The sequence below is a fragment of the Plasmodium brasilianum genome, chromosome 1 (genome assembly GCF_023973825.1).
Source record: "Plasmodium brasilianum strain Bolivian I chromosome 1, whole genome shotgun sequence".
Lineage (NCBI taxonomy): Eukaryota > Apicomplexa > Aconoidasida > Haemosporida > Plasmodiidae > Plasmodium > Plasmodium brasilianum.
In genome coordinates, this window is record NC_090114.1 from 32,686 (window position 1) to 104,774 (window position 72,089).

General features: G+C 19.0%; 10 protein-coding genes across 10 annotated transcripts; 3 read left to right on the top strand and 7 right to left on the bottom strand.

Annotated features, from left to right (window-relative positions):
• Positions 1–1,605: 1,605 nt before the first annotated feature.
• On the top strand, positions 1,606–2,748 carry MKS88_000369 (uncharacterized protein; the record flags this gene model as incomplete). Its single annotated transcript, XM_067214680.1, has 4 exons — positions 1,606–1,632; positions 1,809–1,943; positions 2,210–2,378; positions 2,627–2,748. 4 exons carry the CDS (start codon positions 1,606–1,608, stop codon positions 2,746–2,748), a joined length of 453 nt encoding a protein of 150 aa, XP_067075609.1.
• A 2,659-nt stretch (positions 2,749–5,407) lies between these two features.
• On the bottom strand, positions 5,408–6,314 carry MKS88_000370 (uncharacterized protein; the record flags this gene model as incomplete). The annotated part of the gene is made up of 2 exons (XM_067214691.1): positions 5,408–6,103; positions 6,228–6,314. The coding sequence occupies 2 exons, from the start codon at positions 6,312–6,314 to the stop codon at positions 5,408–5,410; spliced, it is 783 nt and encodes a 260-aa protein (XP_067075610.1).
• A 3,507-nt stretch (positions 6,315–9,821) lies between these two features.
• Positions 9,822–10,861, bottom strand: MKS88_000371 (uncharacterized protein; the record flags this gene model as incomplete). The annotated part of the gene is made up of 2 exons (XM_067214702.1): positions 9,822–10,646; positions 10,775–10,861. The coding sequence occupies 2 exons, from the start codon at positions 10,859–10,861 to the stop codon at positions 9,822–9,824; spliced, it is 912 nt and encodes a 303-aa protein (XP_067075611.1).
• Positions 10,862–21,881: 11,020 nt separating this feature from the next.
• On the bottom strand, positions 21,882–22,755 carry MKS88_000372 (uncharacterized protein; the record flags this gene model as incomplete). Its single annotated transcript, XM_067214713.1, has 2 exons — positions 21,882–22,553; positions 22,681–22,755. The coding sequence occupies 2 exons, from the start codon at positions 22,753–22,755 to the stop codon at positions 21,882–21,884; spliced, it is 747 nt and encodes a 248-aa protein (XP_067075612.1).
• Positions 22,756–26,216: 3,461 nt separating this feature from the next.
• MKS88_000373 (uncharacterized protein) lies at positions 26,217–27,269 on the bottom strand (the record flags this gene model as incomplete). Its single annotated transcript, XM_067214724.1, has 2 exons — positions 26,217–27,056; positions 27,183–27,269. The coding sequence occupies 2 exons, from the start codon at positions 27,267–27,269 to the stop codon at positions 26,217–26,219; spliced, it is 927 nt and encodes a 308-aa protein (XP_067075613.1).
• Positions 27,270–37,708: 10,439 nt separating this feature from the next.
• On the bottom strand, positions 37,709–38,702 carry MKS88_000374 (uncharacterized protein; the record flags this gene model as incomplete). Its single annotated transcript, XM_067214735.1, has 2 exons — positions 37,709–38,494; positions 38,616–38,702. The coding sequence occupies 2 exons, from the start codon at positions 38,700–38,702 to the stop codon at positions 37,709–37,711; spliced, it is 873 nt and encodes a 290-aa protein (XP_067075614.1).
• Positions 38,703–41,277: 2,575 nt separating this feature from the next.
• MKS88_000375 (uncharacterized protein) lies at positions 41,278–42,215 on the bottom strand (the record flags this gene model as incomplete). Its single annotated transcript, XM_067214746.1, has 2 exons — positions 41,278–41,991; positions 42,129–42,215. 2 exons carry the CDS (start codon positions 42,213–42,215, stop codon positions 41,278–41,280), a joined length of 801 nt encoding a protein of 266 aa, XP_067075615.1.
• Positions 42,216–47,865: 5,650 nt separating this feature from the next.
• MKS88_000376 (uncharacterized protein) lies at positions 47,866–48,770 on the top strand (the record flags this gene model as incomplete). Its single annotated transcript, XM_067214756.1, has 2 exons — positions 47,866–47,934; positions 48,069–48,770. 2 exons carry the CDS (start codon positions 47,866–47,868, stop codon positions 48,768–48,770), a joined length of 771 nt encoding a protein of 256 aa, XP_067075616.1.
• A 13,670-nt stretch (positions 48,771–62,440) lies between these two features.
• MKS88_000377 (uncharacterized protein) lies at positions 62,441–65,034 on the top strand (the record flags this gene model as incomplete). Its single annotated transcript, XM_067214767.1, has 4 exons — positions 62,441–62,461; positions 62,587–63,646; positions 63,725–63,813; positions 63,901–65,034. The coding sequence occupies 4 exons, from the start codon at positions 62,441–62,443 to the stop codon at positions 65,032–65,034; spliced, it is 2,304 nt and encodes a 767-aa protein (XP_067075617.1).
• Positions 65,035–68,435: 3,401 nt separating this feature from the next.
• On the bottom strand, positions 68,436–69,407 carry MKS88_000378 (uncharacterized protein; the record flags this gene model as incomplete). The annotated part of the gene is made up of 2 exons (XM_067214778.1): positions 68,436–69,206; positions 69,333–69,407. 2 exons carry the CDS (start codon positions 69,405–69,407, stop codon positions 68,436–68,438), a joined length of 846 nt encoding a protein of 281 aa, XP_067075618.1.
• Positions 69,408–72,089: the final 2,682 nt, after the last annotated feature.

Genomic DNA, 72,089 nt, shown 5'->3' on the forward strand with positions numbered 1-72,089 from the left:
TATTAATATTAAAAAAAATTAGGTAATAAAATAAGAACCAAATAATATTCACAATAAATTAACTTTACAAAAAATTTATTGTAAAAATTATAATTATTATAGTACTATATTAAGTTCTTCATTTTTCGTGAAGAAAAAAGAGTTTATTGTATAATTATATTAATAGTAAAAATAATATATTTTTTTTTTTTTAACTTTTCTAAGTGTTTTTGAAGAATATTTTTATCTATGGTATATGTATTAACGCAATTCAAATATAAATGTATATACTGATTTATATATAACATTAAATATATATAAGCATAAGATATTCTACAAAAATGTAATTAACGTAAAAAAGAATGAATTAATTATTATTTTTCTTGAGTATCCTGAATCATAAGAGATAATATAGTATAACTAATATGACTTAGAATAAAAGTAAATAAAAAAAAACCTAGGATTTACTTAATTTAAAAAATTTATGATAAGTTCTTTCACAACCATTTTATCAAGTATTAAACGTAAAATATGTATCATAAATGTAATTTCTAATTGTACTCATACCATTTAGAATTTAATAATAAATTTCAGTTAATACATTAATCTATATTTTTATTAGTATACAATTAAAAATAATATTAGTTATATACATTATTAAAGAATGTAAAAAAATTATCAAATCCTTTTCCTTTATTATTAATTTATAATTATAACATTTATATAGAATAATAATATCAAATCTGATTATATATATTCATGTTTCTATTATAAATATTTGTATTGTGCTAAGTTAAGTGAGATAAAATTTCAACTAAATATATAACAGTGCTATATAATTTAATAAATATTATTAATGGATTATATTATAATTATACGATATAGTTTATATATTGGAAAATATATTAGTTATTAAAAGTATATTTTTTAAAGAATATTTATATTTTAACAAAAGATCATATATTCTCATACTGTGTATTTGCGTTTTAGATAAAATTATTTTTCATTTATATAAGCTATAATTTCAGTAATAATTATGAAGTTTATTTTCTTAATGAATATATATATTGTTATTACTTATTATAAATATTAATTCAAATAATATGAAAGGTAATATTTTAACAATAAAAAAAAAATAATAAAAAACAAGAAAAAATTCTATGTCTTTTTAATAGTTAATATTTATATATTTATATTATTTTAGAAGGACAAAAAGGATTTCCATATGGATATTCCAATACAATAATCAATTTCTGTAAGACTTCCTTAAAGTTAATTTATTCTTTTGGATAATTTATGAGTACACGATTATAAGCCTACATATAAATAAACAAATAGGAATGCGTTTTTCTCGGTGGAATTTCTTTTTTTTACAAAAAAGAGACAATGTTTTTTATTATTATACTTGAAATTAAAATTTTTTATATTATACTGTACAAACTATATTACCTTATTATAATATTAACTAAAAATAAAAGGAAAATTTTTCTAAGGAGTTTATTTTAAAATTATATATATGAAATAAAGTAATACATCACAAATTAACATATTATATAACATTTTTTAACTTATATAAGTATTAACATGATATAAATTTAATTTTGTTACTAAATTCACTCATATACAATGGCACCCGGAAGTTTAGATGAAAAAGTAATATTTATCTTTATATTATAATAATTATATATATCATAGTATTTTAAGAATTCGGTGATCTAGAAACACGTAAAAATCTATTTATATAAATATGATCTTGAATATAAATATATTATTATCATTTTTTTTATTATTAGAAAAACTGTGTGGAATTATACCTTGCTTATAAATAGGAATTTGATAAAGTCATCAATGATATTCAAAAAAATATGGGCGGAGTTAGTGGTGAAAATCGTGGAATAAAATGTATGCAATTTAGTGGTAATTTCATTACTCCATGTCAAGAGGTTGCTAGATATTTAATTGAAGTATAACAACGTCATCATTCTGATAGCCCAAAACATTGTATATTCTTGAACCATAGGATAAATTCAGATAATAAATAAACAGAACAAGATGATCGGTTTAACAAATACGCGAAACTTTCATCCTAAATATATAATATATGTAAGAAAGAAATAAAAAAAAATTGATCCTCAAATTTTAAATAATCTTACAAAACTATATAGTTATTATAATTCTTTTGAAAAATATAATGGAAAAAATTATGAATCTACTGGTAATTATTGTATAGAAATTCAGAAATGTTACAATTTTTATATTCAACCTTATGAGAAATGTCAAAAAAATAAGGATGATACATTTTGCAATGAGTTACTCAATTAAGGAAGCATATGATAATAGAAGGAGCTTTTTAACTCCTTGTTCTAGGTTTCCACGAATTTTACCACCCCCAAAAGTAGGTTATGTATTTTCTGCCAGTTTATCCACACCAGCAGTATTACTAGCTTCTTTCACTTTATTGTTTTTATATAAGGTTAATAAACATTATACTTAATAGTGTATATATTCTAAAACAACGAGTATGTCCAATTTCACAAATAATTACAATAAAACAATTATATATTTAGGTACATATACATATTTGTTTTTTTTATAGTTTACTCCAGTGAAATCTTGGTTACATAATCGCCTACAAAAAAAAAAATAGATGAAATTAACGAACTTCAAAAAACAAGAGAATCCTTGCTAATCAAATATAAAGAAGAAGATAGAAAATGTGAAGGGTATTTTCGTAATTTACCTTACCAAGCTCAAGATCTTTTATACTAAAATTACAATTTATATTATTTTCTATCAAAAATCTTTCCTCAGTTGTATAAATGTTATATATGTAGATATTTATTAATAAATAAGATAAGATAAAAATAAAAAAATAAATAAAAATGTAAAAAAAAATACAAAAATATTGATATAAAAATTATACAAAAAAAAGTTCAACGTAAAAACAATGCTATTGTAAGAGTTAGCAAAAAAATTCGCTTATACATTTGATTTTCTTTAAGATACAAAACAAAAGATAATAAAACTTAAACATATAACATAAGGTTATTCGGTAAGTAACTATTTTTCTAAATATCCATATAAAGTAACATTTATTAATAAAATATTATATAAAATAAAAAGAACAAAATCATTAAAAACAACACCATAATTATAAGTATGTAAATAAAAAAAAAAAAATCTTAAAATATAAATATTACTGAAAAAGTAAAAAGAATATATATTTTGTATTTATAGAAAAAATTTAAACCTTTGTTATTGTTTTTGCACATCCGATTAAGCACAATTAAGAATTTAACCTATTACAGAACAACTATAATATTATTGTCTTCAAATAATGCATATTATATTTTTCAATGTAGTAAGGATATTCACATATAATAATAAGTGAAAAACATTATGCTGTGTTTTGCATTTAATTTGGGAAACACTTAACCATTAGTTAATAATGCATAAATATGATCTTATTGTACACTATTCTTAATATTTTTTGTTCTCATACTCTTTTATATAAGTAACATCCTACAGTGATAAACAAATAAATATGTGATAAATATAAAGTTACATTACAAGTATAAATTTTTAACGCAAATTATTTTTAATAGTAACAAGGAAAAATTATAATTCCATATTTCACTTATATTTACTCTATACAAAAGGAAAAATACGACAGATTTTTTCCAAAAATATATTGGTGCTAGCAAGATAATATGCATGGGACAAACAAAATGAAAGATAATATTTTGCAAAAGATTTCTAAAAAATTTACTTTTTTATACTTACTATAAAACGAATGTACACATTCTTATATATATATTATTTTATAAATAGGATTTCCCTTTTTCATCGTGAAAAAATTAATAGGTGGTGTTTCATTTCATTAATTATAAAATTTAGAATACCAGCTAATTTTAATTAATTCACATACAAAATTTAGTTATTAATTTACATGTGATGATTTCAGATTATAATTAATATTACATTAAGTAGAAAAAAAAAAAACTTTTTTAAATTAAATTTATGCTACAGCATTCAAACATTGTTATGTTTATATAGAAAGAATATATTCAAATGCTCATATTATAATAAGATATATATTTTATTTTTCATGATCATTCCTCTAAAGTCATCATAATAAATTTCGATTATATACAAAATTCCTTAGTATATGGTACATACTATTAATTAATATAAAAACGTTATATAGTTTGTTACAGTTTTATAATCATTATTTTTAATTTTACCGTAATAATTTATTAAACTACGTATATATAAAATATTAACTTCATAAAAAGATACATAACAAAAAAAATTATAAAAATAATAAAGCAACATTTTTTTATGAATTTATTTATTTAATATCAAATTGATATAATTTTAAAAGAATTAATCTATAAAAATTATATACTGACTTCACCTACAAATTCAACATATTATTAATAATTAATTTGTAATTAATAAATATATTTCAGTAAAAAAAAATTGTTTTTGTTTATATATTAAAAATATAAAATTTAAATAAAATTTTTTTTTATATATTAAAAAAATATACTTACAATACACGTTATTTTTCTTTTAATTATTTTTTTAATTAGGTAAATAAAAAAAAATATTTCATTTTTTTTTAAAACTGTATAGTTTATATTTTTCCTATAATATAAATTAATTCCATATTAATTAAGACGCATAAGCTTATAAAATAAAGTAAAATATTAACAGTGATGAAATTAAAATATTATCCATAATTCCAAATCTTAGAACCGCATTTTATAAGGATATTATTTTATTACATATTTGTAATTCCACATGGATACCATTAAAAAAAAAAAAAAAAATTATAAGTGTTAAGAATTTATTACACTTTATAATATATTTCTAATAAAAATTATTCTGTAAAATAAATAGGATGTTTTTCATTAAATAAAATATATTTATATCAATGAAACATAAAGCATTTACTTTGTTTCCTTAAACTCAAAAAAAAGACACTTATTTATAATATGAATCTGATCATATATTTTTCTGATTTTTTGTTTAAATAATCATATGCTTGGAGTACATAATTAGAACAAAATTATTTTTTATTCAAAATATAAATTTTAATATAACATCAATAAAATGATGTTATTTTTAATTCACATATAATTTTAATCAGAATCTATTTAATGACGAAAATTCATATAGCAATACTATTTAATTATTATAAAAAATATACTATAATGCAAAATGATAAACCATAAACTTTTCAAATTCACAAAAAATAATCATAAATTATTACAGTTCCTCTTAATAATGATAACTTATATACATGTACATCTATGAAGTTATTGCATTTTTACGCATTATTGTTAAGGATATATATTCAAATATAGTATATGAATTACTCCATATTAATAAAATCAATAAAAAAAAATATATTTTTTCTTTATTATTCATTTTGTTCGGTCATCAACTTAATTTTTTTATACTTTTCATTATTTTTTAATATTTTAAGAACCCCTATTATAAGAGTAATAGTTAATATAATAAGAAGTACTCCAAATGATAATATATATAAATGTTCTTCAGATAAACTTATTGATTTGAATATATCTTCAATAAATTTCCAACAATCTTTCAATAATGGTAAATTTGTCATCCATTCCCCTATAGTTTTCAGCAATCCTACTCCATGTAATATGGGTATTCCTATTCCCACCAAGAAAAAAAAAAAAAATAGAACAATTACAAATCCATAACTTCTAAATTTTATTTTCCCTAAGTATATATCACAAATTCTTCTTCTTTTTTCAAGAAAATTATCATAATCTTTTTTTTTTATCCATTTTTTTTCAAAATGGAAATGTTTTCCATCAAAGATTACACTGCTATTATCTATAATTTCTGTGTAATATTGTGCCTTATTTAATAAACTTTTATTTGGCTGATTGCTTTTTCCTCTCGTTACTTTTTCATTATGAGATATATTCGTCTGCTTCTTGACTTCATTATTCGGAAATCTTTCTTTTAACAATACATTATTTGAATCATTATCCTGTTTATATTTTCCTAGTAATCTATAGTTTCTCGTATATAATTTTCCATCATAGTTACAGTTCTCATTCACGAACTTGATAAATATACACTAAAAAAACAAAGCAAATACATATTTATAATATGAATAAATGAACAAATTATAAAATATTATATTAATACGTGATAAAATAGGAAAAATATAAATAATTAAAAATATACTTAAATTAATATACCTTATAATTATCAAAATTGGATATCCATTCGAGAACGATAAAAGCAGCGATTTTAATAAATATGTTTGTCTTAATTCTTTTATTCATTGTATAAATATTTATTATTTTTACTTATTCAAAAAGGAAAAAATTAACATTAATACAACAAACTACTAGTTTCAAACGATGATATATTTATTTATAAATTTAGCATTACTATCCGTTCATAAATATATAATAAAATGAATATAATTATTTTCATCACATAAATAAAGTAAAATAGTACAAAAAACATATAACATTTATGATAACTTTATTAAAAATAAAAAATAATTTTCATAAAAACAAAATAATTTGAATTGATTCATAAATATATAAACATATATATATAATTTAATGTAGCGTATTAATTTAGGTAATGCTTTTATTAATTATTTTTCGGAATAAACTAAGAAATAAAAATATGTTTTCTTAATATATGTAAATACTGAACTCATTTACGATATGGAATGTAGAGAATCTATATATAATATATCTCTCCATATATTAAAAAGATAATTACTAATTTAAGGATGTTATCCAATTAATAATTAAAATTTTTTAAATATTTATTTTAAAAAAAATATTTAAAAAAAAAAATATATATTCATAATAATATCATTAAATGAAAGAAACAACATTTTGTATTGCGTTAATTATAACATATCCATTAGTTCCTCTTAAAGCATAACATTTTATTCTGTATAATGTTTTTGAAAAAGTAAATTTTATACAGACCTAACTCAATTTTGAAGAAATATGTATTCTGAAAGCAAATAAGGACTGAATTTTGTTCTTTTACGATAACATTTGAAAATTACAATTTTTAATTATAGTTAATCCGTATCTTTATTTTTAAATTAATAATATTTATATTTATTTACATAATTTTATAATTATTTTTTAATTATGTATTTAAGTAGAGCAAATATCAATATTATAAAAAAAAGAAAAAGCAAAAGATTGCTTAATGAAAAAATTGTTACAAAAATATTACTTTATTTACATTAATTTAAGGATACTACAAATGAAATAAATTTACAAATAAAAACAATATATATAGTGTACAATATCTACAGAATAAATAAGAAAAAATAGCAATGTAATTTACTTTGATGTATGATTTAGTAATTTTTCTATTTTTATCTATAGACGGATACTTTTACTTTTTATTTATTCCTTTATAAATACATGAAGTCAATAATAAAATTTAAACGTTCATTATAATAAATGGTCATAAATATATAAACAGTAAATGATTTATTGATAATATATTTACCAAAACAAACAATATTATAGTCCATTATTTATATTCCCTATGTACTGTAACCATAACAGTGATAATTATGAATACATGATAATTACAGAGAATTATAGCAATTATCCTGATATATAACATTTTATTATTGTACTCTTTAAAAAATTTTATTCCTACAATTGTATAATTAAATAACAGAGATAAGTTGAAAATATTACAAATACTATTATATTTTTATAATTTAACATTATTAATACACTCATAGTACAACTTATTAAGACTCATATATGACTAGTTTATATGTTTCCATACTTTATCGTCTAACACTTTTTCTAATAGATAATATTTTCATGTGAATTATAAGGAAACTAAGTTTTAAAATTAAATATAAAACATATATGTAAATATATTATAAACTTGGTTACGAAAAATAATTACACTACAGCATATGGTGGAGCTAAACAATTGCTTGAAAATACAATTTTTCTGATTGAGCAACATTCATGATATCTAAATATTGTTTTCTCCAATTTTTTTAAATTAATCTATATTTTTCTATATTATTTATATTTTTCCTAAATTAAGTAATAACGTATAAGTAGATTAATATCCTTATATAATATTTAATCTTATACTTATTTAATACGTAAAACATAAATGCAATGTTCTCTTATATATATATTTGTATTAACGTTTTATTATTATATCATTCACTTGTAGATTCGATATTGTTTTTTACAATATTAACTTCTGAATCTATTATTTTTACTAATGCACTGTGCTTTTAATTATGGTTTTCAAATATAAAAGCATTTAAAATAATTTTTTTTTTTCTCCTAATCATTATTGTATAAAAGGAAATTAACATATTCTTACATTTACAATAGTAATTTTACAACATTTTATTATTTTTTAACGATTACAAATTCTTCATATAAATAATAAATTATTACACTTATTTAATTAAAACATCTACAAAAATACATGAAAATTTTTCTAACAGACTTAGTTAAAACCTATGTAACCAAAAAGAAAATAAATGTACATATGTATTATTTAAAAAAAAGTAATTTTTTTTTAAATTTCATTTTATTTAAAAAAAGAAGTGTTACCAATATAAGTTAATTAGTAATTTTCAGTATAAACTACATATATTTCTATGCTTCTAGAATATAATATTAAATATTTACATAATATATTATTAGACATAAAAAATGAGGAAATATAAATAAAAAACACAGATTATTATATAAAAGTAGAAAAAACATATTCTTTTTTATTATCCCTAATAATAATTTATCTTATTCTATAGAAATGAATGTATATAAAATTTTAATATTATGAAAAAAAAAAAAAAAAGTATTTTTGCATATTATTTGTTGACATTTGATTACATTTAATTCATTAATTTAAACGTTTAGTTTGTAAAAATTATAAAATATATATGATGTATTTATAAATTTAACATATAATTTATATTTAATTAATTTTTTAGATATAAAATTAACTTTACAATTAAGATATATAATAAAATGATAAATAGTAGTCATTTTCATTTAATTGTGTACATTTAGAAATAATAAGTTATTGAACTATTATAAGTACCTGAAAATTAATAAAGATATTATATTGTAAATTTATATTTTATTTTTTATATCAAATAAATAAAAAATAATAATCCGTTGAAAGGGAATTTACAATGTAAATTTTTTACAGTTTATTAATCATAAAACTTATTTTATATAGTGAATGCTATGTTTGCTTTTATAATATATATATATGTACTACAATTAAACAAAATACGTCTTCATCGTGTCAATAAAAATAAATTAAGACATATTTTTACTTATATTAATTGTAATCAAAAAATTTTCAAATTATGTCAACAAATATTCATTTTAAACTAGAGAAAAATGAAAACATATAAAAAAGTATTTTTATAGTCAAAATATAAATTAACACAAGCAATAAATAAAATTATATATATTGTCCCACTTAATATTAATTATAACACACAAAGACATATTTTTCATACAAATATATGAAAATATACAAATATATTCAATAATTCAAAATATTCAATTTGGATAAAACGATACCTTAAATTACAAACTAAAAAATATTATATATTAGAATTCACAAAACAAATAAGATTTTTTTTTACTGGTGTATATCCTATAGAAAAGGTATATGTATTTACACTTATAATCTTTATTCAACTATGAGTATTCATATTATGAATACAATTCAAGGTATTACAGATAACTGTTCATATTAAATATTTGATTACGCAAAGAAAAATATTAATTATTATTCATTTACCTTTTTCTGAACTTAATTTTTTCATATTTTTTAACTTTTTTATGATAATAAAAAACCGCTGATATAAGTATGATACCTAATATGAATAAAGGCACAAAATATATTAGAAATCCCAAAAAACCTGTCACACAGTAAAAAGCTTTATCACTTTCCTCTGCCAAAATTTCTGTGAACCATTTTAAAGACGGTCTGTTCAGAATGTCATATAAATGTACTAAGGCCGGAGAACCTCCTTTTGCATACAAATCTGAGAGTTTTGGTATATCCTTAATATATGAAATTTTTTTTAGTTCAACAAGACCTACGACAGGTGAAAAGAGAAGTATCACTTTATACAAAACATATGTAAGCCCATATCCACAAAATTTATCTAATATAAATGATATTGCTAACACCAAAAATAGTAATAAAGGTAAAGCAAGTCGTAATCCGCATTTTTTAAGTATTATTTTTTTATAAATTTTATCACTAATTGTCCTGTTGTTTTTAAGAAAATCTGCATAATCAAGTTCTTTGAATATTTTTTTTTCTAAACGGGAATATTTTTTTGTTTCAAATATACAAGATTTGCTTTTTGTATCTTTTCTATGACTTCTTGCACTAGTTGATAAAGTTCTATTTGAATGTTTTTTTTTTCTTTCAGCATATTTTTCTTTACTAGTTATATCAATTTTATTGTTCACTCCATTCGGTAACTGTTCATTTATACATGTAATACTTGAATGATTATACTGTTTATAATTTGCCAGTGAACGATAATTTCTTGTATATAATTCTCTATGGTGATTGTAGTTAATATCAAAAAGATTGTTAAATGCCATCTAAAAAAGATAATATCAATAATTATTATGTATGCGATTAAATATTATCATTCTAAAAAACAGTATTAAAAAAAACACAACACAAAAAGTATAAATAATACAAATTTCCTGAAGTAATATTAATATACCATATATATGTAAAAATGGCATATCCAAAATAAAAGGCTAAATGTAAAAATTTTAATAAATAACAGTGACTTAATTTGTTGTTCCATAATATATATCTCTTATATGGTACAATATACTGAAAAAGTATATAATTAATAATAATATAATATACTCTTAATAATAAGGGGCACTATTATTATTTATTTAACTTCTTTTTTTATTATATTTTCATAAAACAAAATTAAAAGTATGCACCTATAAATTCTTTTACGACAGAGATAAATAAAAGTAACCTTAAAAATGTATACAAAAATTATTATATTAATATTATTTATAAAAGTGTCACTTTATATAATATAATATTAAATGAATTCGGTAATAAATATTCAAAATATGAAAATTATTTATTCAAAATAGTGAATTAATTAAATTATCATTATTTTAATTTTCTAAATAAAATGATATATATATATGATTTCATAATATTTCCATGTAGGATATATATATACAATATAGAATGTAGAGAATATAGAAAATAGATAATTCTCTACATTATGTGAAGTATTACTCATTGAATTGATTTTTCCTTATTAATTATTATAACAGTATAATAATAAAGAAAAATAAGAATAAGTTATACAAATTTATTTTATTTTCTTCGTCCTCATGTCACTAGTTACCCCATAAATATATTCTTTATTATATGATTTATAATATATTTATAACATCAAATTTTTAGCGTATGACTTAATAAGTATATATTTAAAAGGTATATAAAAGCTTATCATTTACTTCTTAAAAATAATTGTTGAAGGTTATTGTATCTAACTAGATATAATTTATACTATTTTATATAAAAGAATAGTCTGTATGTTTATCTACTTTTTTTATATTACTTTTTATTTTTGTAATGTTATATATATATTTATAAGAAATACAGAAAAAAAGAAATAAATATTTATAGTCATTTTGTACAAAGTATATAACATAATAATGTTATAAAAAATATACTTTAGTTATTTAATTCGATAATAAAATGAATATTTTTTTTTGTCAATATATATTTCATATATATATAAATAATTTTAAAAAACAGCTTTTAACTCCAAAAATTACATAAGATAAAAACTAATCTGAGAAAAGTTTAATCCCGTCATTTATAAATAATAATTCAATAATTTTTAAATAGATGATGTCCCGTTAATAATTCATACATTAATGTAGAATTATGTTTTTATTTATTAATAATATCATACTTGAAATATATAAAAAATCTACTGAAAAAAACTTTACATCAAACAAGATATGCAATCTGTATTTCACATAATATTTTTATATAAATATGACGTGTTATATTTATTTCTAAATAAAAAATATATTTAAACACAAAAAATAATATGGTTTTGTTTTATCTATATGAAAAAAACGTAATTTACGTAAATTAAAATTAATGTATAAAGAATTATTTTAAAAGTTCATAAAAATTATCACTTAAAACTATAAAAATTAAAAATAAATAATTTTTAAAAATATAAATTCATTAGATTAGTGAAGTTATATTATCTGTAATCCTACATTTTAAATTAAACGATCACATATTTATCGTAATGTAAATCTACATGATACATATTGTATATATAATTTTTGCTTATTAAGCATATATTTATATTGTCAATATTGAGAAATATCAATTTCACATTTATATGTTGAGAAAAATATATATTTATATGAAATGCACAAAAGTATTAAATTACACCAAAATAATTAATTATTATAACAATGCTAAGGTAAAAACACGCAAACTGTTAAAAATATTTAATATATTTTTCTTTACTTTTGTGCAGTAATATATATTTGTTTATTATCTAGGGCGCATAAAAAAAAAGTTTAAATTATACAACTGTTGTTTTATCTCAGATTATAATTTCATTAAGCATAAAGCGAACTTTCATTGGATTCATGAAAAATATTATTTCTGAAAGCAATATATGAAATGTATATAGGATATAATTTCATTTCCTCATACTGCAACTGTTTATTTTGAAAATTTTACCAATACTTAATAAACAGTAAAATACATAATATAGAAATGAAATACAATACAGTTATGGTTCTCTCACTAGATTATAATAATCATCTTTGTAATTCATTCCCTAATATACAGTAAATTTTTTAATGCAATAAGATATAAAAAAACTAACAAAAACTTTATATATGTATGTATTCATATAGAGTAAATAATAAAGAGATATTTATATACGCTGAATATTTTATACTTTGGGTATTATTTATATATTTCCGACAATATATATAATAAGATCATCTATATAATAGATTTCCAAAAAAAAAAATATATATTTATCACTTCAAATGGATTATATATAGAAGATTCTCATTTCTTGACTAATTTTCTTGCTGAAGCTGTTGAATTATCTATAACCTTACACTAACCTTTTCTACCATATGCTGATTTAATATTATCGATTTCATTATCGGAATCATCTTATATAATTCCTTATAATATATCCTTAATCGTGTATTACCCGTTACTTTCTTATTTTCTGACAATGAAAAATCATTTGTAGCATATAAGGATATATCATTACTGTTTTAATTATATAAAGATTTATCTGAAGTACATAATAATGAAAAAATAATATTTTCATTATTTATTATATGATGAATCTACTTATAATGGAAATTTTCATATAAGTACATTTATTATCAGTTAACAAAAAATATAAGGCAAGTTTTCAGCAATGTCATCGTTATACAGTATCGTATAAATTAGAACATTTCCAAATAAGAAATATAATTATAATAGTTTTTACAAAAATAAAAAAATACATTTTTTCTTTCATATTATAACTGTTTATCCACTAGATAGTAATGAAAAGGTATATTTATTCACATAGTTATTATATTTTTTAAAAGAACAAAAAACTTCATAAATAAAATACATGTATACAGTATATTAAAGCAAATATAATTTTAAATATATTTTTGTAAATATTTCCAAGAATGTTATTATGAAAAAGGTAACATAAATAAATAACTTTCTGTAAATGTAATATTATTCATAAATTCTCAAAAAATATATATATATATTAATACTCTAACAGAACAAGTATAAGTGTTTATTATAAGTAATTTTCATAATAACATTAAAATAAAATGGATTATTCAATTCATAAGGATTTTATTTTACCACTAAAATAAAAAAAATATATGCGATAAGAATAGATACTTTAGCTTATACTAGTAATATAGTCATTAATTTGTTATTTAGCAACTTAAGAATGAGCATACTTCATTATATAGTTTATGCTTTTAAAACATTATATTATAATAGAAAAACACAAATTATTCTATAGTATACAATAGTATTAATAGGAATTAAAGAGAAAAAAAAATAAAAAAAGACAAATTTATTTTATGACACATGTTACTCTATAATATATTCTATAAACCTACTACACGTATAGCATTTATACTGTAATAATATAAAAATTACATTCTAAGGTTTAAATAGAGTACAAACTTTAATTACAAACTACTATCCAATTTAACATTTTAATATATTTTTACCACTGTGTTATAAACGATATACTATAATTTTTATATAATTTAAAAGAATACATTTTTTTTACCATTACTGAGGTGAAATATATTACATTTAAAAATAAAGCAATTTATATTTTTTTATTATTTTATTTTTTAGAAAAAAAAATTATAAATTTATATGTTCTATAGAAATAATAATATTAAAAAAGGAGAAGAATTTAATAAAATAATATTTTAGTAAATATGTTACTTAAAAAAAAAAATTCTAATAAAAAATCACTGCAAATAATATAATTTACAACAAAAAATAACTTTGTTTAGAAATGCAAAAATATAATATATAAAAAAACAAATAATAAAATTTTGGAGAATATTTAATGCCTACTTTATATTTTAACATTTTTATGGATCAGATAAAAACTTATATATTTTTCATTGATTTACATATAAATATTACTGAGAACCATATTTTAAATTACATATATAAACTTAAAATAAATTAGATATTTTATGAAAAGTATCTATAAAAAAGGAATAGTTATATTCAATAGTTTTTGTTTAATAGCGTAAATGTAAATAATTATAAAGCACAATTTATTATTTTGATAGTATAATTATAAATTGATCAGAATATTTGCAAGTAAATTACATCTATACAAAAAATACATATTTAAAAAAAAAATATAATAATGCTTTATATTTATAATAGGCCATATAACACATATTACATTATAATATTGCGCCCAAATAAGAAAATAATCTTCGTTATTTCAGTTTTTCATATATATGCAGTATATATATAGATATATATATATATAAAAAGATTCATTCTTCAAGACCTTTAAATGATTCTTTCATTTGGATGTCCGCTTGTCAAAATTTACAAATTTGTGTTAATATAAAAATATAAAAGTAATTATCTTAATAATTAAAACTATCTAATAATAATAATATAGTATGGCATAAATTACATGAATTTATAAGCTCCATTTTTATAATTCCTTTCTAAATATTTGTGTAACTAATACAGTTAATAATATTTAGGAACATAATTTTTGCCTAAATTATTTTATATATGTTAGAACTATTAAAAATTTCCAGATCAATTTAAATTAAATAATTGCATATATTCAGAAAAATGAATGAACATTCAAAAAAACAATTTTCATTTTTTCTAAATACTTTAGTTCCTGAATGAACAAATACTATATGAGAGAGTAGAAGTATTAAATATATATATATGTTTCATATATGCATATTTATTAATTCATATATACTTAAATTAATCTATTCATACTTTTTAAATTATTGTATATATAATGTCAATTTTAAATATAATTTCTCATAAATATAACTTTTGTTATATTATATTAAGTTTCTTTTAATTTAGCATGTACTTAATGCTATAATAAGTCATACGATTTTTTTTGTTTTAATATTTTGTTCAAAAAATAATATGTGCTATACATATTTTTAGGGAAATTATTTCTTTCTAATTATTTCATTACTTAATATTTTCAAAATAATACATATTATACAACTATTAAATCTTATCTACAATTCTAATATTACTATGACCTCTATTGATGTATGTCCACATAAACGTTTATATATTAAAATATTCAATAACATTAGGACCATTATGAGTTTTATGCATGTGTGTTTCATTTTACTCTAGAAATATACAGATATTTATTTTTTCTAATAAAGTAGTTAACAACTGATCTAATACATTCTCATTACAAATAAGATAACATATATATATATATATAATGTAATTCTTATAAAAAAAAAAAAAAAAATTAACGTATAATTTTTCCTTTTTTTTGTTACAATTAAATACATTCATTACATTAAAACTTGCATACATAATTTCCTTATGCATATTTTTTATTACTACATGTGTATCTTATCTTAGATACTTGTTTTATTATTGTGAAAATAATGAACATATTTATCAAAATATAAGTACATTTTATGTATATGTACACTTAGTTACATATATGAAATGTTTACTATCATATTACGATGAATTAATAGATTTTAGCCTTTTGATTATACCTTTTCTCCTTATACATTTGTATTGTTTATATCGTTTTTTTTTGCATTCTCCATGTTTACGATGAATGCATTAATTGATTTCCATATAAAGATATTTAATAGAGGTAATCAGACGTACGATAACATTTCTGATGTAATATAAAATGGGCTACAGTTAAACGAATTTTCTTTTAAAATAATTAATTTAACCAGCTCACAGTTCAAGTGAGTTATAATATATATGCTTTCTTATCCCTTTTCTTTATTAACGTCCTTAAGGGAAGTAACTCTTTTAGCGAATTCATGCATTGTCCTTATATTTTCTTGTTATTTATCTTAATTTTATCATTCGTTCCATTCTCTTTTAAGTACATGTACTTATCCCAAATTTTTCAGATATATAAAAAATAAACATAAGTTGGTAATATCTGTAAAGTAATATAAATTAATTTCCAATATGCAAAAGTCTGTATACATATACATGTGTACGCATATTTTCCCTTTTATAACATTTCATTATAAATAATCTAAAACATACAATGGGAGACAGTATAAATCAGCATATGTATATGCTTGCTTGTCATGTGCACAGATATGCATCTAATAATGAATAATGATATTCTACTAACGTGTATAGATATGAACTGAATTGTGACCTCAAATTGATTCAGTTAATGACATAAAATTGTACTCCCATAATGAATTGCTTATTCTATTTATCTTTATTTTAATAAATTAAATGAGCATTAGTAACTTTATGAAAGTATTATTCCCATGGATTCCTTTATTCACGTTACACATGCATGGTACAACAACATAAAAAAAAATGTGTACATATATGTACGAAGCTCAGAAATAATAACGAATTGCTGTAATGATTACATAAAATGAAATAGATAAATCAAGCTGTAAAAAATGCATCTTATTTGTTTTATTAGATATTATTGCTTTTATGTAGGAAAACATGCTTCCATAAATCATGTTAATAACATAGATAAATAATTCAATGTAATTTTTCATGTTTAAAAATAAAGGTGCGTTTTTTAAAATATAAGAAAGTATATGTGTTTAAATATATTAATTCGTACGTTACATTATGTAAGTATAGATAAGTACATGTACACACACTCCTATATGCATTTACATACATACATGTTCTTATTCACATACATATGTTCACAGTGTAGCATTATGATTTACACATATAAATTCTTTGAAAATAATTTTTTTCAACTCTTATGTCACCAATTCCAAAGAAATTGCATAATTATAGGTTTATTTTTTCGAATTTTTTCACTTTCATAGATGCAATGGAAAGAAAAAATTAATTAGAGAAATGGTCTAAAAAGATACACTAGTATTTTTTGTTTGCCTCTTTTGAAAAAAACATTCATATATATATCCAACTGCGTTTGGAAAAAAACACTGTAATATCTATTTGAACAATGAAAAAAATAGGGAAAGAAAAATTTTTTTTAAAATAACCAGTTATACATATGTTTTTGTATCAATATCAATCACGTTTTATGTTATTTACCTTTTTTTTATATTTTTAGTGTTTAGCACGAACTTGTCAGAAAATATTTTTCTTCTCCTACATTCTCTCCTTTTTCAACATAACCTGCTTTCTGGATAAATAAGACATCTTGATAGTAGTGAAGGAAACTTAAAAAAAGAAAGCGTCCATCTCATTAATATAATACTGATAATTTTTATATATACATAATATTCATTCACGTAGTTCTCTTATTTTATATTTATTAAGGTACTAGTTCGTGCACTACGTTAGTTCATATAGATATAATAAAAATTGATAACCTAAGTACAGAAAATAAAAACAATTTTCCATTTTTAATTTCGCATATAATAACAATTATTATATAAGTTCAACATTATGCGCACATTTCGGTAACATTTTCACAACTGTCCAATTCAAATTTAGCTGTAGAGTATTTTTAAAAACTCGTGCGTGAATTCCATTAACGTTTAATAATTTCTTATTTTTTGATTATAATTTTTCAGAAATTATTTAAAAACAAAAGAAAAGCAGAATAAAACTATGTAAAAAATAAAAATGTGAGATAAGAGGTAGATATGAATACATGTACGAAAGAACTTTTAAGGAATATGTTCACACATGTAAATGCTTAAAATATATTAAAAAGTGAGATGAAAAATAAAAATATATATTTTAAAGCACAATAATAACATATAAAAATTAAAAACATAATATGCCGAAGATTCAAAAAAAAGCATTTTCTTTAATTTTTTGGGTGAATAATTTAACTTTTTTAAGGTATTAAAGTTCTACCTGTCAAAAATATATAATTATCTTTTCCTTTGATGGTTTCTAGTAAAAAAGAAATTTGTTCTCATGTAATTAACTTTATGTATTCTATAAAAATACAAATAAACAACAAACTAATAGCACTGAGGAATAAGCATAAGTGCTTATAAACATGATTTTCAGTTGTATAAAAATTTTATTATCATATTTATTTTTTCGTTTATGCAGTTATTATATAAATAATTTTTATTCCTTATACAAAAGAATATTTCTGTAATATTTTTCTTTATGTTAACGTATAAGAGGGTTCTTCAATTTTGTTGTATTTTGTAATTCTATATAATACTTGAATTTGAATTATTAATATTTTTAAATATTTCCATACAAATAAAAAAAATTAGAACAATATAATTTTAGTATAATTTATTTTCAAAAACAAGAAATAATTAATTATCTATAAATTCTAAATAACAAAAATTTATTAAAATATTATGATATTTTGAATAAAGCGACAATTAATACATAACAATATAAAGATAATGATATGCAGTAACTATCAGTATTCTTCGAATATTAAAATGAACATTTACTTATTTTAGTTTTCTTACATGTATATACGTATAATATTATGATATAATAAAATTAATTATTTTTCTATTTTTATATCTCATTTCTTTTCTATTTCTTAGAAATTTAACTATATAAAATGTTATTCTACACAAAAAAAAAAAGAAAGTATACATAATAATTCTAAAACTCACGCATGCGATGGAATTAATACATTTATATATATCCTTAATTTACTTTAAAAATTTTAGTTAAGAAAATCTTATAGCATGTTTATTTTTTTTTATTCATCAAAATAAAAAATTAGGAAATGATACAAATCTTTATGAAATATTATACGTAAACAACAAAGATATATAATTTTTTTAAACTTCTTAATGCTTACTGCTATGTATTTCATGTATATAATTTTTTTTTTCACATACTGTACTATAACATTTTCTCATAAAAATACTACCATTACTACAAACTCAAAGTATTTTAAATACTTGATTAATTATATTAATATATAATAGGAGCAACTTATTATAATTGTATGCATATTTAGGTGACTACTCAATATAAAATATTTAATGATGAACAATATTTTGTAAAAGTTAGAACTTCATATTATCATCATGAAATGCTCCTATTTTGTTGTTAGCAGATTGTAGAAATATGTATATTTTATTCATATTCCAAATTTTTTATAGTAAACTAAAAGAAACCATAAATTTTTTTCATCTTATACACACACTAAAAATAATATAATTATGTATTCTCAAAAAAATTTAAATACCTCATTTTTAGAAGAACTACCATGATATAAACATAATGATTATTAATATAATTTTTCCTTGAATTATCTACATTCAGAAGAATGAACTCATTTTTAAATTCATATATTTTACATACTCCAAGATACACAAATGTATAATTTTCTACTATACAGAAAAAAAAATAAAACAAATTACTAAAAAGAAATATCATAAAGAATTTATAAATAATGGTATTGTATTAATTCATAATGTTATAGAAAGTACGTAATATATGATGATCGCTGCACTACCATATTCCGAGGTAGAAACAAAAATAAAATTATAAAGCCTTATAATTTATTATTGAACTCATAAAAAATTCCAAAAATAATGAAAAGGAATATTTAAAAAATACTTTAAATAAAGTATTCATACATAAGACTCTAGAAATATGGAATTTTTAATAACGCGAAAATTATGATTTATGTATATAGGAGTAACTTTTCTACTGTACAGTTTGCAAGGAAAATATTAAATACCTTATTCAAAAATTAAGTAAAAAAGATGGAATTTTAATTCATATAAAATCGAAAAATATATAAAATTTAATTTTAAAATATTTAAAATATGAATTTATTGATCCATGAGTGAAATTACTAATATTTTCGCATACATAAAAAAAACATATTTCGTAGATATAAAATTATTTAATAACTGCAAACTATGATATTAAATTTTCAATAAACACCTTTTTGCTAGAAAGAAGAGTTTTGTTTTATGTAAATAAAAAGAATCTGCCTAGTTTTTATTTATTCACAATATACTATCTCATAAGTTATGTAATTTTTTTCGAGAAATAATTAATGAAAACTATAGATACATAAAATTACTACCAACTAGTAAAATAAAAAGATATATGTTATAAAAGGTAGACATTAATTTTATAAATAATATTTAAAAAAGAAAAAAAGCATTTCAATAGATGATTTATTAATATCTAATTGAAATTAATTCATTAGATTAATAAGAGAACAACATGAAAAATAAAAATTACATGCTCAATATTTAATTATAAATTTTCAACATAACTTATATATAAATATTTTACTCAGACTCCAATTAGTACAACAGTTAGGAACCAAATTAGTAGGACAAGTGATTTAAAGAATGCATTTAAACTTCGTGATTGATAATCATAAATTTAGTATTATATTATATTTAATCTATAATTAAAAAATATATTATTTTATTATATATCTACATTTTTACAATTCCTCGGCATAAAATAAGCTAAAATTCTGTTAAACAGATTTTTTCAATATATTAGTTTTATGATATGTTTTACATGGACGCATTTTATGCAATAAATATTAAGTTCATTCCTATGAGAAAAACAAAAATATATATACATGTATCAACATAATGAAATACATATACTTTTTTTCATGAAATACTAAATAGCACACATTCATTGTTAATTTAAAAATAAAAAATTTTCTTAATAACTTTATCAAATAATAATTTTATGCTTAACGAGATACAATAAAGAAATTATAATTGTTTAGTATACTTCTAAATTATCCAACTTCTACATAATTATGTAAATTGTGCTATTATATATTCTTATTAAAGCACAACCAAATATATTTCATAGATATATATTTAAACTCATAAATATATGTGCAACACCATAATATTTAAGCTATAATAATATTTGAAAATAAAAATTCTAAAACAATAATACATTAAAATCGACAAAAAAGGAAGAACATATATTTTTGTTACTGTGTATCAAAGAGACTAGACATACATGTAGCATTATAATACATTAGAAAAAATATATATGCATATTAAGTATATCAATAAAGCTGTTTAATTTATTACTTTATATTAAAGATTTTACAGAAAGATAAACATTCATTTTTATTCATTTTACTCCGTCATTAACTTAATTCTATTGTATTTTTCATTATTTCTTAAAATCTTATAAATCACTATTATAACTATTACCGATAATTTTATCATAATTATACTGAATAATCCTATATAAATATAGAACATCCCTTTTTCTCCTGCCTGTTTTATAGCGCTATGCAAGCCTTTTAATAATGAGTCCTTTTCTATCCATCCATCTACAGTTTTCATAAATGGTAATACTGGTAATACGGATAATCCTATTCCCAAAAAGAAAAAAAGTAAAAATAGAGTAACACCAAATTTGTATTTTCTAAGTTTTATTTTTCTTAAGGATATATCACAAATTCTTCTTTTCTTTTCAAGAAAATGTTCATAATCTTTATTTTTAATCCATTTTCTTTCAAAATGGAAATATTTCCCATCAAATATTCCATTATTGTAATCTGTAACTTGAGTATAATAATGAGCCTTATTCAATAAATTTCTATTATGTTCTTTTTTTTCGGTCCATTTTTCATTATTACGTATATTTTTTTTTTCGTATTTTACATTATGTGGTACATCCTTTTTTAAATATACAATTTTTGAATCTTTGAGCTTTTCATATTTTCCTAGTAATCTGTAAGTTCTTGCATCTAATTTACTGCTATGGTAATAATTGTCATCCAAAAATTTACTAAAATATCTCTAAATGAACAAGGTAGATATTTATTATTTAAATATATAAATAAACTATTGTTACAAAATATTATTAATAAATATAAAACATAAAAGTTAAGAATAATACAAAAATATTTAAATAACTTTATCATACCACATCAATGTTAAAATGATATATCCAAGTTAAAAGAATAAACGCACCAATATTACTAAATAAAATTATCTTCATATTTATTTTCAATATATACATGCTAAATATTTCAATACATTAAGTAAAGAAAAAATTAATAATATTATTATATTCTTCTAGTGATATGAAAATCTATATTGAAAAAATTATTTTTATTATTTTTTCGTAAACATATAGTAAATATACATGAATATATTGTGCTTTTCCACATATTCAAAGTAAAATAACTTTAAAAATAGATTATGAGATTTTTAATTTAATTCTAATACAATAAAAAAAACTTTCATTAAAATAAAAAAATTTGAATTGATTTATAAATATATGCAATATATAATTTATTCATATAATGTAGTGAACTAATTAAACGATTCTTTTATTAATAATTTTCAGAATATATAGAAAGATAAATATGCGATTTCTTATTTTATGTAAATATTAAGTTTATCTATTATACAGAATGTAGAGAATATATAAAATATATTTCTCGACATAATAGGACAACAATTATCAATTCTAAGAATGGTATCCTATTAATAATTCAAAGTTTGTAAACATATTTTTGAAAAATTATTTATGTTAAATTATAATAATATTAATTATAAAAGAAAAAAATAACATATACAATGTTAATTATAGCACTTCTATTAATTAGTACTCAAACACATAAAATTGTTTAGTGTTTCTATTTTTTTTAAAAAATCAAATTTATAAGATCTACATAATCTACGAAGTACTGTGAATTCTCAAAGAAAATACAAACTAATTTTTTTTTTTTTTGTAGAATAAATTTTAAAAGTTATACTTTTTAATTTATTCATTTATTTTCTAAATGAAAATTTTTAATATTCATATATCTAAAACATTAATTTCTTTTTAATTAATTATATACTCATAGAAGATATACTAATATCTTAAAAAAAAGGAAAAGAAAAATATATGTTAAGGCAAAAATTTCTACAGAAATATCATATGCATTATCATTAATTCAAGATTTTTCCAGAAGAAGTAAATTTAAAAACAAGGATAATATATATTGCGTATAATATATACATAACAAATAAGAAGGAATAATAATACAATTTATTAAAATGTATTTTTTAGTATTTTTTTGCTGCAATTTTTAGCGTACAAGTTATTTTTCATTTATTCTGTCACAAATATATAAGATTACGAACGCATTTCAAAGTTACAAAATAGTAAATCGACCTGAATATATAAATAAATAATATTATTTTAAAAATGTATTTAACAACAAAATTTTATAATATAGTAATATTTATTACCTTATTCATTGAAACACTAGGAGTGATAAATATTAAAATAGTATTTGGTATAAAAATTTATTTAATCGTTTGAAATATAACATAATGTTATTGTTCTTAGAAAATAGGATTTTCTCAAAATCACAATTAAAATATTAGAAAAATTATATTACAAAAGTTGTCATTAAAATTTCATAGATTTACACAATACATGCATTTATCGTGACTTTTATGAAGGCTATTATTAATCTACCTTGAACTGTTACTATGAATTAAACGTTCAACACTTTTTCTCATATCAGATATTACTAATTATAGTGTAAAACCGTCCATATATAAATTCTAAAATTATAAAAAGTACGTTTTCTATTTTAATTATGTTAAACAATTAATTATAAATAACTTTTTCTATTTTAGAAATATTCGTGATTTCTAAAGGTTTTTCGAGCAGTTATTTTTAAAATAAAATATAATTTTCTAGATTATTTATGTTTTTGCTAAATTAAATAATAATGAAAAAATAGATTAATTACTTTATAAAACATTTATTCTTCTGTATTTTTAATATATATATATATATATATCATATGTGAACTGTTCTATTATATATATATATATTGGTATAAACATTTTATTATTATTTCATTCATTTGTTGATTCAATATTATTTTTTTCAAGATTATCTTATAAATCTATTATTTATACCAACATATATTATACTTTCAGTTTATGAAATTTTCAAATATATAAGTATTTAAAGTAATTAAATTTTTTTTTTTTTTACTATCGTATAAAATATAGTTAACATATTTTTGCATTTACAATGAGAATATTACTATGCCTTTTTATTTTTTAATGCTTGCAAATTCTTCAATATACATAATATAATATTATTACACTTATTTAAAACTTTTACAAAAAATGTAGATATTTTTTTTAATAGACTTAATTAAAACTCATGTTATCAAAAAGAAGAATATAATATACTCATGAATTATTTATAGAAAAATAATTTTTTTTTTAATTTCATTTAATTTAAAAAAGAAGCTTCATTAATATAAATTAATTAGCAATTTTCCATATGAAGTGCATATAATTTTATACATCTTTAAAATGATGTTAATTATTTACATAATATATAAATAAACATAAAGCATTTGAAAATATATTAAAAATTAGAATTTCGAATTATTGTATGAATGTAAAAAAATTATGTATTTATGCATTACTTCTAATCATATTTTATCTTTTTAGGTATATATAAATGTCTTACAAATTTTACTATACTAATAAAAATAAATGCATTTACGCATATTATTTATTAATATATCATTACTTTCAATTCATTAATTTAAACTTTAAATATTGTAAAAAATATAAGGTATATGTTCTATATTTATAAATTTTTAGTATAATATATATTCAATTCATTTATGTCATATAGAATTTATACTAGAATTCACCACAATAATAAATTAATAAATCATAGTACCTCTAAATATAATTGTGAATATTTAAAATTGTGAAGATGTTGAACTATTATATGTATCCTAAATTTAATAAAAATATTTTATTATTTATTTTTGCATTTTATTTTTTTTATCATTCAAAAAAAAAAAAAAATTCTGTAAAAAGTGATTTACAATGAAATTGTTCCATAATGTATTCTCATAAAACTTATTTTATGTATTTTATATATACATCAATAAAACGAAATACATTTTCTTCATATCATTGAAAAAAAAACAAGACACGTATTTTTAAATTTAAATATTATCAAACATTTTTCATAATAAGTCAACAATTATTTATTTTAGAATATAAACAGATAAAAAAATATAAAAAAGTATTATTTATGGATAAAATATAAATTAACACAAAAAATAAATAAAATTATACAAATTTCCTATTATATATTAATAATAAAGAACAAGTACATAATCTTAGAAGGAATATACTGAAATATAAAATTACATACATTAAATCAAAATAGTCAACTAAGCTGAGACAATAACTTAAACTAGAAATTGAAAAATATTAAAACATTCTAAGTGACAGAAAAAATAAAAATACCTTTTTTTACTGGTACATATCAATTAAACCAGTATTATATACATACGTCTATAAAATTTAATCAATTATGAGTGTATGTATTATCAATACTATACTAAATACTGCGTATACTAAATCATATTAATGACTTCATTATAGAAAAAAAAATATTTATTATTACAGATTTTACCTTTTCATGAATTTAATTTTTTCGTATTTTTTAACTTTTTTATGATAATAAATAAGTCCTGATATAAGAATTATACTTAATATGAAGATAGGCACAAAATATATAAGGAATCCCAAAAAACCTGATACACAATAGTTTCTCATCTTACCTGAGGATTTTGACAAAGCTTGTGTGAACGGATTTAGAGATGGCTTCGTCAAAAAGGCATATAAGTATACAAAGGCGGAAGAAGTATTACTATTTTCAAACAATTCTGATAAATTTTTAATATCTGTAATATGAGAAAAAAATGGATTACTTTCAAGACTTTGAACAGATACGGAAGGTGAAAGAAGAATTATTAATTTAAACAAACCACGAGAAAGCCCACATCCACAAAAATTATCTAATATGAATGATACTGCTAATACCAAAAACAGCAATAAAGGTAAAGCTATTCGTAATCCGCATCTTTTAAGCAATATTTTTTTGTAAATCTTATCACTAATTGTCCTGTTGCTTTTAAGAAAATCTACGTAATCAAGTTCCTTGAATATTTTCTTTTCTAAATGGGAATATTTTTTTGTTTCAAATATACAAGATTTATTTTTCAGACTTTTTTTATTGCGTCTTGCATTTGTTGATAAACTTCCATTTATGTGTTTCTTTTTTCCTACTTCACCTTCTTCATTACTAGATATATCTTCTTTATAGTTCACGCCATTTGGAGAATCTTCTTTTAAACAGAAAAAACTTAAATCTCTATCCTGCTTATATTTTGCCAATAAACGATAATTTGTTGTATACATTTTTCTACGATAACTATAGCATTCATACAATGATTTGTTATGTATACTCTAAAAAAAAAAAAAAAAATCATTATGTATTCAAATAAATAATACCATACTAAAAACAAGTACTAACAAAAATAAAACTCAAAAAATACAAATAATACATAAAAATTTATGTAAAATTATTATAACCAAATAAACGTCAAATTGATATATCCAACTTAAAATAATAAATGTAACAATTTTAATAAATAACAGTGGCTTAATTTTTTGCTTCATTATAGAGAACGTTAAAATTAAAATATACTAAACTAGGATTCAGTTAAAAATATAATATTCTTTGAATGATAAAGAACACTGTTATTTTTTAATTAACGCGATTTCTTTTATTTTTTCGTAAAATCATAATAAAAAGTTTTTAAGTACAATTAATTTTACAACAGATAAAAAAAAAAAAATAATTTCAGAAACAAACTATAAAATTTTTCTATTAAAATAGTTTTTGAAAAAATGCTATTAATTAAAAGAATACAAATTTAGTTAATTAATAGATATTCAAAGTACATAAATTATTCCTTTATTATACTGAAACAATTAAATAATTTTCTTATCAATGCTCATCAGAAAAAAAAATATATTTTTTTAATTAATATTTATATATATTGAGTATATAGAGAATATAGAATGTAGAGAATATAGATAATTCTTTCCCCTACATATCAGGAGAAATGTCACTTATTTAAATGATATTTTCCTATTAATAATACTAACATATTGAATAATATATTTTACAAACTGTTTATCTCTAAAAAAAATATTAATTATTATGCCACCATAATAATAGTAAGAAGAAAACAAAAAATTAATATTTTGTACAAATTGTTTTTATTATTATATGTAGTATTGTAATTATATACTCCATAAATATACACATCTTTTTATGATCTATAATATATTTTAAATGTCAAATATGATAAATCACGTAACCAAATAAAAAACAGTAAATTTCAAAGGTAAATAAAGACCATACTTTTATGTTTGTAATATTATTTTTTGATGGGTATGGAATTTAAATAGTTATATTTTATATTATTTTTTATAAATGAAAAGTTTGTAAATTGTTATGTTTATTTATATATATCTTGTTTTAGCTAATATAAATATTCAAAAGATATATAATAAATAAAAATAGAGTAATAGTTATATAATTTATAATGACTTAAGTACAATGCTAATAGAAAAACGTTCTTGTTTAATTATATCAAATTCATACATAAACATAATTTTTTGCTATCATATATATTATCACAGCTATTTAAATTATTCATATAAAATATAATTAACTCGCGTAATTACATAGGATAAAACGTAAAATGATAAATGTTTATAGAAGTCCTGATTTAAATATAAAGCTTCATGTATTCTGAAATTGATAATGTTCTATTAATAAATAATTTTAAAAGGAAAATAATATTATTATTTAATTATAATTTCATACCTGAACTATAAAAAAATCTAGAAATTTATTTATAGGTTTTTACATCAAATAAATTATTAAACATGTAATTTTCAAAATATTTTTTTATGAGGATTCTCCGCTATGTTTGCATTTAAATAAAAATGAAATGTTAACACAAAAAGTGAAATAGATTATATTTTGTTAAATAAAAAAATTTCAGACATATTAAAATTAAATGTAATATCTCATACATTTATTAATAAGAAAAAAATGAAAACTTACAAACTTTAAAAAATAAAAAAGAAGAGCAATTGTTATAAATATAAATTACTTCATTAACCGAGTGAAATTATATAATTTTCAATATTACATAATAGCTTAAAAGTCCCACCTATATTATATTATATTACAAATCCAAATGAAACAATTACATAAATAATTTTTGCATATAAAAGACTTATTTTTATTCTAATTATGCGGAAATTTAAATTGCACATTTTATTAAATTAAGAAAGATATATTATATATATGTGTTCAGGATAATTTATTGTAATACAAATGAAATATAGAAACATTTGGACTGCTAATATTATTTAATATATGTCTTTTTACTTTTATGTACAAACATATACTTGTAAAATATATACATTCTATAAGAAATAATTTATAAGTATGCAACAATTAAATTTTGTTAACTTATTTTCATTAAGCATATAAGTAAAAATCATTACATACATGAAAAAAATATTTCTGAAAAAAATCTGTCATTTTTTAGTAGGCTTAAGTTTTAACTCATCCTACTTCAGTGGCTTATTTAATAATTATAACAGCACATAAAACATTAAAATGTTTAAAAGGTGACTAACAGAAGTACAGTTGCGACTCCTCTTGATAATTAAATAATTATGTCAGTAATGCTCGCCCTAATATATATTAAAGATTTTCCAATTAAATAAGAGATAAAAAACTAATGAAAATTTTATAAACAAAAAGTATTCCATGGAGTAAATTATAAAGTATTACTCATTCATTCTTAAGGTTTTAAACGTTCTTTCTTAATAGAACAGGTGTATGTTCTGCTTTTATGCATAAGAATAAATATTCCTTATAGTTATTTAAAAGAAATATATCTAGCACTACATATGACTTGAATATAACAGATATTCATTTCATGAATAATTTTTTAGATGCATTTCTCTAATTGCCATTATCTTTACACTAATTCTTTCTATCATCTTTTAATTCAACATTACCTCTTCATTGTATGGATCACCATATACATCAACATATAACATCTTTATTTCTATTTTATTTCTTCTCTTCTCTTTTTCTGAAAATAATATAACAAGTTTTGAGTCAAAAATTCCATTCCCACAATTATAATTGTCTAAAGGCATATAAAAAGTGTATTACAATGAAAAGTAATTTTCTTTATTATTTATAATGTGATAAATTTGCTTACGAACAATGAAAACTGTCTTATAAATAAACTTATGTTTATATAACATGCAGCATCAAAAACATAAAGTAAATTTCATGCTAACGTACTATACTGCACATATTAAGTATGGACATATACAATTAAAAAAGATAAATATAAGCGATTTTGCTAATATAAAATATTTATTTTTTCCATTAAAATTGGATTTATTTAACTTTATAATTCATCTATATAGGTAAAAATCCTATAGCATATTGACAAGTTAGTGACATAGTTTTATAGTAATTTCTGTGGCTATTTTATTTTATTTTTTAAAAAAAAATTAAATTGCATAAATAAAATGCAAGGTACAAAAAACCTCAGATGCTTTTAAAAATATTTTTATAAATACTTCCAGTAAACTTATTTATATAAAAGCTATGTGAAAATGATATTCAGGAAAACTAATTATATTAATGAATTTTTAAAAAGTATATATATATTCATAGCCTAACAGAACAGTTCTAAATTTTTGTTATTTATACTTTTCAGAAAAGAAATAAAATGACTTTTCTCGTACACAGAAATTTTATTTTATAATTAGAAAAAAAAATTAGTTGTGTTCAGCATAAGCATTTTAGCATATGTCAGGAATATACTTATTACATTTTAGATGAACATCCTAATAATAAGCTTATATGTCCGTATCTTTTATACCTTTTAAACATTATTTTACAATCAAAGAACGCAAATTATTGTATTGTATATAAAAGTATTCATAGGATGGAAAGAAATAATTAAAAGAAAATTTTATATTTATAGCACAAATTATAATCTAATATTTGCACATACATATAACATGCAGAATATTTGTACTAGAATAATTTTAAAATTGTATTCTAATATTTAATTCAAATAAATAATTCTAACATTTTAAAGAGTTCTATCCAATTTAACTCTTTTACAAAATTATATATTATTATTATAAATAGAATACTATAATTTCTATATAATTAAAAAAAAATTATTTTATTCATTATTACTAAAATAAAATTTATTATATTTAAGAATTAATATCTATTTTTTCATTTTTTATTTTTTTTTTTTTAAAAATATTAATTTATAATATATAGAGCAATGGTAATATTAAAAAAACATAATAACCATGCAAGATTATATGTAATATGAAAACATATTTATTAATTATGATTATAAATAAAAAAAAATTATAATAAAAAAACTATTTTAAACAAATTAATTTACATCAAAAAATAGGATAATTAAGAAGATTTAAAAGATAGTATATAATATGTAATATAACATATAATAACATTTAAAAAAAACAATTATGAATTACTTTCGTTTTTGTTACTTTCATAGAGGAAATAATAATACATATTATTTTTATTGGTATATAAATAAATATTTCTTAACATAACATATTAAATTTTAGCTGTTATTTAAACTACTCATATAAAATAAATTAGACTTTTAAAGAAATGTACGTATTAAATCAACATTATTTATATACCATACGGTGTGTTTAATATAGTAAACATAGATAATTATAAAAATGTAACATCATAAATATATTATCTTAATTTTATAATAATAAATTGATATTAACCTGGGTAACTAATGCACTTTTCTAAAAAATAATTAATTATAAATAAATATAAAATATTTTAAAATTTTGCATATTCTACATAATATATATTACCCTGTAGAATTACAGAAAAATAAGATAATTATTATTTTATTTTATGTTTTCTTATATATGTACATTACATATATTTATATATTCAGATATAAACATAATTAATAATACTTTTAGTTTAAAACGTTTACATGGTTCTTTCATTTATATAAACTTTTTCAAAGTTTACAAACTTGTTTTTATATAAAAAAGGATAACACCACAATTTGGCAATTAATACTACCTATTATAAAATTTATTTAATTATAAAATTTACATTAGCATATGAGCTTTCTTTTAATAATTACTTTCTAAGCTTTTATGTAACTAATCCAACCGATAATTCTTAGTAGCTTTAGTTTTTTTGTTAAATATTTTATACATATTATATTAATTGAATATATTCACGTCAATTTAAATTACATAAAAATGAACATTCAGAAAACTAAAAGAATTATCAATAACGAATTTTCATTTTGTTTTGAAATACTTAATTTGTTCTTTAGTAAATGTATACGACATTAATTAATTGTATTATTAAATATAAATATTTATTTTATAGTCATACATCTACGAATTTCCATATATATATGTTTATTAATATTAATTCTTTAATTATTATTTACTGTAAATTTAACGTAACTTGCAGTAATAAGTGCTCATAAATATTATTATTACATTAATAAATTATATTTCTTCTAATTAATGATGTTATTTATGTTGTAATAATAATGATATATATGGCATTTTTAACTTCAATATTTTATTTTAAAATAAATTAATGTTAAATAACGTAAATTATATATATTTCCAGTTAAAGTATTATTTTCCTATTGTTCCATTTAGTAATAATTTTATAATAACCTTTATTATAGAACTAATATACCTATTTTGTAATACTATTAAAACTATAAATTCTATGAATTGTGTTCGCATATATGTATATTTGATAATATAGTCCCTTATATGAGGACCATTATATTTTATATCTATATGTATTTCTTCCTACTCAAGCACTACTCTGATATTTATTTATACTAATTAATTTATTTTTTTTAAGACATACTGAATCTTTTCATATTGTCAATACATTTACATTCATTACTCTAATGTAATGATTACAGAAAAATAAAAAAACAATTATAGCGTAATTTCCTTTTTGCTTTTAGTTCCATATATATAAATTCATCATATGCATATATGCATAAATAAGTTTTTTGTACATATTTTTTATTACTACTTGTTTACACTTCCTTACATACTTGTTAATATGTGTCGAATATCATAAACATGTGCATACGCACGTATGCCCTCCTTATTCATATGTACATATATAAGTATATGTAAAATATATTCATAGAACTCCGACAAACCAATAATTATTACAATTTCGTTTTTTACCTTTGTATTTTATGCTATTCCAATTTCTACTTTCCAATTCATGTTTTGAGAATGCTTGCAACTAGTAAACTAAATAAAAACTTTTATAAGAACCTTTAATAAAGGTAATCAAATATAAATTTACAATTCTGATATAATATAAAATGGAACTATTCTTAATTTAATAATCTACACAACTAATTAATATATTCAACAACACATTTAATTGCCTTATCATATATATATTTTTTTCTTTCTTTTCTTAACATCCTTAGGTGGAATACCTTTTTTAGTGACCTTCATACATTAATGATATTTTCCCTTGTAATATGTAATAGTTCTATCATTCGGCTTATTCTATCTCATATACAAAAACGTCTACATGGGCACATGTACGTGGAAGCATAAGGCGTTAATGTGAAAAATAACATGTAAATAAATTACCGACATGCAAAATTTTATACGCACATACATATATATGTGCGTGCACTTACAATTTTTTAATATAAACAATCTAAAATATCCATGTAAAGCTAGTACACAAAAAACAAAAAACAACAAATACATATATACATACGCGTTATATGCATAAATACATGTTTCCACATGAATAATGCTATCTTATATACCCACATAATCATGCACACAATTTCGTACTCAAACTAATTGATTTATATATATACATAAAATCACATATCCAGCATACATGCTTTATTAAATATATTTTGTTTCAAATGATTTAATTATACGTTAGAGTTTTTAAAAAAATATTCTTCTAATGCAGACAATACAAAAAAAATTTACGTGTATACATATGAAGCTTGGTGATAATAAGAAACTGTTCAGAAAAATATTATTAGGGCACATAGATAAAACCCACCATATAAAATACTTTTTATAGCGTTTATTTTTTCTAATTATCTTTTCATTCTGCGCAGCAGAATATACTTCTATTCATACTATTAATAAGATTGTCATATAAGTCAAAATATAGTAATAGTCACAAAAATGAATATGCATCTTATGAAATTTAGGAATGTCCATATGTACAAATATATATATGGATAAACCAACTTATAAAATTCATGTACTTGCATCCGTATATTCACATATACACATACGTATATACACATATATACTCATGACATAGATGTAGCATAACATATATAAATTCTTTGAAGAAATTTTTTTTTAATTCTTATATCTACATTTCTCCAAAATTATTATAATTAGACGCTTATTTTCTCGGATTTTTACTTATACATATAAACTAAGGAAAGAAAAGATAAATTATAAAAGTGACGTTAACGTATTACTTTCTTCTTTTTATTTCTTTTTTATATAAATCTTTTATAATGGTATCTATATACGTTTTTAAAAAAACATATTTGTAATTGATATTTGAACCTTGGAAAAAAGGGGGGGTATGCTTTTATAATTTGTAGGTATTCATATAAGTTTGCATTATTATTTGTCATATTTCATGTTCTCTTACTTTTTTTTTTTATTTTTCTCATTTTCTTTTTCTTTGAAACACTTTTTCATGTGCATGTCAGATATGATTTTTTTTCTTCTCCATTCTCTCTTATTTCAGATTAACATTCGTTATCGATCAATAAGTAGTCCTAATAGAAAAACATGTAAACTTAAAAAAAAATAAAAATTGTTCATATATATAATAGTGTTTTCTTACAGTACTTATACGATTAATTCTCGAAGCACTCCGTTTTATAATTAATAAAATTTCTACCGGCACATTGCATAATTAATTAAAACTAAAATGAAAAAAAGTACACTATCTCAGAAATAAAATAATTTTTACAATTATAATTATTTATATCAAAAAAAATTATATATCACTTCAATATTATATTAATAACTCATAGAAGATGTTACAATGGAAACATGAGATTCATACATTAACTTCTTTTAAAAATTCTTCTTAATATTCTATTAAAATTTAGTAACTTTTTGTTTTTTAATTTCAATGCTTCATTCATTAACTATAAAGGAAAAGAAAGGCATATAAAACCAAGTAAAAGTGAGAAATAAAAAGGTGAAACCAACGATCGAAGTGAAAATATGTCGTAAATAACATTTTAGAGATACATGTACATGTGTAATTTATAATATTTATCACATGTACAAGCATATATTCGAGAACAAATTAAACAATATTAAGAAAAAACAATATGAATATACATATACATTAAAGTGTAATAATTATATAAGTAAATTAAAAACTTTACTAGGAGGAGGTTCAAAATAAGTTTCTTCTCTTTTTTTGTTTGCAAACCATTTAACTTGAATCTCTGTTTTAAATCTCTATGTACTAAAAATATTTTATTAACTTGATATTTAGGGTCTTGCAACAATGAAATTTGCTGCCATACATATAGCTTTACGTATATTATAAAAACATAAGTAAAAGAATATGAGTTCTATCAAAAACTTAGAATAAATACCTGGAAAATAAGTTATTTTAATTGTATCAAAAATTCTTATTATTTTAGTTTTTCATATAATTATTCAAATGTTTACATGAAAGTAGATTTTATATCCTATAATAAATAATACTTTAATATTGTTCGTCTCTTTTCTACCTTGTGGAAACGTTCTTCCTTTAATTTAATTATATTTTTCAATTGTCTCCTACAATATGTAAGCTTCTAATTATTAAGAGTTATGCACTATTAAAAAATATGCAATAAAAAGTTTTTAAAAAAAAAAATTGAAAAATTTAACGTAATTCATTGTTAAAAAGTTATAGAAAAAAAAAAAAAAAAATGTAATAGAAATATTTTTATACTTTTAATATATATGACAACTACAAATGTATATTTAAAAATATAAATCTAATAATATAACATGTAATATTATACAATGTATTATAACTGAATATGTACTAAATTAATTTTTCTTATATATCTATACTTGTAACATTATGAAATAATGAAACATGCTATTTTTCAATAATTGTGCCTTGTTTCTTTTTATTTCATATAAATTGAACTAAAAAAAAATATTATCTGCTTGTAATTATTGTACATAAATATATATATATTGTACACAGAAGAAATATTTTAATAATATATAGTAATACCTAATGTTATAAAAAAAAAAATATATATATATATTTTTTTTTTTTTATTAAAAATACTTTTAGCAGTTTTTTCCCTTTCCGAATGCAGAATTGTCCATATATATTAATCTCATATTCTCTTTCTCATTAGTATATTTTTGCAAACACATATATATATGTGTATTATTTCACTAACGAAAAATTACGTTTCAATCGTAAACGAAGGCGATAACTGCAACATTCATTATCATTATTTTATAATTTTCATTTGAATTTATATAAAGGAAAACGTAACATATTAACTTTAGTTATGAAAAAAACTAGAAAAAGAGCTTCATGCGAAATAATATGCATCACAATTAATTAAATCTTCTACAAAAATGCGTAATAATTTTGAATAGAAATAATTAAAATTTATTCAACCAAAAACACAACACTGTGGACGTAGAAATGTTCTATAAAATATCAATGGCAATTTTTTATTTTAATTTTATTTATAAAATTATTGCTATATTTATAAATGTATTATTAATTGTCAATTTAAAATATACGTATATATATACATGAAGAATCGGAAGTATATATAAAAAAGTACATACATATTATTATAATGTAGTAAAGAAATATTTATTTTTTCATTACATATAACGACACCTTAGCTTTTTACTGACGCATACATATATTTAAGATATTACTATTATATGGAAGATAAATAAAATTATTTATACATATATATATTAATATATGTAAAAAATAAATTCATCCATTTAGTATTTTAATAATGTCAAAAATAGAAAAATATATATAATTTATTTATTCATATATAAATTTTCAATATAATATATATTAAATTAAACTTAGCTGAATGTATTAACACCAAAATTAAGTTTAATAATAAATAATTCTGAATTTTCATCTTAATCGTGAAGATAGAGAATCTGCAATTTTGTAACATATTATAAATAATCAAAATTTAATAAAGATATTTTTGTATTGTATATATATAAATCAATATTAATCAAAAAAAACTAAAAGTGCATTAAAATGTTGTTTACAGTTATTAATTTTTATAATATATTTCATATAAAACGCATCTTATAAAATAAATATAATATTTCTAATAAGCAAAGAATATATATTTATATATCAAAACAACAAATAATATTCATTTGCTTTTATTAAATACTAAGAAGTAACCATTTAATTATAATTTAAAGATAATATTACATTTTCTTTATAATCTGAAAATATAAATATTTTTAACTAGAACTACATATGAAATAGAAAGCAGACCTTTTTAGATAAAATATAAATTATCACAATCATTCAACAAAATTATATGAACTTTGCCATCATATAATTATTTCAATGCACAAATATAATTTTTCTATAAAAATCCATTTATGTAAGGACATATAATCATATTATGAAAAATATAATTAATGAAATTTAAAAAATACTGTGTAATGCAAATTGAAAAATATTAATACATTCAAATTCATTAAAAAACTAACAACATAATTTATATTTGAATATAAAAAAGTCTACTTATATATAGGCTTGTTTATAAAATTTAAGCAGCTATAATTACATTTATTAAGCATAGAACTAATGATATTACAAGTGTTATGTCATACTAAATATTTCTTCATATAAGGAAACATATTCCTTTTTTTACATTTTACTTTTTTATGAACTTAATTTTTTGATATTTTTTTACTTTTTTATGGTAGTAAACGATTCCTAATATAAGTGTTACACCTAATATTAAGAAAGCTATTAAATATATTAAACATAATAGATACCTAAAAAAGCCATATACGTAATCGTAGTCATCTATGGTCTCCGAAATACGGCTTCCCTTAATTAATTTTATTGTTTTCTCAGACTTAAATAAAAAACCTAAAGTAGAATTTTTCAATAAGCTATTTAAAGAACCGTACCACGAACCTCCAAGGTACAAACGCAATGTATCAAACAACCCCTTTATAATAAAACGAAAGCAAGAAATATTTATTATCATCGATAATGATAACAATAATAACAATAATAAAGGTACAGAAAATCGTAATGCTAATTTTTTACGTATTATTTTTTTGTAAGTTTTGTAACTAATTGTCCTGTTATTTTTAAGAAAATCTTCAAAATCAAGTTCTTTGAATATGTTTTTTTCCATATGGGATAATTTTATTGTCTCAAATATATTAGACTTATTTTTCTTACACAGTTTATGGTCTCCAGTATTATTTAGTGAACGTACATCTTGTTGTTTCATTTTTCGTCTATCGCCCTTATCGTTCATATATATATATTTTTCGTTTTTCATTATATTATTAGGCATCTCTTTTTTTAAATATAAAACATTTGAATATTTATCCTGTTTACATTCTGCAAGTAATCTATAAGTTTTTATATCTAATTTACTTCCAATGGTTTGTTTCTCACACAGGAACTTGTCAAAGATACTCTGAAAAACAAAGAAAATATTTATTATTTATATAAAAAAATATTCTCATACTGAATAACAGCGTTAATAAATATTAAACACTAAATATATAATTAATATATGTTTCTTTATGTTATAATACCATATAACTGAAAAAATGACATATCGCACTAAAAAAGATAAAAATAGAAACTTTAATAAAAATAGGTAACTTAATTTCTTGTTCCATGATATATATTTTCATAACCTAACTTATTAAGTGGAAGAAATAATTATCAATCATATAATCACCTAATAATATAGGATAGCTGTTATAATGCAAAGTAATTTTATTAATGCTTTGTAAGAACTTAATGAAATGTATTTGAGTTTAATTTTTTTGATAATGAAGAAAAGCAAAAATAACTTTAAAAATAATATAAAACTATTTTTTTTAATTTTATTTTTAAAAAATTATTCTTCTTTAAAACAAAATAATTTTCACTGTTCTTAAATACTCAAAATATGTAATTTAATAATATAGCGAAGTAGGGTAGATAAATAAAGCGTTATTAGTATTTTTATAAAACAAATTAATAAGAAAATATAAGATTTATTAATATATATAACATTTAATTTTATGTATAATATAGAATATATAGAATACATATACTATAGAATGTATATATTATAAATTATATATTATTCCATATTTTTAAATAATAATATCTAATTTAGAAAATTTGTTATTTACTAAGAATTTTAATTTATTTACATATTTTGGAAAATCGTGATAATATTTAATAATCATAACAATTATTGTGATATTTTAATAAGAGTAATAATAAATAAAGAAAATTTTTTTTTTACAACATTTTGTGTTAGTTTATTTATAGTGTTGACATTAATAATCAAATAAACAAACAATATTTTTGTGTGGTCTATAAAATGTTTAACATATCGAATTTGTAGTGTACTACGAAAACTAGAAAACAACATATTTTTTAAAGGTTAAAATTAATTATAATTTTTTAGGTTACATAAGAATATACGAAAATTATAATTTTTATTTAATTTTTTCCTCCATTACTAACATAGATGAAATATTTTTATGTTCACCTACTTTTTGTATTTATTTTTTTTAACTATATATATATATTTAAAAAAATTATAGTAGAAAAAAACAGAATGACAAAAAAAATATTCTTAAATTATCATTTTAAATGTTTTCAAGTCAGAATAGAGTTCCTAGTGTTATGTATTAATCTAATTCCATCAATAATAAAATTATATAATGTTTAGTGTTAATACATTATTCCTATCATAGTTATTAGTAATAAATTTCATAAAATAACTTAATTAAAATTTATAAGAACATAATAGATTTACTCATTCTTTTATTCATTAGAACAACATAGTTTTGCACTATAAGAAAAATATAATATTTAATATTCTTATTGAATAAGAAAATGCACTTATAGATTTTGATGTATTCCTAGAAATAACTTAAACCCCAAGCCCCAAATATAGACCTGTATTTACAAATTCTATATGAAGAAAGAATTTTGTTTTTTTTACTATAATTTTATATAAAAAATTATATTTATAAATATGAATGAATTAGTAATGTTCAATATATATTATATGTGTTTTGATATGTATTCATAATAATATCAAAATTTTAGTAAATATGTTTATAGATAACTACGAACAGAGAATACCCATATTTAAATAAATACCTATATATAATAAAAAGCTAGTATAAAACATATATTTACTTTAATAAAATTTAAGGATAATTCAAACCTTTTCAAACTTAAAATAATTTATTAGAAATTCACGTTTATCAGATGGTAAAAGAAGTGATCTGTACATATTATATATTAATTGATTATATAAATTAATTCATTAAATTAATCATTTAATTCGAAAAACAATAAAAAAATATATATATTATATTTATTTATTTATTCTAATATAATATATAATTAAATATTTTGTTCAAAATTAAACTAAAACTGCAATTAAGGAAAATAATAAAATGATAAAGGTTAAGTCATACTTTAAAAGTACTGGCTTCTAATTCCTAATATAGTAAGCACTTATATAATCATTATTTAACTAAAATATTTTTTTCCTTATATATCTATTATTTCACATTTATATTATTCAAAGAAATTTTAATTCTGTTAAGAAACGTTTTTATAATTAGTATATTCAGTAAAATATATTACATAAAATCTATCATATAAAATAAATATTAAGCTTTTACATAAATTAAATATATATATATGTATATATACATATATAAACATAAATAAATATATCCAATCCATTTCATAAAATACAGAACAAGTAACATTTATAGTTAACATGAAAATTATAGCACATTCACTTAATAAAGAAAACAATGAATAATGTTGCTCTAGAACAAGATATAAAATATAAAGTACTTATTTATTAAAATATAAATTATCGCAATATTCGAAAAAGGTGTATATGTTCTGAAAGCTTACATTCATTTTAAAGAGTAAACATACATTTTTTATAAAAATGCATATAAATTTACAAATATATATATTATATCAAATACATTTAATAAAGAATAATTAATACATTAGAAATCATATCTTAAGAAGTTAAATATTCTAATTCACCACAAAAATGAGAATTTAATTGTTTACTATGGTACATCAAACATCTTAGGCTTATATACATATACTTATGAAATTATGATAAACATATTTATATTTATTAAGAATATAACATTAAAGATATGAGGAATATTATTTCATAATAATAACAATTTTACATAATACATATTATTATTCATATGATTTAGCTATTAACTTAATTTTTTCATATTTTTCATTATTTCTTAAGATCTTAGGAATAGTTACTATAAGTGAGACAGATAATAAAATGATAAGGAAGACAAATATTGCTAAATAAAAATATTCTACTCCTGGGACTGCTGCTTTCGGAGTTTGAGATTTTGCATCGTTCGCTAGGCCTAATATATTATAAATAAATTCCCAACAAGTTTTAAATGGTGTAAAAATTGCCCCCTCAGCTGATTCATACGCACGTAATATGGGTAACCCTATTCCCATTAAGAAGAAAAAAAAGAATATAGCAATTCCAAATCCGTAATTTCTAAATTTTATTTTTTTTAAAGCTATATTTTTAATTCTCCTGTTTTTTTCAAGAAAAGTGTCATAATCTTTTTTTTTTATCCATTTTTTTTCAAAATGGAAATGCTTTCCATCAAACATTCCATTATTATAATCCACGACCTCTGTATAGTATTGAGCCTTATTTAATAAATTTCTATTTGACCATTTGTTTTTTCCTTTAGCACCCCTTTCGTTATTGGATATATCTTTTTTTTCATAATCTGTATTATATGGTATATTTTCTTTTAATCCTGAAATGTTTAAATCCTTATTCTGTTTATATTTTGCCAATAATCTATTATTTCCTATATATAATTTTTTATCAAATTTACAGATTTCATCCAAAGATTCGTTAAACCTATTCTAAAAAAAAATAAATGGTAAATATTATCTTTTTAACATAATGAATAGTATGATGCAAGAAAACGATATATATATTAATACAAATAAAATGGGGAAAATAAGAATAAGTAAGATACTCGTAAATAATATTGTTATACCATATCATTGCAAAAATGATATATCCAATTAAAAAGGATAAACATATAAAATTTAATGATATATAGTGGCTTATTTTTTTGATACATGATATAAAAATTTTATTATTCTAATATATATTGTAACGACAAAATTAGTGATAACATAATATATTTTTTATAATAAAGGATGCTATATTTACCTATAAAATGTTTTTGTACTATTGTTTTTTTTTAATAGAAACATAATAAAAATTATATAGCTATAATATATTTTATATCAATGACTAAGAAAAAAAAAATTAATAATGCATTATATAATTTTATCTTAAAAATTGTTAGAAATAAAAAATTTCATTAAAATAAAATAATTTGAACTTGTAAAAAAACATTTAAAATATAGATATTAATATATTACACTAATTAAATTATTTTTTTAATAATCTTATTAAGAATGAAAAACAAAAATTATATACATTATTTTAATATTTCCAAATATTGAGTTTTTATATATAAAATGAAACGTATAGAGTATAGAATGTAGATAATACATAGTTCTCTACGCTTAGATAATAAAAATTAATTTTACAGTGTTATCATATTTATTATTTTAATTTTATTAAAATAAAGTTCTAGAAGAAACTATTATTAAACAATATTAATTATTATAACATGATAATGATAGTATTAATAAGTGAAAAAGGATATTTAGCACAACATTGTGTGATATATTTATCTTAATACATGTTTTGTTCCCTATTAATGTAATTTTAAGCGTTATGCAATATAACGTACCTAGAAAGTAGGATTAATATAATTCTACCTAATATAAAAAAATATATATAATTTAATGACACATATAGTATGATTTTTTATTTTTGTACATTAATTTTTGAAATTTATAATTTTTATTGAAGTTCAAACCAGAGAATTATTAATATATGACAAATATTTATGTTCCTGCATTTTATAATTTAATTTTTTTTTAATTAATTATATATAATTAGTAAAAATATTAATATAGTAAAAAATAAAAAAATAAATAAAAAGAAGAGATTAAAGGAAAAATACGCATAGAAATAATGCACAAAGTTTCATTAATTTAAAATAATAACAAATGAAAAAAATTTACATATAATATATAGGATAAGATATCTATATATCAAATAAAGAAAAAAACAGTGTAATTAAATATGCGACATAGTATTTTTTTTTTCAATATAATATCAGAGCAAATGTATTATTTATTATTTTAACTATACATGGAGTTGTAAACGTACTTTATAGATTCAGCATAATGAATCAACAAAAATATCGAAATATTATTTCAATTAAAACAATTAAGGGAAAAAATACATCATGCAAACATTTTTCTCTTATGTTATATTTCTAAGACAATGATAATTCTAAAAACACTATGTACAAAGAAAATTATTAAAATAATTTAAAATATAAAATTATAATATTGTTCTTAAAAAGCATTAACTTCTAAGTGCATAATAAAAAAATTAAACAAGAGAAAAAACAGTTAAATTTTTAAATATATTTTGAAATTAACAAAATTAACAAAATTAACATTATTACATTTTTATTATTCTAAAGTATACACATTATAGTTTTTAAATATTTATTAAGAATCTTGTTTATATTCTCCTACAATTTCTCAGAATTTGGTATTAGTTTTTTACGACATTTAATATTACTATATAAAATAAACAATAATATATTTTTAATATTGACAAAAAAAAAAAAAATATAAATTATAAAATAACTATAAAGAACAAGTGAACTATAAAATAAAATTATTCCAACAATTTATGTATAGATGAATAATTTCAATTTTAGAAGCACTTTTCATTTATAAATATTCTTGTGTTCTATTTACTTTTTATCAATATAACTACCCTTAAATAATTTTTTTATGTTTTTTCTTTTTTTTAACTAAGGAATCATATTCTAATGACTTAATTTCTTTGTAAAACATTAAATTTACTTCTTGTTAAGTATATATACAAGTGAATTGTATTATTATATATATGTATATCTTAATAAACATTATATATATTAAGTACTATGATATTTTTAATTTTTAATACATACACACAAAACCAGTTAAATATTAAATTTCAAATTATTATTATTATATTTATACTAGCTATATAGAAAAATGCCATTATGAAATAAAACGTTCATTTAAATATTCTATTTTATTAGAATATACCATACCTCTTAAATGATCATAGCAACAGTGTATATATGTATGTCTGTATTTTGTAGTTCTTTAAGAGAAATTGCTTACAAGTTGCATCTGTTTCATATTTTTAATATAAATTGTTTGTTTAATGCTTCTAAAAAATATACATACATCAATCAATACGTATAGTCTTTACATACATGCTAAAAATGTCAACGTATTATATAATAATTTATAAATTGGGGCATTATACAAAATAGTAATAATATTCTCACTAAATCGCAAAATTTATAATGTAAATACTGTACTCGTAAGAATTATAAAATTAAGTTCTAAAGTGAACTCTTCTTAAAATTTGTCACATAAGGGAATGAAGCTCCTTAATATCAATGAAAACCATTTTTTGTAAAAATTTTCACTAGATCATTAATATACAAATGAATAAGAACAGACACATGATGAGTAGAATTAATTTATCTAAAAATTGCCTATAATTACATAATCATATATTATGTTATTTTTCATATTTTTTCTTTTTCCCAATCTTTAAGTTATTCCAACTATAAATGATAACTCTCTTCTATAATCCCTTTAATTAACTATGACAATGAATTACTTCTATATTGGTGCTGCATTTTTAAGAATGTCAATCTTTTGTACCATTTTACTTCAATTGAAAAATGATGTTGTTTTCAGCAGTAATAATTATAAAAATTTTGAAACATCTTGATAAACAAAATTATCAGATATATATATGTGGAAAGATATACTGTATAAAACATTGTTCATCAAATAATTTTAAATTATAACTCTTCAATTATAATAATCAATGAAAATATAAAATAATAACCATATATATTAATTGAAATGTATTTTTAAAAAATACAGAAAAACAAGAATTACAGAATAAATTTTTATAATAATAATATTGCAAAAATATTAGGATACACCTGAATATTTTTTTAAAAGAACTATGAAAAGTTCACATAAATATTCGTGTTATCTATTTTATTGAGGTAACAAAAACACCCTGAATTTAAATAATTATTCTTTTGCGGAAATTTTGTATGCCACTAAAGGAGAAGACATAAGACATTAAAAAAAGTAAATATTAACTAATAATATTAACGTTATTACTCAAAGATTAACATAGATAGGATATATGATATTTATTATGGAAAACTCATCCGTATAATATATCTAAAGACAATTAAATAAATAAATATGTGTATACTATTTCTATGTAAGATGAAAAATAAAATTTTTTTGTATTACCTAATAATTTGTTATATTAAAAATATGTTATAAATTAATGTAGCATTAATAAAAATATAATAATTTTTATAGTATGTTAACTACATATACAGTTATGTCACTAAATAAGAAATCATATTTTTTAAAATATCTGCGTTGGAGATGTAGAATTTGATATTAAACATATTATATATAGGACGAAATTATTTAATCCAATAAGATTAAAAGATATTAATTAATTATAACAATAAAATCACCTTTTTTACATTATTATAATATACATAAATATAATTTATTTCATGTTAACTGCATTCAAGCATAAAACTAATTTATTTTATGCTATGATGAAACTCTATATTTATCTGTATAACTAAAAGTATGTATATAAAATAAGAATATGTTTGTCAATAAAATAATTTTTTTTATTTTATTTTGAATATATTTTATTCTATAAGGACGCAATCCCTATCATAGTATATAAGTAATTATGAATTTTATTTTGAAATAATTTGAACTACAAATATAAATATGTAAATTCCTTATTTTAAAAATATATTCCACATTTCTTATTTTTAGAATATATATATATTAAATAAAAAAAATATATATATATAATTTGTTATTTAAACAATTATATTTTCTTTAATACAATTACTCTTAATTATATATATTTGGTTTTTTTTACTTTGCGTTACTTTTTATTGTTGTAATATTTTTATTAGTTTATATTATTTTAAAAATTTACTTATTGTACATATATATTTTAATATTATATGTTATATTTTTAATAAATAAATAAATAAATATGTAATATATGCATCATAATATAGAGGAAACTTCAATAAATCATATGAAATGTTATTAATTTTGTATAACGTTTAAATAAATATATTGTTTAATATTAAGCATCAAGCTGTTATTTTCATAATGTATTAAAAAAAAAATAAAAATTAAAAAGTACATAAACAATAAAAACAAAGAATTGAACACATATACATGAATTTGTAAACAAATAAAATATTTCATAAAAACACAATATAAAACTCTCTCTTTTTTTTTTTTCTTCGCACATCAATTTTATCAAATATAATTAATTCTATGAAAATTTTGTTCACATGAATTTAAAGAATAATTGTGTTGATTTCATGAAATTTTTCTTTCTGAGGATCTTCGTATTGAATTATAAAATACAAAATTATTTAATAAATATCAAATAAACTTATTAAATAGAAAAAAAAACTTAATATGTAAGTACTGATCTAATATTACAAAAGCCAGAAAAAAAAAAAAAAAAAATATACAAAAATAATACGAGCGAAATATCGTAAAAAAAAATGTATATTATAGAAGGATATTGTTTTATTTATTCGTTTTTGTTATTACTATATCGCATCCTAATTGTATTATTCTAATGCTCAAAAAACGAAATATAATAAGAGAAAATATCTTATGAATTTAATATTCTTTTTAGCACTATATTATTAGAATTGTCGATTTTATATTTGAATATTTATACATTTTAAAAATTAAATGTGGAATATTGTTATATTCTTATAAAAAGTAAAAATTTCAAATATTTCTAACTATATATAGTAAGACTACATATATCTTATATAATTATATTTCGTAAACCTAGTTTTTATTAGTTAATATTTAGTTGTACTTAAAATTAATATTATATATATATAAACATAAGTAATATATAGCAATCTTGTTAAGTTTATATATGATAGTTTTTTTTATTCATTAATATATTTATCAAAAATATTTTTAAAAAATATCACAGAATAATTAGCTTATAATCTCTAGGGAAACATCTATTATTCATCGTCTAACAACAGATTTAAACAAAATTGTTCTAAATCTATTTTTTGTATAAATACTAATATAAATTTTACTTCTAGAATTTTATTCTCTGTTATATCCTTAATGAAATATTTTATCTATATGTAGTATATATAATTGTTATTTTTAGAAAAAATTTATATGTCGTTAAATTATAATTCTTATGCAATTTTATATTCTTAAAATTAAATAAATTCTACGTTATTAATTTTATTTCAATAATATTACTTAATGACTATATTAAATAAATATTTTATTAATTATTTGTTTTTCAGGATATACTACAATTATACTTATTTAAAAAAAAATATAATGTTATTTATATGGATATAATAAAAAACAAATAAAATAAATTACAAATCAAACATTTACTGAATATTAAAAAAAATATTGAATATATCTAATACCTTAATTACTGCAAAAGTTTTGTGAACATTTAAAAAATTCATTATATTACAATATAGAAATATGCTTACCTTTTTTACTAAAGCTATTATTTCTTCCATTTTAATATGGACTTATAAATATTTCGATGAGGTACCATAGTAATTGCATATAAATTGTCTTTTTTCTTATTTGCTATTTTATTTTTTTATATAAAATAAAATTTTTATTGAAATAATATATAAATATACTCTTTTCAACTAATGTATATTCATCTTTATTTTTAGTTATCTATTTATCGTAAATCATGGAACAAAAGATACAACCGAAACAATACATTCAACGTACAATTTACAAGATTACTAAGTAGTGAAACAAAAGTAAAAGAAGAGCGAAAAAAAAAAAAAAGTATAAATGATTCACTATACAAAAGCGATGATTCCTTTATAGAAAGACCAAATTCATTAGAACATGATGAAGAATTTAAAAAAATATTTACTAATTTAATGCAACGTGATATTTCTGAACAAGAATTTAATGATTTGATGCAATACACAAAATTTCACAAACAAGATGATTCATCCAATATTAAACAAAATTTAAAAAAAAAACATAACTTAAAACATTATGATATTGTTGAAAAACACAAAAACTCACATACATTTTTAAAGAAGGTAGACTCAAAAAATGAATCATATTTATTTCAAAACAGTTCATGTAATAAACATCATTCCTTAAAGCATCATGATATAGATAAGGATCTTTTATATTTAAGAAAAAAACGGCAAGTATATTCTTTAGTTAAGTCAAACAAACAATTTCTTAAAAAAAGATTATTTGTATTGTTTACTCTAATTATATTATGTATTGTTATTGCACTGTTATTGTACTGCGCGCAATCACATCCGGCTACTGAAAGTTTCGTTCAATTCTCACTCAATCGAAGCAAATGGATTCCTTATGAAAAAGTGTTGCGTAATATAATGTAATAAATAAATCTAAAGCTAGTAATAAATATAAAAAAAATATTCACTGCGAAAAATTAATCTTGTATATTTTTAAATTTATTACAATAATATAATGCCTTGTAAAATTTTATATATCTAATATTAAAAAAACATATACCCTAATATAATTATATAATATTTGAATTTTATATTTATTCATATTTAATCTTAAAAGATTAACTTATCATAAATATGTACACCTAATAATAAAAGTATATTATTTATATTTTAATTGTTAGTTTAAATTTTTTAAATTTCATATTTTATTTAAAATTATTCTATCTAGCGACTTACATTTTTCGATAAGTATATTCGTGAGAAACAAATACATTTCCAAGTTTAAAATATATGACAAAGGGCAATTAAATAAATTACATTACATTATATTTTTCATTGAACTATATGTACTTCTTATTTTATTTAATGTTCAAAAAAATGTTTCTATTATTAATTAATATTTATTAGTTAAGTAAATAAATTGTTATTATTTATTAACTAGTATTATTTAAATTGGAAAATGTAATTTTCTATTTTTTTTCCTTTTTTCATTTTATCATAAATAATATAACTAATCATACACTAAAAACTAATAAATTAAAAAGAAAAAAAAGGTTAAGTTCAATGCACTTCTGTTTGAATTAGAACAAAAGAAAAATTATTAGTAATATTATTTTTATAATAAAGAACATAATGAACAAATATAAAGAAATCAATGTCAAAATATATAGGGTATCTATGCTTATTTCGCTGATGTTATCTTTTTAATTTGTATATAGAAATTATAATTAGTACTCCATTTTTTTTTAATTAAATACTCTTTAAATTGTGCTTTAAATTTTTTATGGGTACTCTGTAAATTAAATAAACATCAAAATGTTTACTAAGTACATTGGACTAATGAAAAACTTTTTGTTGTAACTTATATTATGATTACACAAACTACCCCTTCTTTATATATAAACGAATATTTGTCTACTCATAAATGGATAATTAATATATAAAATTTATTTTAATAATATATCTTATAAGGATGATACAATTTATGGGCATCATTAAATTAAGGAAAATAAAATAAAATTTAATGTAAAATTTTTTATGAGATATTTTTATTATTTTTTTCTTATTTTTATATTTAAATATTCAATAAATGCGTAAAATTTTAATTTTATTATATTACATTAATCAGCAATATGTTCGTCTATTATTATATAAATGTATTTTACAAAAGGTGAATACAATTTCTATTCAAGTTTCACTAAAGCATAACATATGCATTTTCAATTTTTTAGAATTTCACAGTTAAAACTTTTCTATTTTATAATAATAAAATTTTCTATCATACTCATTTTTTGTTTATTTCTCAACGTGCTAATACCATCATTATGTAAATAAAACTATCGATTATTAACTATATAACACGAATAAATTTCATGCATGAGAACATAAGAAAATATGTTGTATAAATATATTAATTATGATATTTAATAAATAAGTAGAATTGTTCATATTTGTTAATTTTCAGTATTTTTTTTTGCATTTAAATACAAAGAAAAAAATTTAACTTTATAAATATGTAACAAATTTTTAGTTTCAAATTCTTTTTTTAATTCCTTATTTTTGAAGATTTATTTCTCATTAATATATTTATAACATAGCAAAAATAAATGTAATTACTTACAGATATTTATATGGTTACGCAAAAAAATTTTATTTCTTTTTGCCTCTTTTATTAGTAATTGCACCTTTACATATATTTAATTTCATTTATAAGACATTCAAAATTTTAAACATATATCAAAAAGGTTCTTCGAGTAAATATTTATTATAATGCATTTATTATGATTCAATTTGTAATAAATATTAATTAAATTTGCTTGTAACAAAAACAAAAAAACGCTCTTTTTCTTTTATTATATACAAAAAAAGACATTTACAAATGAATAAAAACAAAAAAAAATATATTTTTTAGTTATAAATTAATAATTTTAAACTAAAAAAGCGCAACAGAAATGATAAGAAATTAAGTGAAATTTTTAATGTTCGAAATATGAATTTTCCCACTAATTTAACCAAATAATACAAACTTCAATTATCATATCAAATTTATGGTGCATTCATATACTTCAAGTAAAAAATATTCTTAAATTCACATATATATATTATTTAATAATAATAAATTATATTAAAACAATTTTCTAAATACAAATTTCAACGTAAAACAGTAAAATTCAACAAGGAATAACAACTCATGTTTATATAATATATCAAAAATATTATATATATGAGGGGGTATTATAAAAATTGACTATATTTACATTTTTAATATATAAGTAATATATTTGAGAATACTACACATTGTCTTATCTATATTAAATAGTTTTTCTACCAATAAATTAATAGAATTATATTAAATTTTAGAATTATTAGCTTTTATTGATTAATATTTTTCAATTATTTTCAAAATATTTAGAATAACTAATACAACTGCAACAGGAAAGAGTACAAACAAAAATAAATACATTTTTATATATATGAAATATACTTCTGTTCCCAATGAGCCAAAACAATTGAAAAATAAATAATGTGATAATAGAATTAGTACAATTCCTATAAATAAAACTAAAAAGGATGAAGTAACTACTAATGCCAACTTTCCGTGTATCATTATGTTTGCTTTCGTTTTATTAACTTTGAGGTTATTTTTAATTTTATCTTTAGAATCTAATAAATTATTTTTTTTTAAAAAAATATATCTGTTCTATTAAGTAAAGCAGAACTCTTTTGTTTATATAAATTATCCTCTTTCTCCATATTCAATAAGCTTTCTTTAAAATTTATTCTTTCCCATTTATTGTTTTTGTTATTTTTAGTTATGCCTTTTTTTTTACATACCAATGTAGTATTCCACCCGTTATCTGGTATATATTCAATCGATTTTAAGTTCCCTATGTTCTGTGCTAGTAGTGTATTTTTTGTTATATCTAAACATCCATGTAAATTATATTCATTTATTAACAATTTACGAGGTGTATTATAAAAAAAAAAGTAAAAGAATTATTTACAATTATATAAATATCCATACTATGAAAAACTTATTTTTAAACCTAAAACATGGAACCAAAAAAAAAAAAATATTAAATATTATTATAATACCATATTATAGAAATAATTCCATATACAAATTAAAATGGTAAATGTTATGAATTCAATAAAAATAAGAGAGTTATTATTTTGTTTCAATGTATACATTTCTAACACTATAATATATTGTCTAATGAAAACGTAAACAATATTCTAAATAATATAAATTATAAAAGTAACACTTTTTATTATAATTTTTGTTTGATATCTTTTATTTTATAATGTATATATTGAATATATAAAGATATAGCTAATAATAAACTTTAAAAATATAAATATACTTTTAAATTTATTTAGCATAATATCTCTATAGAGCTAATTGTGAAAAGTAAAGAGAAAATATTATGCAATAATTTAAATAAAAATAAATGATTAATATTAAAAATATGAAAACTAATTATTTAATGGTAAAAGAGTTAATAAAATTTTTTAATAATTTAAAAAAAAAAAATTATATGTAATAGCAAAATATTAGATTATAATAAATCAAAAATTTTATAAACACTAACACAAAATTCCTTTATATTTAAATGCATAACATGTAGAAAATGTATACACAAATATACTCAGAAATTAATATTGCACTTTTACATTCTTTCCATAAATAATTTCTATTTTTTATGTTTTTTAAAGAGTTTCGTTTTAAGGTAAAACCTTACTAACAAATACGACAGAAATAATATTAAAAAAAAAGTGAAATTATCAAAAATATTTCTAATTATATAAAATATACACAAGTATCTATAAAAAAAAAAAAATATTTTTTTATAAATTATTATATATTAATAAAATTTGTCGTTTTAAAAGAATCTATAAAATAACATATATTTAAAAAAATTATAATAATAAGCTTCATAACGTTTATAATATTTTTACAATGTTATCATTTTTATCTAAGTTCAAATAAAATTTATTATTATTTAATAACTTTTAAAACTCACAAATTTCATATTTGTTCTTATATCTAAAAGCTAAATATCAGATATGTTTATAAAATATTAATATAAAATAAAAAAAACAAACAATTAAAATAAAAATAAATTTATGATAAAAACATTCTATAAAATTCAATAATTCCAAAATTATATATAGCCATATAAAATTACAAGCAAAAGTAAAACAAAGCGTAAAAATTAAAAATGCATAAAAGAATGATGAAAATAGATTTAGATATATTGTAGATTCAATAATTGTTCTAACAGAAAAATACGGAAAGAATTAATAATAACTATATTTTCAAAAAATATTTTAAAATTTATATTTAAACAATTAATATTTTATATAACATAAAAAATTCTAACAACAAGAAAATTATTTTATATTATTTTATTTTTGCTTTTTGTATTTTTTAACACTGGGCTTAATAACTATAATTCATTGTATGAAAAAATATTATAATGATAAAAAAAAAATTAATTAATCAATCATTTATAGTTAAAAAAGTTTGAATAACTTAACCAGCTCTCAAACATTGACATAAACATATATCCATTCCATTATATTATTTGTATATATTTATTGTATTAATAATATGAAAATTATATTATCATGTATAAGTCTATATCATTTAATCAAGTTATGTTTTAATACTTTAAAAAAAAAAATTTTCTTATAAAATAAGATTACATATAAAAACTGGCAAATGTTGAAGTTCATAACTCGTATTACAATAAATGTAAAATAAAATAACATATATATTGTATTTAATACATTAGATTTAATGTGTTAATTTATTTATATTCTCAAGTATTCTTGGGAATTTTTATTTTTCTTAAGCACTTTTTTTCTTTTTTTTTATAATAGATATATATATTGATTTATTTTCTTAATATCTTCAATAATAAAAATACAAACATTTTTTCGCGATGAACATATTCTTTTATAGATATTTAAGTAACTTTTATAAAGGTAAATTTAATCAAAGTTCACATATTATTAATAATAAAAATATAGAATTTTGTATCCTCGTATTTTTTGAAACAGATTAACAGTTAACAAAATATATAATAACATATATAAAAATACTATTACAATCAAAATTTCACTATAAAATAATCACCATTTTTTAGAAATAACCTGAATTCTAGATTTTATTATAAATTATATATAAACGAAACTAATATTTTTTTTATTTTTATATTATAAAAAAAAAGAGTGTACATTTATGAAAGAATTATAATTGGTCTACATAAACTATGTGTATTTTTATATATCTACAATATGATATTAACATATTACTTAATATATCTATAGAAAACTATAAAACGTATTACAAACATATAAACAAATACTTATGCATTGTTAAAGTATTGTAAAAATTATATATATTTTTTAATAACTTCTAAAATTATATAGAATTTAACAGATATTTGACTGTCTTAGAAATTTATAATTAGAATACAAAAGAAACATTTATTTCATAATATAAATTAATGTCTTGTTAAATTTATTTTATTAATGCAATTATTTAATGATATAAAATATATATAATTATAAAATTTCAATGTAATTTATATTTAAAAAATTTATACAAATTCTAATTAGCACTATAAATAGTAAGGATAATTAAATTATAAATGATATAAATACTTTTTTTAAATATAAAAACATACTTTCCCGTGATTAACTATTTTAAATTATCCACAATTAAAAAAGCTATTCTTCTCTTATATAATCATAAATTCACAATTATATGATTAAAAAAAAACAAAAGACTGTTAAAAATATTCTTAAATTAAATACGATTTATAAGATACATTCTATAAAATATTTTTATAGTGTATACATTAATTTTTTTTCAAGTAAATATATATATCTATATAAATATATAAAAATACTTTCACTTCGTTTCATTAAATATAAAGGAAGAAGTATGTATTTTTATTATAATTATAATAAATTTCTTTCTAAAATTACTTCAATAAATAATCATTTAAGATTAGTACAAAAGAAAAAAATAAAACAAAAACTTTTTATATGAAATACAAAATAATGCAAAAATATTATATGAACTGTGCAATTATATATTAATTCGTACCTTCAAATATGTATTTTCCATAATTATATAATTAAATATACAGACATATATATCAATCCATAATATTTAATTAAATTGAAGAAAAACTCTAAAATGCATATTTATAAATACTAAAACTTTCATAGCAAAAAAAATACTAATAGAATATTTATTTACTCTTCCTCATCAAAAATTCTAGTTATTCACACTTACATTTATATAATTTAAGCATTTATTAACATGTAATTAAGCATATAAGTATACTATATTTATATATGCATATTAATTCGTAATCCACAGAAAGAAAAATATTTATTTATGTGTTCTAACATTTCCTCTGCACCATTCTATTATGTTTTCTAAATTTAACATAAGTAAAAGCAGACCATATCATCAATATGACAATTTATATACCCAATAATACAAGAAATGATATAGCATAATCATGGTTCATAGTTGTTTTAAGTTCCCCAACACTCATAATCCCTATATAGTTTTTTACACTGTCCAAAAAAAACACCAATAAAACCTCCTAAATGTGCTAATACTTCCCAAGTAAATACCATAGTAGGTAGAAACATTTTATACCCAAACTTTTTACATATTAATTTTTGGTATGTCCTATTGCTAATTGAATATTTTTTTTTTATAACAAAATCTACGTAATCAAGTTGCTTGAAAAAATTTCTTTCAAAGCGAGATAATTTTTTGCCTCCATATACTAACTTTTTTTCTACCTTATATTGTTTATTGAATTCTTAATATAATGAAATTTACCTTTATCGTAAAATAGTTTTTTCGTTCCTCTTTCCATTTTCAATTACAACTTTTTCATCATTCTTTTCATAATTATGTATCTCTTGTTGTGAATCTACAATTTGTGAAACATTTTTATCTTTAAGTACTTTTAATAATCGAAAATTTCTTAAATATAATTTTATGTCGTACGTAAGGTCTTCCATCGATATAATAAAAGTATTCTAATAAGAAAAAAATATATTTATTAATTAAAAGTATAATTGATCTCAAACACAAAAATTATAATTCATAAAAATGAGTAGAAAAATAAAAAATACAAATATCCTTAAATAATGTAATTATACCTCTTCATTGAAAAAACTACAAATCCAAGATAAAAGTATAAATATACCAATTTTAATAAAAATGATTAACCTAAATTTTGTTTTTATGATATATAATTTTAAAATTATACTATATTCAGTAAGAACAACAAACAATACTAAATATTATTTTAATTATAAAGGATAAAATATTTATTTTATTAATTTTTTATTTATTTATAAAAATATTATTGTATGTACATTATTTAAATGTTTTTTACAACTGATACGAAGAATAGAAACTTTATAAATTCATTATATAATTTTTATCTCAATGATATTCATAAAAAATTATTTTTAATAAAAATAATATAATTTTTATTCATTCATAAATATACAAAAAATATATAATTTGATATAAAACCGTAATTAAATTATTCTTATATAATTCTTTTCCAAAATATATATATATTATATATATATGATTTTTCAATATTTCAAACTATTAAATATATGTAAAATATATGAAATATAGAATATAGATTATGTATTATACTGTATAATAAGAGATTAATTCATAAATATAATAATAGTTTTTTATTAATAATGCCAATTTTAAAAACGCTACTTTTTGGAACAAAAGTTTATTATTGTTGAAAATTTTTTATTATCATAACAATATAATAGTAGTTATAGTAATTATAAAAGGAAGCATTTTCCACAAATTATGCATTATATTAATTATATAAATTAAATCCCTTATTATATATGATGTATTTAGAAAAATATATTAATAATATACCAAATAATATATTAAAAATATATATATTTAAAAAATTATTAAAAAAAACAGAAAAAACGAAGTTATATTTTTTTGTACCATAAGATTGAAAATAATATATTTTAAACAATTTTAATATATATCATTATTTCTAAAGGAAATTTTTTTATAGTCATAGAATTAGTTTCTTTTTCTTCTTATATAATTAAAAATATATATTTAGACGAAATTTAAATAAAATAAAATATAAGGAGAGAAAAATAGAGATAGGCAGTAAAATTTTTTTAAAATCATTTTATATAATTTCCCCCGTTCAGAGGTATATCAAGTGAAATATATTTAAAAATAAGAATAATATACACAATATAATATGTACATAATAAGAATAAATATATTTTAATAAAATATATATTTTTCAGTAATATATTTCTTATAATTTTTGACAGAATAAATTATATTATTATTTATTCTTTTGAAAGTCAATAATATCAGCAACAAATTCTAAAGATAATAATTAAAAAATAAGCATAAGTAAATAATATATTAATAAAAATAATTTTAGAAAAAAAATTTATAATTCCTTAATATGTATATACTTTATGCATTGTAATCCTGGGTATCATAATTATGAATATACCATATTCAAAGAAATATATTTCTATTATATGATATAAAACTATATATAATTTTGCACTTTAAGAAATCATTTTCTTTAAATTAAACAGTTCAAAGGATTAAAAAATAATAAAAAATACATATATTTAAAATACTACACTTAAATTACAAAACATAAAAAAAAAATATAAATTAACACTAATATATTTTTTTGTTTATATATATATATATGTTATTCTGTTGAAGTAATACACGCAAACTCTTATTGGGTTTCTTTTATATTTTTTTTCAAATTTGATAATCTATCACTTTTATGTACAGTTAATATATGCATATAAATTATGAGCAAAAGGATTTTAAATATTCATAATAATATACATATAACTTATAAAATATATCACAAAATAGAACTCATTGTATAATAAAATCCTCCAATACATTTACTTGTAAATAGAATTTTCCAATTTTATCGATATTCATTATTTCTTAATATTTTTTTGAGCACAATTTTTAGAAAATAAATCTATATTCGTATAAAATATTTATATTTTTCCTAATATAACAAGTCATATACAGTAAGTTTAATTTCCTAGAAAAATATTATATTTTATCATTATTACGTATATATAGCATAAAGTAATTTTTTCTGTATATACATATCTCAATAACCTTTATCTAAACTCGCATCATATCCTTTTTATGTTTGATAAATTATATTAATGATGCATAATAATAACACACGTTAGTAAAGAGAAGATACTAAAATTCTATTATAGAATTTTCATATTTATACTAACCATGTAATACTATGTCTACAAAAAATAATTTATTCATTCACATATTTAATTTTTATCGAAAATAATATATTCTTTATATGGTTTCATATATAATGTACGAAGCAAACCATTATTTTGCTATTCTACAAATAAGACATGTTTTATTTTTTACCCCTTTTTATAATATAACATATAAATTATGTGCTTTACTATTTATAATATGTTCCCATAATTAATTTATATGTGTAGTCTTCGTACATATGCTGAAAAATATAATTCATTGTATAATAGTCATATAAGTAGATATTTTCCAGTAAATGTAATAATATTTGTATACAACTGGAAAACTTTAATAATGAGTATTTACCTAGTAAATATCATATGATTAATCGAGAAGGGATACATCTTTTAAAGTATATTAATGAACTACATGAAGATACTGAATCTCAAAGGTATATTTTTCCAGTATAATTTTTATTCATTGATTTACTGGCATCAGAATGATCAATATCTGAAGCTCTACAGTATACAAATTTATTATTTTATTTTTAATAATTACATTAACATTTTTTGCAATACTTTTCATGTTTCATTTTGTCTAGTACTGTAAATTAATTTACTCCAAAGTGCAAATGTTCCACTGCAACCCTATAATAAGTTACATCAAAATATTACAGTTTTAATAATGTTGTATATGTAAATATGTAATTTATTTAATAATAGCTTATATCATTTGTACTTTGATTTATGATTCAATAAGAAAAAATGAAAATATGTATATGAACAATATTTCCCAATAAAAATAAATAGTTCTGTAAAAGATAAAACTTATTCAGCTGATATTAAGTATTATATAACATGTACCATACAAGATTGTAATTTATAAATGTTAAATTATATAAGTGTTTATGCATAAAAGAAAGTATCCTAAACAATTTAGCTGAATTGTATATTAAAAAGAACAATAAAAAAAAATGTTAGAATAATTTTTATTAATAATAACACTACATATGCAATGGTACATTCGTATTATTCTAATATTACTATAAAAATTTCACCCATAAAACCCATGTAAAAAATTTTGTAACGTAAAAAAAAAAATAAATGAAATTAAAAGAAAATATTTTACGAAAAACTGTGAGTGCTGCAGACACATAAATATAAAAAATAATTAAGTTCAAATGGTTAAACAATATCCAAATTATTGTTTAACATTAACATATTTAGGATACATGGTGTTTCATATATGAATCCATTCATACAATATATATAAAAGAAATATAGCAAAAGGTACAAATCAAGAATTCAATAAATATAATGTGATCAATAAATGCAATAAATAAAGAAAATAATAATGAAAATTACATAAAAATTCTTAATATTAATAATATGTTATATATTAATTTAGGATTAATACATATATAATAGTTTTTATACTATGATTATTAAATTATAAGAAATAATATATATTAGGGATCTCAATTATTGAAGGATGCATACTATAACAATAGAATTTTATAAAGAATGAATTATGCATAGAACAATCTTATTTAATCCAACCACATTAAATGGTACTGATTAAAGCATAAAAATGATATCATATAATTTACACTACAATAATCTGCATAAATATAAAATATTGCTTTATTCGTTAAAAAACTTATGAAAATAAGTTCCTTTTATAATATGATACACCATATATTTATCTTTATAACTTATAAAATATCAGTAAAATTAAGATATACTTATCTTAAAAAAAATTATTTTATTTTATTTTTCATTTATATTATTATTTTGAGACTTCTTAAAATATAATATTATGTTAATAATTATGAACTCTACATTGAATAACATTAACTATAAATTTAAATATATAAGTGCCTTTTTATTATAATATATACCACAGTTTTTATATTGTGTTTTTTTTCATATTAAATAAGAAAAAAGTATAAATTGTTATTTCAACTTCATTATCCTAAATGTATTTACACTAATATATTTTTTTTCGTTTCATTCTGTAATACTTTTTATACGTATAACATTTCTATTAGCGTATATTATGTTAAAGTTCTACATAAAAATATATTTATTTTTATATTAAATATTATATTTTATATAAAAAAAGCAAATAGTATGTTCGTAATATTAGGAAGTAAACTTTATTAATTCATATGAATTCTTATTACTTTTGTATTATTTTTAAATAAAAAAAAATATATATATATAAATTAAGTTACTGTACAAAAAGTGTGAATATATATTAAAAATATAAAAACAAATATATTAACAAAGAAAAAAATTATATTTTAACATATTTATAAAATAATAAAACAAATATTTTTTTTTATAAATATTTTAAATACAATTTTACGCAGATTTTTTCAAATTCTTTCAAAATATTTCAGAATATCATACTATGAATTTTGTTACCCCATATTAAATCATATTAATTAATTCATCATATATATTATATTTACATATGTATAATATATTCAAATACAGAAATATAAATAAATAATACTTAAAAACACGATAAATTATTTTTATTTATAATCAACTGTATGTTGTTATTAAGTAACTTGTTTAAAAAAAAAATAAATTAAGTAATATATAAGAGATTATAATAAAAATAACAGAAGAACGAAAAACTAAATTTTATATAAATAAATTAAAGAATATAAATAAATTAAAATAAAACATTTTAATATAAATGGCTTACTAAAGATAACCACAATGGCGTTATTTTATATATGAAGCAATTAGATACAAAATTTTATCGTTAACATATATGTTTTTTTATAATTTTAAGACTATTCAATATTTCATATATATAATTTGCATATATAACATTAATATAAGAAATAATATATATAATTTGTAATAATCTACGCTGTTATTTATAAATTTAAATTGTTATTCAATTTCATTTAAATATTCGCGTCTTAAAATGTATTATAAATAATACATGACCTTTTTCATTTTGTATACTAAATAAATATTTATTATTATAAAAAAGTTATTTTCTTTTTGTTAAATGGATAAACAAACAAAATAAAATATAATATATTTTTTTTATTTACTTATTAGTATAGTTCTATCAAAAATTTCAGAAAAATATTAATAAAACTTTAATATTTTTTGTTTTATCGAATATAATATATTATTCCATGTACATTCAATTATTATGTTTTTATTTTTTTATTTCACTTCTATAATTTATTTTACATTTTTCTAAACTATATTATATAAATAATTTTTCTATAATTATCTTTTAATATTTTTTCATATTTTGGATAGGTAGCCAATATTATTTTCATTATTTAATACTCCTGAATATACTTTTAATTAATTATATGTTTGTCCAGTAGAAATAGTTCTTATCTAAAAGGCATAATAGCCTAATACAATAGAAAATATATGTATAATAAATTATACCATACTAAATCTATTCAGCAGATTAGTATACACCATAAATTAGAGATTTTTTGATAATATATATAAATATAATTCTAAGTGTTACAAATAAATTTTAATGATAAGAACTTTCTACAATTATAGAAACAATTTAGTATTATATATGTATTTAATTAATTCTCATTCGTATATACAACATAATAAATATTAAAAAATTTTAAAAAAACAATTACTGCATTATAATATCTTATATACAAATTAAACAAAAAAAATAAGTTCAAAAAAAAGGAATAACAATAAAATCAGCACTAATAATGATTTTATTAATAGATTATTTATTCCATGAGAAACGTAAGAATAAAAGGAATTATTTACATTAATAAAAGTAATAACATTTATATATATTCGTCTATAATAAGGGAAGAAGAACAAATTCCAATACGTATATTAATGAAATTATTACAGAATAACCTTAATACATGTATTGACGTAAATTTACGTAATGTTTTAATGTTAGTTATTTAATTTCTTTTTCATAAAAAGTATAAGAATTACAAATACAAATATATACGTAATTTTCATTTAATTAAAAAATATGATCAAGACATATCTCCAGTTGTAGTACACTTATTTAAGGTAAAAAAAATTATGACGTGTATAAAATAAATAGTAATTCATTCAATTTTTTTATAGTACATATATAAATCTTTATGTAAATGATAATTTTATAATTTCATTTTTTCATGATATATTAATTTGAAATTACAATATTTATAAGTAAAAAGATACAAATTTTTATTTATATTTCAGATATTTATACACGACTACTGGATTAATGTACAATCATTATGGAAAATTGTTTTACTTCGGTAATATTCATTACTTTTTAAGATAAATAACTTTATTCATGAATCATTTACATATGATAGAGGCATAATACTATGAAAATCAAAATTGATGATTAAATAATTTCTAATAATTCTTTTGAATATAGAATTCGAGTGTTCATGGTTTTACAGCATTAACATACCGTACATATCCACAATTTCAAATAATTGGAGCTAACATTAAATCTGAAATTTCTTCTTTAAAAAGAAACAACAATAAAGAAGAATTTAGAGATAAATGTAAGCAATTGGCTGATTATCTGATTAATACAAAGCCTCCGTACTCATATATTAAAGAATATATTTGGAAAGGAGCAATCAAGACTTGGTACAAGCAGTACTATACAGGGTTATCTCAACATGGCGGATGTTTTATGATTTTAAATCAAGATGAAAAGGAACTTTTACAATTAGTTTATGATGCAGAAGATTTCTGTGAAACAAATAAGGAATATATGGATGAACTACGTCCTTTTAGAGTAGGTAATAGTAGTACATACAATTGTAATAATGATGATAATTGCATAAGTAAATGTAAGGAATATAATGAATGGATAATAGAAAGGAAAGGACATTTTAGTGCTAAGAGAGAAATTCTTCATAAAGATTGCACAGGAAAAAAAAAATTATACCAACTTCTAAAAAAAACATGCAATATACAGAATTCTAGCACATTTACTAAAATTATTGAGTGCAAGTCCTCGGCTCCAACTATACATATTGGAGTTCCAGAAAAAAAAGAAGACGAAAGTTCGTCGGCAGAACAGAATTCACCTGAATCTCAAGAGCAATCTCCATCAAAATATAAAGCTTCGTCCGAACAGATAACTCCAGTAGAAAGACCACCTTTAGTCGAAACTCTGTCTCCAGGAGAGATGGATACAGCAAACGGATTGATGTCATCAAAGGAACAGAAACCTCAGGTTGACATAGCATCTCATTCCAAAGATCCAACTCTTGTAACTCAATCTAATGAAACTATGGAAACACAACCTATAAAAGTTCTACAATCACAAAATCCTGAAGATTTTAAAATTCCGCATGCACAAACAACATTTCAGCATCAGGCAACACCAGAAAAAACTGATAAAATTATTCCTTCCAAACCTTTTAAAGCATTAATTAATGGCTCTCCTCATTTTCATCGTAAACTCCCTAAAATTACAGGTACCATTAATACTACTTATTTTTCTTTTTTTGAAATAATTACAATATATAACATATATATCTAAACTCATGATACAGAATCAGCAGGAAATATCTCTGATAAATATATATCACCTATATTAATAAGCATTATTATTATTATTATTATATTTTCCCTTTTTATTAAAGTAATATAAAACTAAATTTGTAAAAATATTATATACTTTGATTACTGCAATTCACCATTTTATAAATGCTCCTTCTTTATATTTTAGCATATGCCATTGATTTTTTTAAAAAAAAAAAAACATATTAAACGAAAACATTTGAAACTACTGCGAATATTAGTACCTTCATATCCTGGCAGAAAAAATATGTTTTTAACATATGATAACTTAGAACCCTCAACATATAATAATGAAGAAAACATAAAAAAAATAATAATAAATGAGCAAAAGTTAGAAACAAATGTAAAAAAAATAAAGAAAAAGAAGGATGTGTCAAAAACTATTATTGAAGTACATATGGAAGTACTAGAAGAATACAAAAATGAAGTATGGGAATCCGATATAGGCGAATTTTTAGCAATATGTTTAGAAGAGTTTAGACAAGAAAAATATAATTCCCATCATAATTTAAAAAATGATGAAATAATAATAGAAAATAGTAAGTGTAGAAATGATACTGATAAAAAAAAAATTCTATGGAACAAATGGGCAGAAAGACATAAAAATCTCTCTGAAAAATTAAAAAAAGAATACTGGTTTAATAGCTTGAAAAATGAATGGAAGAGTGAACGAGATTCCATAAAAAGAAGTAAAATATTAGAGAAAAAACTTTCAAATAAATATAAAAAAGTTCCATCTTCAGAAATAGAGAAAGATGCATGGAAAAAATGGATATCAAAGAAGGGTATAGTTATAGGACAATATATAGAAAAGGATTGGCATAAGTTAATGACGGAAGGACTGAAAAATATGATAGATGAATGCGTAAATTACGAAACTAAAAAGGATATGACAATAACAAATTTGGAAGAATTGAAGAAAAAAGAATATGATGAAGAACTATATAAATACATAAAAAAACAATTACTACAAAAACTGTGCATACTTGTACTTATGATGGTATTAGAAGAATGCAGAAAAGAGGAGAACATAGAAAATAATGAATCATATTTGGATAGTTCTATATATGAATGCAAGATAGAAAAAAATTCATATGTAAAATCAGAAATTATAGAAGACATAAATGAAGATAAAGGAAATGTTTTGGAATACAGGGAAAATGAGGAAATTTATGAGAATAAAGGGAGACACACTTTTATACAAGAATTGAATGATTGGATAAGAGAAGATAATACATATATAAATTCTATAAAAAATAAGGACTTATCAGAAACATCCTGATATAAAGTAGGATGATACATCCTATATATAGATAAGGACAAATTCAAGTGTATTCGAAAGATACTTTATTGAAGTAAAAAGATATATATATGAATGAAAATTTTTAAACAATTTAACACTTAACGGAAAAAAAGAAAAAGAAAAGTTCAAAGGAATATATAAACATAAAAAGTTTATGGGAATAAGAACAATGAAATAGAGTAACATAAAAAATATTCAAATTATATATATATTTTTTTAATTTTATAAGAACACATATAATAAAATCAAACAGAAATTAAAATATTTATATCGAAGTATATAATAGACATGGTAAAGAAGCTAAAAATAACAAGAAAAAATCAATCGTTACTAAATTTTTATTCTAAAATACATAAAAGAAAAAAAGTGAAAAATTTTTTATGTTTATACCTTGTATTATATGCATAGTCTTCCATTTATCGTTATATTTAAAAAAAAAAAACTTATTATAACATTAAAGCAATGCTATATATTCAAATATTATGTCATTTTATAGAAAACGCTTTTATTAAAAGAGTGTATTATATGTTGTTTTTTTCATATAGTTATATATGACAGTTCAGAAACTTACATGTCTGTCTATATTAAAATGTAAAAATAAAAAGAAAGAATATTTTTAAAAATTCATAATATATGAATTGAATTCTTATATAATACTCTAATAATACATATGTAATTTGTTCACAGATTTATATTTTATTTATTTATATATTTGTTCCCCTATACTAATTTTTGTATATTGCAATTCTCTATAATTAACAATTAAAAAGGTTCCTTTTAAATATCGTTTACAGCTCTTTTTTAATTAATATACTTTATACGCTTTGCTTAAATTAACGTATTACTTTATTTCGTAATGTCACATTTTTTTAAATTATAATATTATCTAAATTTGAAAAACATTATAGACGAATATAAAATTATTGTGCGTTACTATAGTAATCCTGTTTAAAAGTCAGTGCAACTAGAAATAATAAATATGTGTAACTTTGTTTTCATATGATATAAAAATATAATTTTTATATATCAATATCTGCTGACACAAAAGTAACCATAAAAATCATAATCAAAAATAATATTAGACCACTTCATTAAAAATTACAATAAATAATAATATTTTAATTATAGTGTTCTTTGAAATATATATTTATCAATTCCGCGTAAACGTACAAATAATTACTACAAATATGACTTCTTATGTGTAATGTTCCTTTTCTATAATTTTCATCCTATATTCAATTAAAATAATTATATAAAAATATAGAAATATTCAAATTGTTCTTTGATTTATCCATAGTATCTCATATTTACATATGCTTCTGTAATAACCTTCGAAGTCTAGTATATAATTATAATTCTGGTAATATTATTTGATAGAATATTTGTATAAAACTCGTAAAATATTTTAAACAGTTTTTATAAATTCATAAATCATTTTTATTATAATATATAATCTAAAAAAATTTTTAATTTATCCATATTTCAATTTATTATAAACAATACAACAATAAATATATAGGTTATTATATGATATAAAAAAAATGAAACAATTGTAATAAATTTCATTTCGATATTTCTTCTCAAATTTTTAAGTAAATAAGTATCGATATTCTCAGTTTTTACAATGCTTTTAATTAATCAATTACCATATAAAATATAATTGATTCTAATTCAATTAATTATTTTTTTTTTAATATAGTTGTAAATGTAAAAGTAAAAAAATACATGATCACAATAGTTTATTCCATATATATGCTTATATTATATTCATAGAAAAAGATATTCTATTCAAATAAAATAACATTTAATATTAATAATATATATATAAATATATATGTTTTTCATTTAAACAATAATTAGAAATATTTTCGCTCTCATAAAGAATTTTCTATATATGATGTTATTATTATCTTTAATATATAAGTATGCATTTATACAAAATGATATATTTATGCGTTATTTAAGAGATTAAAGGATATATTTTTAAATTCATTCTATTATTGTAACTAAAATATATATTAAAGGTATATTATGAATTTGATTAGAAAATATGAAAAATCAAATTTAATATGTGAATTTTATTTATTAAATTTACTCGAAAATGGTTGACAGCAGAAACATATTCTTTAAATTGTTTAACTAAATGGTAAAAAAAAATAGATTAAATTTTGGATTATACCTTATTTAAAAATATATGACAAATATAAAAAATATTACGCATTCACAATTTATATATTAAAACAAAATATTCCTTAACATTTATTTTGTTTGAAAATTGTCATTATTTTTTGAAGAAATTATTAATTAATATAAACTTTATTATTATATACCTTTTAAATTATTTTAACAATTTACATCATATATTTATGGAATGTGTGTAAAGAGCACGAATATGTAATTCTTTATTTACGAATATTTACATGTTTTTACAACTGTATATATTTTTTTTCATTAGGCTTAATTAAAATTTTTATTTTTACCCCAATATAATGTATTTTTCTAAATTTACTATTACGAGATAAACATAAAAATAAAATTAAATTTCGACATATTAACTAATAATATCTGATTAAATTCAAATCATTATTTTAATGATTCAATGACATAGGATATGTGTAAAATTCGTAATATATTTATATAAAAATTTTCAATATAATATATATAAAAATAATTTTTAAATATTAATTAATAATTCATTTAATCATTATAATAATGCGATATATGCTTTTAACTCTTTAATTGCAAATAATTAATTTTATAAAGATAGTAATCTATTATAGATCATTCATATTATTATATGATATTTTTTTTTAAAAGTAAATAACAAAACATGCGTATATACACATGTATCGGAACAAAACACTTTCAGTATATTTCATTAAAAATAAAAAAAATCACGTTCATTTTTACCCAAAAAATAACAAAAAATATTTTTAATTTAGTCAATATATAATAGTTTTACTCTGGAATATTAAAAATTTGAAAGTACAGTATTTTATAATTCAAATATGGATTAATATCCCATTTGAAAACAATTATATAAAATGTCCTATTAGACATGAATTATAATATATACACATATATTTTTCATATTAGTCCATTGACATAATCACATGTATTTACTAATTCATAATGTATATTTAATAACTCTATAATAATTGCAGTATATACATGTTTAGAAAAAAGAAAAATTTTAAATTCACAAAAACACTAAGAACATATATTTTAACTGTTGTATTCTAAAAATACCATATGTATATGGGTGCAATTATAAAATATAAGAAATTATGGGAATGTTTATTACTCATAGTAATAAGGATGTTACATATATCAGTTCATGTTGAAGATTACACAAACTAACATATTACTTATTATAGATTTTACCTTTTCCTGAACTTAATTTCTTGATATTTTTTTACTTTTTTATGGTGGTAAAAAATTCCTAATATAATGGTGATACCCAGTATTAGGAGAGGTATACAATAAATTATATAAATTAGAAAAGGTTTAGTTATAAAAGTCCAATTTATAGGAGTTGGACTTCCTTTTTTCGTAACATTGACACTAGCTGTATGCCACAAAAAGTCTAAATTGAGTTTCCCCAAGAAAGCACGTAAGGGACTTGACCATTTAGCTCCATGTGTGTTTTTCAGTACTTTTAGCAATCCCCCAATAATTCCATAACCACAAGAAAAATCTAATATTATTGAGATTAATAAAAACAAGAATAAGAATAAAGGTAAACAAATTCGTACTTTTTTTTTTTTAAATATCATTTTTCTGAAAAACTTATTAGTAATAGTTCTGTTGTTTTGAAGAAAATCTAAGTAATCTAATTCTTTGAATATTTTTTTTTCTATACGAGAATATGATCTTGTTTCAAACATAAAAGATTTATTTTTCATATGTTGCTTATGACCTCCTTCATTCACTAATGCCCTTCCATTTGACTGCTTTTTTGTTTCTGTGGTTTTTTCTTCATTATTAGATATGTACCTTTTGTCGTTTGATACATATTTTGGTATATATTCTTGTAAATATACAGCACATGATTCCTTATCGTGTTTATATTTTGCTAGTATTCTATATGTGCTTGCATCTATTTTTTTTTCAATCTTGTAGTTATCAACCTCAGACATCTTAAATATACTCTAAAAAAAACAAAGTAAACATTTGTTATTTAATGAACGAAATATTTTATGCTAAAAAAGCTATTAACAAAAATAAAAAACTAAAAATGGTAATAACCAATATATTTTCAAATAATATTTTCATACTACGTCATTTTTAAAATGGTATGTTTCGGATAAAAGTATCAACGCATAAATTTTAATACGTAAAAGTATCATCATTTTTTTTTCTATGATATAGAATTTTAATACTATAACTTATTCAAGAAAGAATAAATAAACAATAGTATAATATTTTTTTAATGTTAAAAAATAATTTATTATATATTTAGTATTTTTTTCATTTTTCTTTTATGTATTTATGATGCGATAAAAAAAAAGTACATATAATATCATTAACAGTAGACACAAAGAAAAATATCTTTAATTATATATAATAAAATTTTTATCTTTATTTTAATTTTAAAAAATTATTTTTTATTAAAAAAAATAATTTGAATCATTTATAAATATTCAAAAAATATAGTTTAATTATTTAATGTGGAACAATAATTAAATATTTTTTTATTGATCACTTATAAATATGTTAAAATAAAAATAAGTTTACTGAATATTTCTAAACATATATTTCATGCAGTAGCATATGGAATGTAGAGAATATAGGTAATGAATTTTCCTTGTATTTAGATAATAACCAATTTTAGCAATATTTTTATTTTAATAATTCTAATTTTAAGAACCCTTTGTTTTCAAAAATTGGAAATTAATGTTATATAATATAAATTATTATAATATTCTAATAATAATAAGGTTAAATAAAGCATAGTTACTACAACAGTTTATATTATACTATATTAATTGTGGCGCTTTAATTATTTAATAAACCATAATGTATTTAGAAAAATATAATTTACTAGATATTACAAATTATATAATTTAATATATATTTAAAAATTCAATAAATGAGAATTTTTTATTTTTGTATAATAATTTTTGTAAATTACGATTTTAAATTAAGTTTAATTCATATTACTTGTAAATGAATTGTTTTTAAATTCTACTATATAATTTATTATTTATTTCGTTTTCTAAATAAATAAATATATATATATATATATACTTAGAAGAAATTTTAATATTATATAATAAAATAAAAGTAATAATATATATTAATACTTGCATAACTGCATAATTATTAGGATATCATTGTTTCAATAATATATTTTTTTATGCAATAAACAATAAAAACACATATATTTTTTCTTAATATTTTATTACATTAAGCACATATAAGTAAAAACTATAAAATAGAATTAATTGAGGAACTACGTAATAGTAATAATAAAATATTAAAATTATGTATAAACTTATGTATTACAACAACATTGTCATAAACCATATTAATAATAACACTCATTGCATTTTATAGTAAAAACAAAATTACACTAATTTGTGTTGAACAGTTCTTAGAAATAACTTGAATACTATCCCGCGCATCTAAACCAAAAATATATTTGTATATATGAATTGTATATAAGAAAACAGTTTGTGTTTTTTGTTTTATTTTATTTCATTTACAAAATGAGAATTTTAATATATGTGAGTTCTTATCAGTGAATAGGAACTATATGTATCATTTTGCATTCTTGAAATAATATTAAATCTTTACTTATATATTTATAAAAGACCATAAACATAGTACAAATATATAAATAAATACCTACATATGATGAAATGCTTGTATAAAATATATATTTATTTCGATTACTATTGATGATAATTTAGAATTTTACAGAAACATATATTGTATTTTTATCATTGTACAATTATTAGAAATCAAACCCCCCCCCCCAAAAAAAAAAGAATTTTACGTATTTAATAATAATATATGATTAAAATTAACTCATTAATATAATCATTGAATAACATAAAAAATAAATTCATAATATATAACTTAAGTTTATTAAATTTCAAATTAATATATATTTAATTGATTTTCACCAAATTTAATTAACACTCCAACTTGGAATAATAATAAAATAATTGGTGTTAACTCTTTTCATAACTGTTATTATATTGAATCCCTCAATTAGTAAGAAGTTATAAGCACAATTAAAAAATATAATTTTTTTTTATACATTTATAACTGTACATTTATTAAATCTATGTAAAACAAAATATTTGTTAAAAAGACGTTTACAATTAATATATTTTATATCATATATTACACAAAACATATTTTATAGAATAAACATGTTTTTTACTATGCAATATATATCAATAATTAAATACATAAAAATTAATCTCTATATACTGGCTTCCTGTAATTAAGCTCAAAACAAGACTCATTTATTTTTAATTTAAAACTAATATTACATTTTTCTTATTATTTGAACAAATAGTCAATTTATAATGGAGTCAGATATATAATATAAAGAATCATATACTAGTACAAATATAAATTATCACAGATCTACAAAAATTATATAAAATATGCTAATATATATTCATTTAAAAACAAAAACATAAATATTCCTACAAATATATTTAAATTTACAAATATACATATTATGCCATAATATTATATTAGGCTACCAAATTGATTTAAAATACAAATTATAAAATATTAAAATATTTAATTTTAGAAAAAATGAATATAATATTTTATTGTTAGATATCAAAGAGACAACGTAAGAATATGTGCATTTATAATATATTAGAATTATATATATGCTTCTTAAGTATATCACTGAAAATATTAAGGCTATTTTTACTTATTAAAGACGTTCTTACACATATATACATATTCTCTAATATAAATTTAACTCATTAATCAACTTGATTTTTTTATACCTTTCGTTATTGCAAACGATCTTGTAAATTTTTATAAAAAATAGGATATCT